At 38.7% G+C, this 72089-nt stretch overlaps 1 protein-coding gene across 1 annotated transcript; it reads left to right on the plus strand.

Annotated features, from left to right (window-relative positions):
• The first annotated feature begins 12188 nt into the window (after nucleotides 1-12188).
• LOC136876375 (ankyrin repeat domain-containing protein 40) lies at nucleotides 12189-49602 on the plus strand. The gene is made up of 3 exons (XM_067150267.2): nucleotides 12189-12589; nucleotides 26485-26816; nucleotides 48091-49602. The coding sequence occupies exons 1-3, from the start codon at nucleotides 12465-12467 to the stop codon at nucleotides 48447-48449; spliced, it is 816 nt and encodes a 271-aa protein (XP_067006368.1). The 5' UTR covers nucleotides 12189-12464; the 3' UTR covers nucleotides 48450-49602.
• Nucleotides 49603-72089: the final 22487 nt, after the last annotated feature.

Genomic DNA, 72089 nt, shown 5'->3' on the forward strand with positions numbered 1-72089 from the left:
TCATTATACTCCTCTACAGCAGTCCAGGAAGTACCTGTTGTGGAAAAATCTATCTGTAATAAAAGTGCAGAAACATGTTTTAGTGCTCAAATAGATGACATGAAAACCAAAGAAATTGCGTACAGAAGGAAACTAAAATTATTGCACAAGAAAAAGAGGCTAATGAAGAAAAAGGTGGCTGAACTAAGTACTGTTGTAGATAGTCTTAAAAATAAGGCTCTGATAGATAATGAGTACTGTGAAATGTTAAGTGGTTTGTCAGATACCTCATTGTGTCTGTATAAACGACAACGAGATAAGGCTTTATGTAACAAAGTGCAAAAGCTATGTGATGAGAAGTTAAAAGCATTTGCCATTACTCTTCATTTTCTTTATCCAAAGGCATATTCATTTGTGAGAAACACTTTTGACACTTGTCTTCTACACCCTAGAACAGCCCTGTCCAACGCGGCGCCCGAGGTGCCCTTTTATGGCGCCCTTCGCAACTAATTTCCAAATTAAATTTTACTTAATATTTGAAAACAATACTTTTGCATTTCAATAAATATTCTTACTTTTCTCTTAAAAATACCGTCCTCGAAGTCAGGAAATTTGTTATATCCGTACCTCCAAACACACAAAGAGCTTTGAGTAAGCCATAAATGTGATCTAGGCCTAACTGACTCGTGTCCGCAATTAGTGAAGAGGTAGAGGAAAGGTTCAGAAAGAGAGCTATTCGACATGTAAGTAGTTGCGACAAAGGGAAATCCTCCACAAACCTCTCACTATGGGGGAGCTAGCGCCAGGTATAAGGCTCTCTCTACTCACAGAGCCAAATATAGCCGCATATTTATTCTTCCAAACAGAACCGCTTCCTTATGATTCACTTGATTGCAATGCCATAAACTACCTACTATGACAGAGTTTCACCAGGACGACAATGGGACACCCAATTTGCCCACTAAGTAACTTTAATCCCAACAAAGCTGTGCCGTAAACAATGAACAAACGATTTATGAAAGTCTTGCAATTGGAAATTTCCCAGTTGCTAGCTTTCAGGCGAGCATTCAGTATTACTTGTGAGCTTATGCAGAGCTTATGGAATACGTTTTGAGTGCCTTGTGTTGTGATAAGTTGTACATTCAACATGTTTCGTGTGCTTTTTTCATTAATATTTAAACTTTAAATTATTCAGTTTATAATCAGTTATATTTCATTAAACATAACTCGTCTTAACATGGCTAAAAGGCAAAGAAATTATAACTTTAACAGTGAATGGAAGGACCAGTATTGCTTTATTGAAAACAAAGGAAAGTCTGTGTGTTTATTGTGTAATGCTAGCGTGTCTGTTCCTAAAAGAAGTAATGTACAGCGACATTTTTTGACTAATCACAAAAAATTCGACAGTGAATTTCCTGTTAATTCTGAACTAAGAAAACACAAAGTGAAAGACCTGAAATCTAAATTAGCATTGCAACAATGTGCGTTTAAGAAGCCAGTTCAGCAAATTCGTAACGTGACAATAGCTTTTTACAAAGTTTGTTACGTCTTAGCTAAAAGGAAAAAAGCTTTCAGTGATGGGGAAGTAGTGAAAGAAGCTATGCTAAATGCCGCTGAATCTCTGTTCGAATCTCACAAAGATAAATCTGAATTGATATCTTCAATCAAAGGACTTCAGTTGTTTCACCAAACTGTTGCTAGGCGGGTTGAACAGATTTCTAATAATATGGAATCTCAGTTACATCAGGATTTTAAATCGTGTGAACATTTTTCACTCCAGTTTGATGAAAGTGCTGATATGTCGGACACTGCTGAGTTGTGTGTATTTGCTAGAATGGTTTTTAATGATCTTACAGTAAAGGAAGAATTTGTCAATCTATTGCCACTTCATGGACGTACTAGGGGAGAAGACATATTTAATGCTTTCGTTAAATTCACCAAAGAGAGTAACTTACCACTGTCAAAGCTTGTCGCTATGACAACAGATGGGACACCGTCTATGACTGGTAGAAATAATGGATTTCTTTCTCTTTGCGCTAAGGATGAATCATTTCCAAAATTTATTTCTTATCATTGTATTATTCACCAAGAAGCTTTATGCGTAAAGGTTTTAAAGTTCGATCATGTCATGACAATTGTAACTCATGTCGTGAATTATATAAGATCGTCATCTACTCGTCATCGATTGTTCAGAAATATTTTAAGTATGTCAGATTCGGAGTATGGTGACATCATCCTTCATGCAGACGTAAGGTGGCTTAGTAGGGGAAAAACACTCGAACGGTTTTGCTGCCTGTTGGATGAGATACGAGACATTATGAAATCATCTCCTGGGAAATATTATCACGAACTTGATGATATATCTTGGCTAATCGAATTAGCATTCTTGGCAGACATCACCTCAAAATTAAATGAGTTAAATCTCGAATTGCAAGGAAAAGATCATAATATTTCAGGTATGATAAGTACTGTCAATGCATTTAAAAAGAAAATTAAGGTATGGATTGTCCATTTAAATAGATATTCCCTTTCACATTTTCCAAATTTGAAATCTATGGCAGACACATGGCGGCAAGCATGATTTTTCATCTCTTGCTAAACATCTTGAAACTCTTGGGTCCGAATTTGGTAGCATATTTAGCCAGTTTTCAATGCTTGAACCAGTGATCATGTTTGTCAATAATCCCTTCGCTTCTGTTGACGTTTGTAAACTTGGAGGGAGGGTGTGTGAAATTTTCGAAAATTATAATCCTGAAGAATTAGAAATGGAAATTTTAAGCCTTCATTCAGACCTTTCTTTGAAATCCTCCTACGCAACATGTGGCAATTTCTGGACTCTGGTGGACGGTAAAAAATATCCCATTGCCCGCAGTGTTGCTCTGAAGATGCAATCTTGTTTTGGTTCAACCTATCTTTGTGAAGTCGCGTTTTCGACCATGAACATAATAAAGACAAATACCGATCCTGCCTGACAGACTCACACCTGGATGACGCGTTAAGAGCAGCCTGTTCCAATTACACACCAGACTTTCCTCAACTTGCAGCGAGCATGCAGTGCCAGATTTCACATTAATTATGTGAGTAAATATATTTTCATATAATTTTTAATTCTAGATCTATTATTATTATTATTATTATTATTATTATTATTATTATTATTATTATTATTATTATTATTATATAGTCGTGGTAGTACCGATAACAGTAGTTGAATTAGTGGAATCGTACCTGGCGCCCGCATACTCTTAGTTATCATGTGAATGTGCTCGCGCAGAAACGAACGTTGGACAGCCCTACCCTAGAACATTACCTCGGTGGTATCAAAGTGTAGATGCTAATCCTGAGTTCTGTGCTGAAGCTGTTCTGGTACTTAAATCATACACAGGCACTAAGATTTGTGCACTTTTATTTGATTCCATGGCTATAAGGAAACATTTGGAATGGGATGGCAATAAATTTCATGGGTCTGTAAATTTTGGGATTAATAATGTAGATGACACAGCACCATTAGCTTGAGAAGCCTTAGTTCTTCACTTAGTATTTGTGAATAATTCGTGGAAGGTTCTTTTAGGATACCTTTTGTGCATGGCTTAAAAGCTTCACAAATAAGTGCTCTTACAGAACAGTGTTTGACATTGCTGCATGATTCTGGTGTGACAGTGACTTCATTGACTTATGATGGTGCTGCGACAAATATTACTTCAGCTGAAAACCTGGGTTGTAACTTAGATATAAATAACATGGTTACTCATTTCCTCCACCCAGTTACCAAACAACCAGTTTACTTCTTTCTGGATGCTTGCCAAATGTTGAAATTGGTTAGGAATACTTTAGGTGACAAGAAATACTTACGTAATGGGTCAGGTGAGGTAATTGCGTGGAATTTTATTGAGATGTTGAACGAGTTGCAACAAAAGGAAGGTATGCATCTAGGGAACAAAGTCAGGAATTCACACATACATTATAGGAAATGAAAATGAAGGTCAAATTAGCTGCACAAGTTTTAAGTCAGTCTGTTTGTGATACTCTACTCTATTGTTCAAGTAAACACATTGAAGGTTTCCAGGGTTGTGAGGCTACAGCTGAATTTATACAAATATTTAACATTCTCTTTGATGTTCTAAATTCTAGGAGTATAAGGGGTAAATAATTTAAGAAAGCTCTTTAAAGAATGTTTCTGAAAACAAAGATATCCTTTCGAGGGCCAAACAGTACATTATGCAGCTACAGGAGGGATTCAGTGACAAGCCCATGTACTTATCCACCAGAAAGACAGGATTTTGGGGATTTCTAATTGAATTTGGGAGCACCATGTCAATGTTCGATTTCTTTGTTGGGGACTCGTCAGAAAACATTCCACTGAAGTATTTTCCTTTGTATAAAGGAAGTCAAGACCATCTTGAGAGACTGTTTAGTTATATTAGATCTCAGGATGGACATAATAATAACCCCACTGCTAGGTAATTCACTGCTGCATTGAAGAAAATATTAATTAGTTCTGAGTTACATGAATCCAGAAATGGCAACGCTCTCCCACTGGAAAAAATCAGTATTTTGACTGCTCAGAACAAGTCTCCTGAGGATGTGATAAGTGCATCATTCCTTAAGGCAAGAATGCTAGAGTATTCATCTGAGGTATTGTTCCAAAAATCTCTTCAGCATTGCCTTCTGGATCATGATTATATTGTATTACCTGGAAAGACAAACTACAATGACATGACATGGGACATCTCTGAGTACATTGCAGGGTTTGTAGTCAGGAGTTTAGAAAGCAAGATTATATGTCCAGAATGTCTCAGCATCCTTATAGACACTAGCGATAAGTTAAATGGCCTTATTTCAGTCAAAGATAGGGGTGGTTTAGTGAAACCATCACGAGATGTTTGCAAAATTTGTAAATTTTATGAAATTCCATTCAGGCGAAGTATGAGTATTAGGGATGTTAAAATTCCTTCTGCTCAGAGTTCATTTAAGGTCAAGCATCTGGTTTGTAAAGTTTTACAAGGGTGCATAGAAACTGACATTAATGAGGATATTAAAAGTCATTCTCTTGACCAGGAACTTGAAACTAATCATTTCCTATTGCTAATTGAAGCAATTGCCAACAGATATTTGACCACAAGTTTTCACCACTTTTGTAGAAACTACAGTGATCAAATCCATCTCTCACAAATTTGCCAACATTTTGCCAAACTGGCACTGTTTTGTGGACAATAGGGAACAAATTAATTCTTTGTCTACTGGTATGCAACACACATACCGAGATATATTTAATTAGAGTGAATTTTGTGTGTTCTAACTAGTAAAATATTAGGCCTAGTCATGTGCACATTATATTTTATAATGCGAATGTCATTGAAGCCGGCCCCGTGGTGTAGGGGTAGCATGCCTGCCTCTTACCCGGAGGCCCAGGGTTCGATACCCGGGCAGGTCAGTGATTTTTACCTGGACCTGAGGGCTGGTTCGAGGTCTACTCAGCCTACGTGATTAGAATTGAGGAGCTATCTGACGGTGAGATAGCGGCCCCGGTCTAGAGAGCCAAGCATAACGGCCTAGAGGATACGTCGTGCAGACCACATGACACCTCGTAAAATGCAGGCCTGAGGGCTGAGCAGCGGTCGCTTGGTAGGCCAAGGTCCTTCAAGGGCTGTAGTGCCATGGGGTTTGGTTTCATCTCACTTGAAGTCCATATAGCTATGTACTTATTTAAGGTATGGTTATTTCATTAGATTACAAAATAATCCTTGAGATGAATTAATTCATTTCATCAATGTAAAAATATTTCTCTATTTTTGATATGATTAACTTGGCTCAACAATTCTATAACAATTAGGCCTATTTACCTCATACTTACTGCTCTTCCAGGATATCTTTATTATTGACCGTGTATTATTTTATTTATAGGCCTACAGACTGTGTATATTTTTATTGTGTATGATACTGTGTGTGGATGTGTACTCTATATGTTATTCAGGATTATATAAATATTCATGGTTCATAATCTGTCTTATTCTTTCTCTAAAATAGGTCTTTATGAAAATATTCCATGGTTTTTAGTTGCACCTTGCAAATCGGCAATTCGTTTGAAGTAAAAACAATCTGATATAATAACAGGCTATTTGAGCTCATATTTCCGAATTTTAAACTACCGGTACTGCGATGAAAACAGTGTTCTGGACTGTCCCCTACTTATCATTATGACTAAGGCACTTTTCTACTGCGTTAGATACATTAACCAATGAAATAATGATACATAAATCTTTTAAAATCACAGACTCTGATAGGAAATAACGAGACTCGGAAAGGAATTAACTAGCACTGCTGGTAATGCCAACATGACGATGCCCGCAAAACTCAGCTTCAGCGAGCCAATGCATTGCGGCAGGCACTGCCATCTCTATGTTATTCTGTGTTCGGTGTTACCAAATACAGTAGAGACAATACGCGACACTTACGGATTTAGCATTGTTAAAATGGGAGACAATTCGACAGTGGCGCTCCTAGTGACTTGACCTGAAAATTCGCGCTAAATTCAAATATCAATGGAAATGCATATACGAAAATGGATAAATAACGTCTAGAAAGAAAGTATTATTGATATATTAACTTCGAAGTTGCTAAAGCAATTCTGGATAAATGAATGAAGAGTTATTTAAAAGGTTATTATTCAAAGACTGAAATAAGACATATAAATAAGGTGTGAAATGGACTGCTGTGAAATGGCTTGATCTTTAATTTATGCATCACTTTTTTTGCTTTGTCATTCCTGCCTGAACGTTTCCGGTTATATTTGTCTTTTTCTCATTTAAAACATTTTATCATGACATTAAGGCACTTGTCAATAAAAATATCGGCACATTCCTTACACACATGATGCAATGAATTAACATTTAAAAGCTGGACAATTTTCCTCTTAACATGAAGCCTACTAACAGAAGGACAATCTATAAAATACCGGCTTTAATCCGAGAAGAGGGATAAAGAAAGAAAAGTATGAAATTGTTGTCGATAGTGATGCTTTGAGGAATATTTACGTACAATTAGAGTAAAAATATAACATACCCTTGGCTGTATAGTCGAGGATTTCTAAAGTCGCTGGCCTGGAAATGATCTGAACAGATCTTTTAATATAAGGGTAACGTCCCTTCTTTCTTGTACACATTATCCAAATCACTTCTCTTATATTTCAAAACCCACAGATAACACCTAGCACAATACATCGGTATTGAAGGTTAACTGCTGCACTATACAATAAAGTATGCGTATTATATTTTAAGCCAGTTAAAATATGGGTCGAGCAGGTCAAAATATTATGAAGTACTATAAAAATCTCTTTGTCACTGGAAGAATATATATGCAAACATAATATTACTTACATTTTCTTGTCACGAGGGACCCGGAATAAGGACCGCGCATTCTTCTCTACTTCATAGTTACTGCAGCTAAACACAGCACATACCTTTCCCCTCATGTTGAGAGGAGATATCAAGGAACGACACACGCTACTATTCAATTATGTCAACTCACTGAAAACGCATAAATAACACCAAAAAATTTACACGCAAATACACGTGCTCTGATGACAGAATCAGTAGTTCTCAGGTCAATCCGCTAGAGAGAGAGCTCTAATAGCAGTCCCTCGATATCTCGCTGAGTGTCGCTTATTGTGTCTACTGTTTTTGGTGTTACGAACACAGAAGTCACATGCTGACTCCAAGCGACGTTGTCGAATCTTCAATGTCAAGGCCTTATTGTGTATTCTGGCGTTGCCTACGAGATATACAAGGCCGGGACATAGCTGCTAATTTGTCGCTGAAAAAGCGGTTTGGCCGCTAGATGTCAGGTTTCCATTCTGTTCCTGGTGGACTTTTAACATTGTGATACGCGGAGTAATTGTGATGCTATGTTGATTTTGTGCAATTTATTGTGAATATTGTTTCTGTCGATGAGTGTCTGTTAGGTTGAGACGAAGGTGCACTGTTGTGTACCTCTCTGTATTTTGGATGACACTAAAAAAGCATGACCGGGCGAGTTGGCCGTGCGCGTAGAGGCGCGCGGCTGTGAGCTTGCATCCGGGAGATATTAGGTTCGAATCCCACTATCGGCAGCCCTGATGATGGTTTTCCGTGGTTTCCCATTTTCACACCAGGCAAATGCTGGGGCTGTACCTTAATGAAGGCCACGGCCTCTTCCTTCCAACTCCTAGGCCTTTCCTATCCCATCGTCGCCATAAGACCTATCTGTGTCGGTGCGACGTAAAGCAAATAGGAAAAAAAAGCATGAAAATTGACGTTCCATAGTTTCCCTTCCGAGTGCGGTTTAAGGGAGAAATGGAAGCAAACTATTTCTACACAAGGTGATATAGTAGGATCTCTTTAGGTACCTAGCAATTCTTCTCATAAAACAGATTTCAGTGTAAGAACATCAATTAAACTTCCTTCTGTTTTCGTTGTGTATCCTGTTCACAAACAGGAAAATGTCAAACGCAGGAAGCGTCCAACTCCAAAAAAATGATGTGTTGTCATCAAAATTTAGTAAAAGTTCCGATTCAGATAACGATGAACATATTATCCGCACACTTTATCTTGGTGCATTTGTGTACGGGGGTGAGGAGTAAGAAGGGAGCTGTCCCGGTATCGATAGTGCTGCCTGGTGCTGCCAACTGAATGAAAATTAAATCTGAATTGAATCGAGAATATGATCGATCGATATGAAATTTCTAAACCGTTATCATCTTAAGCCAACAACTATGTCACATACACATTATATAACATTATAAAACATTTCTCGATGCGAATCTTGTTCCTAGCATGAATTCTATACTTTGGCTTTGTTGTGCAAACAACAACAGTACTAGTACGTAAAGTGTACGCCAGATGTCGCACAACGATGCTTAAGCGATTCATAGTTTGTGTTTCAAATGTTGCCAGTATGAATCTCAAAGATCGCCGAGGTCGACCGATTCAGCACTAGGGTGTAAATGCACCAAGATAAAGTGTGCGGATAATACCATATCTTCATACGTCAGCCACAAACGAAAAAGTAATAAAAGTCTCGTTTCTATATCAAGGAAAGTCTACGAGAATCTCTGTTAAATCTAAAAAATATACGGATGAGAAAATGAAATACCAAATTACAGAAAATAATCTGTAAATTGAGTAGTAGGATACGGGTAATGAAATCAGAAAAAAAGTTTTACGGTATCTGAACTTGACCGAAAAGCAAACCTAATTGAAAAGCATGTAAAATTGGTCGTTCAGGAGCTTTATTCCTGTTGGAACGATTTTAATCTTCTTCTTCTTTCTTCATCCGTTTACCTTCCAGGGTCGGTTTTTCCCTCGGACTCAGCGAGGGATCCCACCTCTACCATCTCAAGGGTAGTGTCCCGGAGCACCAGACATTGGGTCGGGGGATACAGGTGGGGAGGATGACCGGTACCTTGCCCAGGCAGCCTCACCTGCTATGCTGAACAGGGGCCCTGTGGAGGGGTGGGAAGATTAGAAAGGACAGGAAGGGAAGAGGGAAGGAAGCGGCCGTGACCTTAAGTCAGGTACTATCCTGGCATTTGCCTGGAGGAGAAGTGGGAAACCACGGAAAACCACTTCGAGGATGGCTGAGGTGGGAATCGAACCCACATCTACTAATTTGACCTCCCGAGGCTGAGTGGATCCCGTTCCAGCCCTCGTACCACTTTTCAAATTTCGTGGCAGGGCCGGGAATCGTACCCGGACCTCCGGGGATGACAGCTAATCACACTAACCACTACACCATAGAGGCGAACACAAATTTAATTTTCGGGAAGAAAAAAGAGAAGTACGGTGAAACGACGCTAAATGTTTGCGTAACGGGCATAACATCGCTCACCAAACAGCAGCATCAATACGAATGTCAAAATATCAGATGTGCGGAGGAAAAGATTGGATCGCTGATAATTGGTGAAAAGACGATTAAACCCAAAGTTATTTTTGACCACAATCTCGATCCGCTTATCGGGTACTCTGAGGCACAATTAAAGTAACCGGTAAGAAGTGACAAACTCGCTATTAGATTTCTCTGCTTCTTTCGTGAATTACTTATTTCGTTTAAGCATACTGTAAGAAATACGTTGTAGAAAATAAGTCAAACAATTGCTCTTGGTCTATCTTTGATCTCATATCTGTTTGCTGCCTTCTGAAATTACGAGTTTTAATTAATTTTTATAGTTTTTCGTATTCGTACGTGTTGCAATGTGCGGGCGAAACAGAATAGTAAAGAGTACTCTAGCGGCACTTGCCGGAAGTATCTCGAGGACGAGTCTAGTGTGCTGTATTATTTGACGGTCTTGTGTATCTCTTTCTAGGCGTTGCCTACGCTATAATAGAAGGCCTGGACAAGCCGACACATTTCTGGGCGAACGATGTAGTTCAGGCAATGGCCGCTTGGATCGCGTTTATGTTCTATTGTTCTCATGTTCTGTCTATATCCTTATATTGAATATTCATACAATAACGCGAAATAATACATTTTTATTATCATTCTGTCCCGTGTGAATGAGATATAAATATACAAAACAACTTAGAACACATTACACTTCATAGAGTTCTTTCATTTTGCACTTGTTTATCACAAAGGAGTAAAGAATAGGGAAATAGGCCTAAATAGAAGTACTGACCCGATTTTTCCCTAATTCTATAATTTCAACACTTTTCTGCTCAGAGGCTTGCTCTTGAATTTGTTTAATAAATCACAGTCATTAGTCACTTTCTTTGCGTTATTATCAAGAACAGGCCTGAAAAATGTAAGTATAACGTATGTGATGTGTGCTTGATCACAGTCGCGGCACTGAAACGTCTTTTTAAACTTTGGAGCGGTAAGGAATTTCAGCTTTCGGACAAGTTTACATTTTTCGAGATATCCTGACGCCCGCGTTGTAAATATTAATACATTTTTAATAAGAATTTGCAACGACACTTTGTCGGGGAGGCAGAATTCCCCTCACAGTACTTACACCGTAATCTGATTCGACAAAGTGCAAGCTACATGTTCTGGAGTTATCATTAGGAGCCGGAAGAGATACTTTTCTGCTGCCCTGTCCAGAAATAGCAGGCCTCCATTTCTCCCGTAAACTCGGATCTTTAGGAAAAAGATGAAAATTTATATGTGTGCATATTTCTTCGCTGTGTCAGATGTGCAGTTAGGCACGCAAAATTAACCATCATAATAATGTTAATAATAAATAATGTTATTGGCTTTACGTTCCACTAACTACTTTTTCGGTTTTCGGAGACGCCGAGGTGCCAGAATTTTGTCCCGCAGGAGTTCTTTTTACGTGCCAGTAAATCTACCGCCAGGAGGCTGACGTATTTGAGCACCTTCAAATACCACCGGATTGAGCCAGGATCGAACCTGCCAAGTTGGGGTCGGAAGGCCAGCGCCTCAACCGTCTGACTCACTCAGCCTGGCAATAAACCATCTTAACCTACAGAATGGAAAGAGAAACTTGACGGTAATTGGCCCCAGGGGCTCTGAAATTTTGAACGTGTGTTGACAACCACGGGGCCCTTAACTGAGTCCTGGCATTTCTTCCACTTGTGCCAGGCTCCTGACTTTCATATATCCTATCCGACCTTCCTTGGTCAACTCTAGTTCTTTGCCGACCCCTACGCTGTTAGGTTTCCGAGGGCTAGGGAGTCTTTTATTTTCACGCCCTTCGTCGCCCTTGTCTTCCTTTGGCCGATACTTTCATTTTTCGAAGTGTCGGACCCCTTCCAGTTTTTCTCTCTGATTAGTGTTATATAGAGGATGGTTGCCTAGTTGTACTTCCTCTTAAAACAATAATCACCACCACCACCTTGACGATAATTTGGAAGCACATAACTAAACAAATGTTACTGTAAATGCATCTCAGCAACCATCCATATATTGCAAATCGTGAGACCAAATAAATAAAAAACGACAAAACTCTTCATATTTCACGTTAGATAAGGCCTTACCGTATAAAATAAAGTTTAATATATTATTTCTTCTTATAAAACATGTTGCAGTAACACACATCATCATAGAATTCACGCCAAACAATAGAACATAAACGCGAACCTAGCGGTGGAAAAGAGAAAAACTATTAACCCGCTTTTAATGCAAGAAATTGGCTTTCTGTCCAGGCCTTCTAGTATCTAGTAGGCTTTGTTCTAGGCAACGATTCTGGCCATGTTTTTGTCAAGTTTTCTCTTTGGTCAGTGTGCTTTCAAAGAGCTTCGTGACTGCTCAGAGAGCTTCGGCTGAAACTAGGCTGAAAAACAAATCAGAACCGAAGGAGAAGAAGACAGGTTACTTAGAATGATAAAATCAGGTGCTGGAAAAGACCGCGAGCGATTTCGTTATTTTCTTCCGTAAACAAGTACCGATGTCAATGAACTTTGTGATTACCCTAGGCAAGTTAACTCTCTACGAGAAATTAATGATAATATTGACCTACGCAAGCGCAGCTTATGGTAAAGGGGTGAAGAATGGATCGAATGAAAACATTGGAGGAAGAACTGCGGGAAGCTTCGTGCATTGGTGATATTGAGGCTGTTCAAGATATTCTAGGCGCTGGTATTAATGTGAATGCTAAACACGAAATCAATGGCTGGTGAGTAATGTTTTTCTTTGAAGCTGTTGTCATGAAATTGCACTCTCTTTAGTGACTGATATGTTGGTCATATAAAGACTAAACTTTTGAAGGCATTGAGATTTGGTGAATGCAATTTAATCACTGTCGTATTCTGTGTATTGGCCGAAGGAACTCTATACAAGAATAACACTAACGACCATCAGGCGTACACTTTACACATTTCTTTACCATTGCTGTTTATACTTAGGTTAGGACCTCTTGATCATCAGATCCAGAATTTAAATTACATATATTTCTTGCACCCAGTGACCACTAAGAACCTCGGATAACAGTAAAGTATATACTGATGATTAATAACTCGTTGCAGCAGAGTTTTCTTTCAAATTTACTCTTGTTTTCAGTACAGAATAATATAATTCACATAGATATACACACGATTTGAACTTGGTTGATTAAACAGTTTCATCAACATTATCAATCAATCAATACTGATCTGCATTTAGGGCAGTCGCCCAGGTGGCAGATTCCCTATCTGTAGTTTTCCCAGCCTTTTCCTAAATTATTTCAAAGAAATTGGAAATACATTGAACATCTCCCTTGGTAAGTTATTCCAATCCCTAACTCCCCTTCCTCTTGAATTCCAACTTTATCTTCATATTGTGAACTTTCCTACTTCTTTAAACGCCACTCAAACTTACTCGTCTACTAATGTCATTCTGCGCCATCCGGGCTGAGTTGAGCCGAGTAGAGCTGAGCTTAGCCGAGTAGTCCAGAGACGAAGCGTTGATCCGAGCCATGCTTCTCTGGACTACTCGGCTAAGCTCGGCTCTACTCGGCTCAACTCAACCTGGATTTGGAGCGCTACGGCGCAAGTGGGGCAGAGGGAGACAGGCGGAGCGAGCGAGACGGGTGTGAGGAAAGAGAAAATAAGCGCTATTGCTCCAAATGGAGGAGTGGGGGGGGTCTGCACTCGGGTCAACCAAGCCAAGTCGTCTTTTGCACCGTGACAGTGCATGCACCACGCGCATGCACCCTGAGAGGCCCTGATTTAGACAAAAGCTCGAAGAGAAAAGATCATCTCAAAATGTATCAAGCTTTGTACCAAACTGATGTTAGAAAAATATTAAAGCATGTGTGTACATGCTGGTTATCCTTTGGGAAATGTTTGGAAAGATTGATTTCAGAGTGGGAGCCACTTCAGAGTTTTTTTTTTAAGGATGAGGTAAAGCGGTCCAATGGCACAGACACATCTCTGAAGTATTTCCAAATTCCCAAGCTAAAGGCACATGAAATACAGAAATGGAATTTGGTCCTTGTGTCAGTAGAGTACAAGACCAAGCTTCTGTTATTTTTGGAAAAAGGAAGGCAGAGAGTAGTTCATCTCCATCTGTGAAGAAAATAAAGGAGTCTAGTTGCACTGCCAGTATTTCACGAGAGGAGAGACTATTTCTTTTTCTGTCTTCAAAATTTAATAAAGCATTTTGCTCATTTCTGCATTTATTATTCCTACATTTGAGAAAACTAATAAAGTTCTGCAGTCGCAAGCGCCTCACATTCATGTCATAAGATCAATGCTGACGGATATGTTGAAGGACATTCTGTGTAGGTTCGTTAAGCCAGTGGTTATAAAAAAAATATCCTACAGTTTTAGAAGTGGTCTATCACACGAGAGAGAATCAGAAAGCTGATGATAATTTAGTAATTGGCTATTCAACATCTCGTTTTGTAGAAAATCTGGCACCTGAGGAGAAGAAAAACTTTTATTTGCATGTCAGGAACTATTTTATTGCAGTCTGTGATTATATTATTCATGAATTTAATTTGAATAGTGATGTTTTTGTTAATGCTCAAGTAGCTCAGATAAATTCTTTGCAGACTTCTTCCTTCAATGCCATAAAGTATTTTGTTTCAAAGTTTCCTGTTTTATTGCCAGTGAAAGATGGTGAAGATGACCAAGAAGCAATGGATGCATTACAGTGCCAGTTTTGTGCTCTCCAAGTGGAGGATTTACCATTGTCTGTTGTGCAAGAAGAAAGAGTAGATTGTTCTTGGTCTGCTATAGGGGATATACGAGGTGCAGGTGGGTGTTTCAAATATGATAGAATCACAAAAGTAATGCTCTCAATATTGACAATTCCACACAGCAATGCTGAGTGTGAAAGATTGTTCAGCCAGGTAAAAAAGACAAGGACACAATTCTGATCATCTCTGAATGACTAAAATCTCAGTAAACTATTGGTGGTCAAATCAAGTCTAAGTGGAAAGTGTTATGAGCAGCAGTATGACAGTGCATTGTTGAAGAGGGCAAAGTTAGCTGCCAGTTCAATGCTAAACAAGTAAACACAGCAGTCTCTATCACCTACATGTGTATATTCCTCACCATTTGGTAAGTTGTAGTCAGTTCTTGACTTATCTGTCTACATGTTACTATTCGTATCTATGTGTCATAAATGAGAATGATTGTTAGGTACATTTTCTTGCAATCGTTTTTGTTTTCTTAGTTTAAGATTTTAAATGTAATGATTAATTCGCATTGTAACTGTAGATATGGATGCCTTTTATCTTGTCCTCTTTTTACCAAGACCGTGGCGCAATATACTTGATGAAATCCAAGAATTAAAAATCTTCCTATTTTTGATTTCTGAAAGTTGGCAGGTATGTTCTTAGAAGAAGAAAACAATTGTTCAGACTGTTGGGGTTTGCAAGCAGTGACAGATTTCTTATTCTGGCACAGCTACTATCTTTTGTGTGTGTGTTCTTCCAGTCGCTACAGCATCATGTGAGTGAGAAAAAAGTCAGATGGACCTTATACAAGACAGATTCAGGTCGTCATTAGAAACAAACATTTTGTGTGATTTAATGATGTGTAATATGAATGTACTTGCAGTTTATGAATTTGATCCTACAAAAGCTGTGGACCAGTGGTTTTTGGTACCAAGACCACAAGGCACATCCATGGTCACAAACGACCATACAAGAATTAGATCATTATTCTGTAAGGTTGTAAGTCTACCTTCAGTATCTCTGAATTTTTTAAAACAAAGCTTACGCTAGCAGTTATAGCTAATAGTCCCACTATATCTCTTTAATTTAATATTTCTGGACGGTTTAAATGTTTCCTAAATCAACGTCAAGTAACGCAAATAGATTATTTATAGGTGTCAGGTTGGTGGGATTCTTGCTGGATTGTTAATTCAGAGAAAATTATGTAACAGTCATAGTATAGAAGAAAATGAAGGAGTTGGTGGAAGACAGGTGGGCTAATTAAAGGGAACAGGGAATGGGTACAGAGAGGTATCAGTGAGGAATCAGTATGAGTCACAGCAGCTAGATCAGCAGAGGGAATTGTTAAAGAGGAGAGGCAGGCAAGAGGAAAGGGAAATGTAGAGTAGAGGCTAGGAAGAGGAAGAGCAAGGTGGATCGGGGGCGGGGGAGAAGGAGGAGGAGGAAGTACATTCTGTAGGCATTGAGTCTTAAACTTCAGACCTGGGATCCAATAACATTTGTTCATAGCATTGACCAAAAGTATAGGACCTTTTTAAGCATTTTTAAAATGCAATTTGAATTACATTTTCCAAAAAAACTTGCAGTAATTAATGAAGAAAAAAAGTCATGGATCACAAAGGGTATACAGATTTGAAGTCAAAAATGTGAATTACTAAGTGGATTAGCACAGCAGAGTTGTGACTGGGTTTTTTGTAAGTATGTTAAAAACTACAAATTAGTCTATCGAAGAGTTCTTAGGGCGGCTAAGGTAATGCACAAGAGTCGTGCAGTAAATCACAAACCATATGGAATGTAATCAAGGGAGAAACCAACAGACACGCAGTTATTAATAAAGTTGCTGCCATAAAAAATTATAAGGGAATACAAATGAATGTTCCCCATCATTTGACTAATTATAAATGATTTCTTTCTATCACTACCATACAAACTTGAAAATGCAAATAAATCAGATGTATTACCAGAACTCCCAACCTTTGTGCAAAACTCTATGCAATTAACTCCAGTAACAGAATTGGAAGTTCTTAAAATCATACAGTCTTTGAAGAATAAAACTTCCACAGGTGTAGATGAAATTCCCACAAAACTCATTAAAAAATGTGCTCCTTATCTGGTACAGCCTTTAACTTACTTCATCAATGAATCATTTTCTAATGGTCAGTTTCCTAATCTCCTAAAAATAGCTAAAGTTATCCCAGTCTTTAAAAGTGGAAACTTACATGATGTACATAATTACAGACCAATATCAATACTTACTGTTATTTCAAAAATACTTGAATGTGCTATGAAAGATCGGCTTACTAAATTTTTAATCAAATATAACGTGTTAAATAATGCACAACACGGATTCAGAGCTGGCAGAAGTACTTTGTCTGCTTTATCACATTTTACACAGTTGGTAGTAAATGATCTTGATAATGATGAAACTGTGATAGGACTGTTTCTTGACCTTTCAAAGGCATTTGATACTGTTGATCATGAAATATTGTTGCACAAATTATATCAGATGGGAGTTAGAGGAATTGTTAACGACTGGTTTAATCGTACCTGGATAAACAATCCCGGTTTGTTGAAATTGCACATTGTAACAGTAAAGGGCATAATGAGAATATCACTCTCAGGTAAAATATATAGATTTAGGTATTCCGCAGGGTAGTAGAAACTGCAGTTCTGTATGCTGATGATACAAACATAATTATTAATAATCTTGACCCTATGTCTATAGAAACTGCAGCAAATACAGTCCTGTCTAGGTTAGAATCATGGTTCAGGAAAAACAAATTAACATTGAACTTAAAAAAGACCCAGTACATGGAATTCAAGGCATCTAACTACCATGACAAAACTGCAAAAAAACCACAACCTTGTATTAAATGCAAATGCAATTGAAAATACGTTGACCACAAAAATTTTAGGTGTCCATATAGATGAAAAATTAAGATGGGATTGTCATACTAAAAAAATAGGGAAGTCTCTGAGTTCTGTTTGTTTTGCCTTAAGGATTTTGTTTAATAGTTGTAGTGAAGAATATGTTAGAATAGCATATTTTGGATATTTCCATTCAGTCATCACTTATGCTATTGGTCTCTGGGGCTGCTACAAATCAAATCTTGATGTTATTTTTCAAATACAGAAACGAGCTATCAGAATTATATTGAGACGTAACAGGTTAGATCATTGCAGACCATTATTCCGAGTACCCTCCTGCCGTTGTTCCCACCTGTTTGTACAAGCAATATTTCTTGCTACTTTCATGTCTGTTACTTCTAACTTATGAATAAGATATCCTGAATCCACCCAGCTTTCGCTCCCGTAAAGCAAAGTTGGTCTGAAAACAGACCGATGTAAAGATAGTTTAGTCTGGGAGCTGACTTCCTTCTTACTGAATACTGCTGATCGCAACTGTGAGCTCACTGCATTAGCTTTATTACACCTTGATTCAATCTCACTATATTACCATCCTGGGAGAACACACAACCTAAATTCTTGAAATTAACAACCTGTTCTAGCTTTGTATCACCAATCTGACATTCAATTCTGTTGAATTTCTTACCTACTGACATCAATTTAGTCTTCGAGAGGCTAATTTTCATACCATACTCATTGCACCTATTTTCAAGTTCCAAGATATTAGACTGCAGGCTTTCGGCACAGTCTGCCATTAAGACCAAGTCGTCAGCATAGGCCGGACTGCTTACTACATTTCCACCTAACTGAATCCCTCCCTGACATTTTATACCTTTCAGCAGATGATCCATGTAAACTACGAACAGCAAAGATGAAAGATTACAGCCTTGTCTAACCACTGTAAGTACCCTGAACTACGAACTCATTCTACCATCAATTCTCACTGAAGCCCAATTGTCAACATAAATGCCTTTGATTGATTTTAATAATCTACCTTTAATTCCATAGTCCCCCAGTATAGTAAACATCTTTTCCCTCGGTACCCTGTCATATGCTTTCTCTAGATCTACGAAACATAAACACAACTGCCTATTCCTCTCGTAGCATTTTTCATTTACCTGGCGCATACTGAAAATCTGATCCTGACAGCCTCTCTGTGGTCTGAAACCACACTGGTTTTCATCCAACTTCCTCTCAATGACTGATCGCACCCTCCCTTCCACGATGCCAGTGAATACTTTGCCTGGTATACTAACCAACGAGATACCTCGATAGTTGTTGCAATCCTTCCTGTTCCCTTGCTTATAGATAGGTGCAATTACTGCTTTTGTCCAATCTGAAGGTACCTTACCAACACTCCACGCTAATTTTACTACTCTATGAAGCCATTTCATCCCTGCCTTCCCACTATACTTCAACATTTCAGGTCTAATTTCATCTATTCCTGCTGCCTTATGAAATGGAATTTATTTACCATCCTTTCCACTTCCTCAGGCATAATTTCACCAACATCATTTTCCTCCTCCCCATGAGGTTGGCTGTTTGCAACGCCACCAGGATGATTTCCTTTTACATTGAGAAGATGTTCAAAATATTCCCTCCATCTCTCCAGTGATTCCCTGGGATCTATTATGAGTTCACCTGAATTACTCAAAAACACTGTTCATTTCCTTTTTCCCTCCCTTCCTAAGATTCTTCATTACTGTCCAGAAAGGTTTCCCTGCTGCTTGACCTAGCCTTCCAGGTTATTACCAAAATCTTCCCATGCCTTCTTTTTGGATTCAACAACTGTTTGTTTCGCTCTGTTTCTTCCATCTACGTACAAATCCCTGTCTGCCTCAGCCCTTGTTTGGAGCCATTTCTGATAAGCCTTCTTTTTACGTTTACAGGCTGCTCTCACTTCATCATTCCACCAAGATGTTCGCCTTTTCCCATCTTTACACACAGTTGTTCCTAGGCATTCCCTTGCTGTTTCTACTACAGCATCCCTGTATGCCACCCATTCACTTTCTATATCCTGAACCTGCTTACTGTCTACTGTTCGAAACTTCTCACTAATCATATCCATGTACTTCTGTCTAATTTCCTCGTCCTGGAGATTTTATACCCGTATTCGTTTGCAGACAGATTTCACTTTCTCTACCCTAGGCCTAGAGATACTTAGTTCACTACAGATCAGATAGTGGTTGTATCATCAAAAAATCCGCAAAAAACTCGTACATTCCTAACAGATTTCCTGAATTCGAAATCTGTTAAGATATAGCCTATTATGGATCTGGTACCCCTAGCCTCGCATGTGTAGCGGTGAATAGCCTTATGCTTGAAGAATGTATTCGTAACAGCTAAACCCATACTAGCACAGAAGTCCAGGAAACGCTTCCCATTCCCATTAGCTTCCATATCTTCCCCACATTTACCAATCACCCTTTCGTGTCCTTCAGTTCTATTCCCAACTCTCGTATTGAAATCGCCCATTAGCACTATTCTATCCATGCAGTTGACCCTGATCACGATGTCACTCAATGCTTCATAAAACTTGTCAACATCCTCATCTGCACCCTCACATGCTGAATACACAGATACAATTCTTGTCCTAATTCCTCTAACTGACAAATCTACCCACATCATTCGGTCATTTACGTGCCTAACAGAAACTATGTTGCGTGCAATGGTATTCCTGATGAAGAGCCCTACCCCAGACTCTGCCCGTCCCTTTCTAACACCCGTCGAGTACACTTTATAATCTCCTAGCTCTTCCTCATTATCTCCTCTGACCCGAATATCACTTACACCTAGCATATCCAGATGCATCCTCTTTGCTGACTCAGCCAGTTCTACCTTCTTTCTTCCATAAGCCCCATTAATATTGATAGCTCCCCATCGAATTCCATTTCGTTCGCCAAGTGTTTCCAAGGAGTCCCTCGCCTGTCAAATGGGAGTGGGACTCCATTACTCCCATAGGTCCAAGGCTTGCTTAAAATATTCTGAGCTCGGTAAATTCATGAGGTTTCACTGTACTAAAAAAACACGTAAGATGTTATGCGGGTCTTCTGTGAACACGACAATACCGTAGTAAACAGTACAGCGCGCGCGGTTTCAATAAATAAGAGTCCAAGAAGATGATGTAGTTTGCCGTTCCATATATGGTACGCTGGGCGGATCCAGGTTAAACTTCTTCAACATTGTGTCCACACCAAAATAGCTGTTTGTGAGGTTACAATGGATAGGGTCAGGAAGAAGAAAATACTTACAGCTGCAGCTTCTATTATTTTAGCGATTACAATTAGAAAAAGCGAAGATGCAAAGTGTGGCAAAGAAAAAATATTGGAAAGGGTTTTGTCAGAAATTTTAAATCGTAATGCAGCAGACTTTCAAAGTTTTCTTGAGAATGCTCCTACATGATTTTCAGTTCTTGTTGACAGTAATGGGCCTGAAATAGCAAGAAATGATACAGATTATCGGAAAGCCAGCTCCATCAATGGCAGTTTTTTATTTTTAATTGTATGTTAACTTTAAGATTCCTAGCAACGAGTGATTCGGGCATTTTGCTTATATATTTGTCTAGAGTATCAAAACAAGCAATTTCAGTTATTGTGTCTGAGGTGTTTGACAGTTTATACAACAATCTCAAGGTAAGAAATAAAGAAAATCTTCATTTTGATGATATACAAGTGATTATGGAAGGTTATGTTATTCCAGCAAGGAGTGAAGCTGGAAATGAAACTACATTAGAATACAGCTAAAATATCATTCATAATTAAAAATGCTGTATATTAAAACTGTGCTTGCATTTTGATAGTCAATTTTTTAAACTTTGAAGACTGATTTCATTGCATTTTTACTCCAAGGACTGATTTCATGGCTTTTTTTAATTTGAAGACTGGTTCCATCACCTTTTTTACTTTAAAGTCGTCTGATTTGATTGATTAATTTTTTACTTTTGAGACTGACCTTTTATATTTCTTTTAGTACTAGCAACTGTTTACCTTGACTAACACTAGTAGAAATGTTCTTCCTTGTAACCGTAATCGAGATTAAATGTTTTTGTGTGTTTTAAAATATGTTATCTATTGGGCCAAGACATATGTCATCTATTGGGAATCTTGACTTGAGCGGTGTCACCTATAGGGACTAATGTTTAACATGAAGATAAATTTGTCAATAGTTGAATGAAGAAAATGGAGAAAAACTAAACCTGTATTCCAGCAGGGGATAGTCCAGGGCTAAGTGCCCTAGTTTCTTGTTCAATAAAATAGCGTTATGTGTAAAACACAGTTCTCATTTTGCCCCCCCCTTTTTTACCGGTGTCATCTATAGGTACCTTACCGCTGCTGAAGATGGTGGAACCCTTGAAAATGTCAAAATCCAGTTTACAATGAAACATTGGGACTTCCATACATTTTTAAAACCATGGCCTACAAGCCTGAAATATACAGTTACAGTATCTAATTTTTTTTGTTGCAGTCTACCAACAACTTCCCACTGGACCGATTTTTATGAAATGTTTTAGACGAAAGGTACTTACATGACCGAGCAAGTTGGCTGTGTGGTTAGGGGGGTTGCAGCTGTGAACTTACATTCAGGAGATAGTGGGTTTGAACCCAACTGTCAGCAGCCCTGAAGATGATTTTCCATGGTTTCTCATTTTCACACCAGGCAAATGCTGGGACTGTACCTTAATTAAGACCACAGCCACTTCCTTTCCACTTCTAGGCCTTTCCAACCCATCGTCACCATAAGACCTATCCACATTGGTACGACGTAAAGACAATTGTAAAAAAAATTTTAAAAAATAGAAGAGATGGAGAGAAATAATGGAAGACCAATTTGAAGAGGAACAACATGGATTTAGAAGAAATAGGGGAACCACATACCTAATTTTTTCACTTGGGCAGTTTGTGTTTTTGGATTTGGAAAATGCATATGACAGTGTGGAGAGAGAGAGAGAGAGAAAAAAATATGGGAATGTTTCGAAAAATATAACATTCCAGAAGCAGTAATTAAAGAAGTTCAGATGCTGTATGATTTTGAAAGTAGTGTTCAAATAGGAGATTGAAGATCTCAGTGGTTTAAAACAAGAAGAGGTGTCCAATAAGGGAGTTATCTTTCCCCATTGCTCTTGATTTCACTCATGGAAACTAGTATAAATCTAAAGTAATAGATAATGAAAATCTCAAAGCATTTGTTTTTGCTGATGATGTTCCCATTTGGGGAGAAACTGAGAGGGATGTTCGGAGGAGATTGGATCTTTGGAACACCAAGTTCAGAGAATATAAGTTAACTGTGAGCAAGAGAGAAACAGTGGTAATGAAAGATATCAGGACAAATACTTCTTGTAACCCCACCCTCGAGGTAGAGAAGATTGAATGTGTGAATACCTTTAAATATTTGGGGAGTTCACTATCAAATTATGGAAGTGTCAATAATGAAGTGTAGAACAGGGTGCAAAAAGGATCCATTTTCTTTCATCAAGTATGGAACATAGTATGGGACAAGGGAGTTCCTCAGAGGGCTAAACAGACCATGTTTAAAACATCTCCTGCCTATCATGATATATAGTCTAGAGCAGGGATGGCGAACCTTCTCCAACTAGTGTGCCATTTTAAGTCTGCATTGTTATCCTCAACTGTCTACTGTGCCAGTTGTTACTTTCGTTTGTAATGGCTACACACACACACACACACACACACACACCCCCGCCTACATCACCGCCAACACCACCACCACCACCACCGAATTACAACCCTAATTCCAAATTATGTTTCTGAATATGTTTTTTTACATTAACCTACATTGTAATAATAATACATTTGATCGCATATTTCGGGGTCGTATTTTGCCAATATCGCAAAAATACTTAGTAACCATGTCATTTATGTTAGGTTCATAACTTGTTATCTTCAATAACACACGAGAAACACTTAGATCTGAACGTTTTTTTACAATTGGCTTCACGTCGCACCGCCACAGATAGGTCTTATGGCGACGACGGGAGAGAAAAGGCCTAGGAGTGGGAAAGAAGCGGCCGTGGGCTTACTTAATGTATATCCCCAGCATTTGCCTGGTGTGAAAATGGGAAAGCAAGGAAAACCATCTTCAGGGCTGGCGGCAGTGGGGTTCGAACCCACTATCTCCCGGATGCAAGTTCAAAGCTGCGCACGGCCAACTCGCCCGGTAGATCTGGACCAAGACGGTTTCTAACTGTTGACTTCACGATGTTTATTGTAGAAAACAGCTGCTCGCAGTCGTATGATGACCCAAACAAAGTAACTAGCGCTATAGTAAGTTTCTTCATGGCCGAAAACCTTTGTGGGAGGCTGTTCCACTGTTCAAGCATTAAGCTCTCCGGCTTGTGGAGAGAGTATTCATCAACAGCACATTCGGTTTTCACCAAGTTGTACGAATTTGTTTTCCCATGTACTGCTTTCTTGAAATTCAGTCATCTCCAATTTCTAAACTGTCAATATCTAACCACTCAAACAATTGACCTTAATATCACGTATTTGAACAACATGAGGTTTTGAAATAAAGTGCGATAGTTTCTCCAAATCTCGAAATTGGGATAATATCTTGGCAACTACTTCTTACAAAATTCAATAAACATTTACACTAACAGTAAGAATAATTACGCGCTGTTGGCCACCACACACTAGACTGATGTGGGTGAGCGAATGGCTCATCCGCCGCATCTGATATTTATTTCACTTGACTTCCGGACCTATTGGTGTTGCAGTGTTACCATAATGCACATCCAAATGGAATTAGAATTTAGATTTTCGGTATTTATTTCTTAAACCTGATACACTATGGCAATACAATAGACGAGATATGTATAGTCTATAGTACAAGACTTACATAAAAACGTTAATATGTGCATGTTGTGTGCCACCGAAATCGTGTTCGCGTGTCACTTAGTGACACGCGTGGCATAGGTTCGCCATCCCTGGTCTAGAGAGTTGCATCATACATAAAAGAGAAGCAAGTCAACTGCAAGCTTGTAAAATGAAGTTCCTTTGATAAGTTTTACAGAAAACTAGGAGAGACAGAATTTGGAATGATCAAATACAAAGGGACCTCAAGATCAGCCGGGCCGTGGAAGAAAGGCTGAGTGTTGCAAGGTTGAAGTGGCTAAGACATGTTAAGCAGATGCAGGCAACTCGAATTCTAAGGCAGTATTTTGAGAAGATCATTCTGGGACAAAAACTGATTGGATGCCTAGAAAAAGGTGGTTAGGCCAGATTAGAGAAGAGAGGAGAAACATGGTATGCTCTAGAGAGAGTAGTATACCAAAACCGTAACAATTGGAAACACATCTTTCTAGAATATCCTACCTGGCTTACTGGAAGGAATTCATAACGATGATGATCTCGGTTTAACAAATGTTAACAAAAGAAGAAATAGTTTCATGTGCCACTTAGGCTACTTTATCATTCTGACTGGTGCACCACCCTGTTTGAAGGGAAAATGGAAGGTTGAATGACCAAAGAAAGAATGCAATTTACAGACAACATTAAAGGCAGGTCCACCTATTGCCACTTGAATCTGTTGGCCAAAGAACGGAAACACTTGGAAGATATGCATGTTACCCGCCAACCTTAGTTTTGAGGAGAATAAGAAGTAGAAGAAGAACTGGGAACATAATGAGAATGACAGGAAGAATGACCAACAAATGGTAAATAATGAATATTGAATTTTCATGACATTATTGTACTCAAAATAAACTTTCAACATTTTAGGGATTTACAGAAGGCAAAAGTGTATAGTCAGCAGTTTGTAAAGATAGTTAGATATAAGGTAATGTTCAGGGAGAAGTGCCTAATACTAGCTAAGTACTGAAATTGATCTTAACAGAGATGTTTACAGAGAGATACAAAAGTTGAAAAATAGAAAAGCATCTAGAATTGATAAGATTTCTGGGGATATATAAAAGGCAATGGGTTGGGATATAATATATCATCTGAAATACTGTACATATTTGATACTGTGTGTATGAGCAAGCTATTCCAAATTAATGTAGTTGTCATAGTAGCCCCAGTATACAAATCAAAGAAAAGTACAATAAGTTCCACCTTTTCAATACATTATATTATGTGACAGTTTTACGTTACAGTTAAACCTTCACATTTTTATACACTCGGGACCGGTTTCGACAGTGTACCTGTCATCATCAGCCAAGAACAATTAATCGAGGACAATAAACCTTATAATACTTCAGGTATGATATAACAGTGAATATAAAATTATACATTATCTATCTACAAAAAGGTGTGAACATGTCCAGGTAAAAAATCACGATTTAAGAAAAATCATAGTTTATAAGTGTACACCCTACAGGACTATGATTTTTCTTAAATCGTGATTTTTTACCTGGACATGTTCACACCTTTTTGTAGATAGATAATGTATAATTTTATATTCACTGTTATATCATACCTGAAGTATTATAAGGTTTATTGTCCTCGATTAATTGTTCTTGGCTGATGATGACAGGTACACTGTCGAAACCGGTCCCGAGTGTATAAAAATGTGAAGGTTTAACTGTAACGTAAAACTGTCACATAATATAATGTATTGAAAAGGTGGAACTTATTGTACTTTTCTTTGATGTGAATTCTGCTTCAATACGGAACCTAAATATGAAGTTCTTAACTTTAAACCAGTATACAAAGGAAAGAACATTATTGTAGCAATGTACGTGTTCAGTGATGCTTGTAGAATTGAAGCAGGAAGGTTAAATTGATCTGAACACCAGATCCTGTTGCGAAAGTTACAGCAATAACCTGAAACAGGTTCACCATAGCAAGATTCTAAATACTAACTACTAAAAAAGCAGTGCATGTCAGGTAATATCCTGACATCTGTTCACCCTAGGTTTGCTACATCAAGTGAATCCTGACAACAAAAGTCATCTTACTAGTAGGAAAGTTGTAAATTAATGCACATACCACATCACCATCAGTGCTATGTAGAGCATTTATGGTAGTTATTTCTTTTTTTTTCAGGACTCCTCTACATTGGGCTGCCAAACGAGGTCATAAGGCCATAGTTAATTTGTTGCTGGTTCATGGAGCAGACCCTACAGTTATCACCAATAAGAACGAAACTCCAGCAGCGCTTTGTACCGTTCCTGAGATCTGTCAGTTGCTAGAGCCAGGTGTCAGCACTGTACCTTCACAGCCAACATCTCTACCTATTACTCCACATTACCTGAAACATCCACCTCTCGACGGCATGTCGTCCAGAAAAAGTTCTGCTCTAGACCATCCCATGACAACTACAACTCTGCCAGTAAACAAAACCAATCAACAGTGTAATGGGACTTCTTCAAATGAAGGTAACGTAAGTTATACTAACTCAGGACACTCTCGTGAATTTGAAAATGCAATTGTTCTCACCAGTCTGAATCAGCAATCATTGTCTCTTTTTCCATGTCTGTTAATTTTAACTTATGAATGAGATGTCCTGAGTCAGCTCAGCTTGCACTCCCTAACAGCAAAGTTGGTCTGCAAATAGACTAGTGTAAAGATAGGGGAAGCTGATTTCTTTCTTAATGAATACCGTTGCAAAGTTAAGATTCCAGTAAAGTTCCAAGTTTTCAATACAAATATAAGTTGTACAAGATGTTGTCTACAACATTTATTTATTTATGGGACCGGTTTCAATATATATAAATGTTGTCATCAGCCTAAATCACTAAAAGCACGATAGGTTTAACATGTATTTGCTCTGTGCACATTATTTTAATTCAATACGTGAAACTTCTCAAGACTTTCACACAATCAAAGAGTTACAAAATACATACATCACAAGATTTGATTGTACAGCATAGGACTATTATGTGTTTCAAAACACGCCAAATTCATATTTTTAATGAAACTGTTAATTTTATGTCGGCCCCGTGGCGTAGGGGTAACGTGCTTGCCTCTTACCCGGAGGCCCCGTGTTCAGTTCCTGGCCAGGTCAGGGATTTTCACCTGGACCTGAGGGCTGGTTTGAGGTCCACTCAGCCTACGTGATTAGAATTGAGGAGCTATCTGACGGTGATATAGTGGCCCCGATCTAGAAAGCCAAGAATAACGGCCGGGAGGATTCGTCATGCTGACCACACGACACCTCGTAATCTGCAAGCCTTCGGGCTGAGCAGCTGTCGCTTGGTAGTCCAAGGTCCTTCAAGGGCTGTAGTACCATGGGGTTTGGTTTGGTTAATTTTATTTGTAAAAATGAAGTATGATGTTATGTATCTTTATTATGTACTTGCCCTTTTAGTGATTTAGGCTGATGACATTTATATATGTCGAAACCGGTCCCATAAATAGACAAGATCTTGTACAACTTAACCTTCGTATTGAAAAGGTGGAACTTTACTGGAATCCTAACTTTGTGATCTCAGTTCAATACGGAACTAAAATGATGTTTATGTCTTTGAATACCGTTGATCACAACTGCCAGCTCTCCATTAGCTTTGCTGCACCTTGATTCACTTTCATTTACTATGCTACCATCCTGGGTGAATACATGTCCTACAATCATGAAATAGGCTGCCTGTTCTAGTTTCTGTATTCCCAACCTGGCATTCAATCCTCTTAGTTTTCTTCCCTACTGTCATCACTTTAGTCTTGGAAATGCTAATTTCTGTATCATACTCACTGCACCTCTTTTCAAAGCTCCAAGATATTAGATTGCAGGTTTTTGGCACAGTCTGCCATTAAGACAGTCATCGACATAGACCAAACTGCTTCCTACATTTCCACCCAACCAAATTCCTCCCTGCCATTTTGTGCCTTTCAATAAATTACCCATATATACTGTATAGGCCTACTACAAACAACAAAGGTGAAAGATTACAGCCTTGTCTAACCACTAAAACTGCTTTGAGCCGAGAACTCGTTCTACCATCAGTTTTCACTGCAGCCTAATTATCCACATAAATACCCTTGATTGCCTGTAATAACGTACCCATAATTCCTCAGTATGACTAACATTCTTTCCCTTGATACTCCCATCATTTATTCCGCCTGTAGATCTACAAAACAGGCGTAACAGTCTATTCCTCTTGTAACATTTTTCAGCTACTTGACCCATACTGAAGATATGGTGCTGACAGTCTCTCTGTGATCTGAAAGCGCACTGGTTTTCATTGAACTTTCAACCGTTGATCGCGCACCCCTTTCCAGACTACCTGCGAACAAGTGATGATGCTTGTTATTTAAAGGGATCTAAACCTCTAGGTAATCGGCTCCACCTGAGAACACCTTGCTTGGTTTACTGATCAATGAAATACCTCGTTAGTTGTTGCAGTTCTTTCTGTTCCCTTGTTTATAGGTAGGTGCAATTACTGTGTTTGCCAAAGTAGAAGGTACCTTACTCACATTCCATGCTACTCCATTTGCTCTGTGAAGGCCATTCCATCCTTACCTTCTCACTGTATTTCACCATTTCAGGTCTGATTTCATCTGTTCCTGTTTTATGACAATGTAGTTTATTTATAATCTTTTCCACTTCCTTGACCATAATTTCCCTTACATATTTTTTATCATTAGTCCAGCAAGTTTGTGGTTTTTTCCCATGTTTACTCACAGTTCTTGGACATTGCTATGCTGTTTTTACTGTAGCAGTTCAAGTGGCTGTGCGGTTTGGATCATGTAGCTATCAGCTTTTCGGCAGCCCTGAACATGGTTTTCGGTGGTTTCCCATTTTCACACCAGATAAATTCTCGGGCTGTACCGTAATTAATGCCACGGTCGCTTCCTTCCCACTCCTAGCCCTTCCCTATCCCATCGTTGTTATAAGGCCTATCTGCGTTGGTGCGACATAAAGCTGATTGTAAAAAATGTCTACTGCTGCATCCCTGTATGCCGCCCATAGCCACACAAAATTATTATTATTACCCATTGCCTTTTTATATCCTGAATTTATCTCATTCTTTCAAACTATTCTCTAATGAAATCTATGTACTTTCTGTCTAATTTACTTATTCTGGAGATATTCTATCCTTAACTGTCTGCCTACAGATTTCACTTTCTCTGTCCTAGATCTAGTGATGCTTAGTTCACTGCAGATCAGATAGTGCTCCATATCTAGTGATACCAACTCTCCCGTATTTGAGCCTGTTTTTTCGTGATCTCCTGGCTTCCCTATTTTCTGATTCTCTCATCTTATTTCTCCCGTATTTTTACATAAAGTAAAATTTATTCAGTTGCAGTCATTTTAATTTTGCGCATGTGATCGGAGTTAGTTTAAACGTTCAACAGCAGAGTCGATTGATACTAGGTTGACATTTTTTAAATCGGTTATCTTTTTTAGAAATGGCTAATGAATGAGTTTAAATGTGTTCTTGTCTGCAAACCAATGAATTCTTACTTCACTTTCTTTTTTTTTTTTTTCTCTCTTTTTTTTCCACCGAGAGAGTTAGGCTCACGGTTAGGGTCGCATAGCTGTGACTCACAAATTTGTCACACTCAACATCTAAAACACTTCTCACACGCGATCTCTTTTTACTTGGATAGTAACATCGCCGGTGGTGGATAATTCTTTTCGTGCAATGTAAACACTTGTAACAGACACACTGGCAAATTCGGATGTTAGTTTTGCGATACAGTAAAACCTTGTTAATTCAAAGTCTTAGGAACGCACAAATCGGATTTCGAATGATGTTATTTTGAATTAACCGCCAACTTGTAATTCCGAACTCACCACCCTTGTCAACTAACATTCGCGCTAGTTGTGCTATGTAAGAAAGATGAACTGACTTTACTCTTGTTTCCTTATACAAATAAGAGTTGACTACCATTGTCATAAATACATGAAAAAACACCGTTTTCCACCACTTTAGTTGACGTTAATCAAACGGATAGTAGCTCAACATTTGATTGCTATGGTCTACACCAGTTTAGTTCTGATTGTAGTCAATGATAGCATCAGGCTTCATGTTTTGAGCAATACCTTTTTTAGTCTTCACGGTAATATTAGTGGCCATCATTCTGTGCTTTGTTGAAAGTACGTAGATGTCTCTGGTATCTTTCCATTTTAGAAAAAAATAAATGTTCATTTCTTTTGAAAGGAGAGTTCATTATTTTTTTAGTTTTTGGTGCACTAAATCAGCTGGGATTCCTCTACGATTTTTCATTACGGTTCCATCGGCAGCAGTCTTCATATTCCACAGCTCATGTAGAAAAGCAGGACTTTTTTTTCCCATAAAAGTGATCCATGAAAACTGTGTGGCCTTTATGAAAATAATCTGCACAGAGTTGTTGCATCAACTGTGATATACCGGTACTGTTATCCACATTACCACGTGAGCCTATGTAAATTTCACAGTTCAACATGTGTCCTGTCTTAGCATCACGGAGTACATAGAATTTCATGCCATATTTTTGTGGTTTGTTTTTCATGTAAACTTTGAAAATTATTCTCCCTCTAAATGGACATATTCAATCAACAACTGTAAGATTCTCTGACAGAAAGAAAGCTTATTTACTTTGATTCACAAATCTGTCAAAAAATGGCCTGATCTTGTGCAGAGTGTCATGGTCAGTTTCAGTTCGAGGTACAAAGGTATTACTGGCAACAATATGCAGCATGCAGCATCTTGCGATATTAATTTATAAGCAAAACTTGTTTGCAGTACAGGATTATTCGTCCAATAATCTTCCAATTTCGGCTTCTTAACAAGAGGCACTGTAAAACTGTGACAAAGAATATGTAGAGTTCATATAATTTTACATAGGTCCATTTATTCCACATAGAATATTCACTTTCATTTCGCCTTCTGCACGTAACTTGTCAATTGACTGCCTGGCATAACGATTAGTTTCTCTCTTGATTGTTTTGAACAAATCATCACTGAAGAAATATGTGAAGAGGACCAATGTTGTTGAAGATTCATCAGTTGCAATTTGCACACCGGATATTTCATCAAGCCCAGGAAGTTGAGGCTGTCCGTCATCATAAGATAACCACTGTCTATTTCTTGGGCACCGGGCGAGTTGGCCATGCGGTTAGGAGCGCGCAGCTGTGAGCTTGCATCCAGGGGTTAGTGGGTTCGAACCCTGAAGATGGTTTTCCGTGGTTTCCCATTTTCACACCAGGCAAATGCCGGGGCTATACCTTAATTAAGGCCACAGCCATTTCCTTCCCATTCCTAGGCCTTTCCTGTCCCACCGTTGCCATAAGACCCATCTGTGCCGGTCCTACGTAAAACAAATAGCAAAAAATATATTTCTTGGGCACTGGCTTATAGCTACATATGGCTGTGCAGCACTTATTTCAACACACCCATCCTGAGATGCATTTTCAAGGCCAACTAAAGTCTCATCTAAAATGGGAAGAAAAATGAGTATGTAAGCATCCATATACTAGAGAAAATTAAATTAAATAACGTTGGGTACAAGTGCGGTTATAGTTAAAATTGACAGGGGAAAAGTATGCATGTTCATTCCTCAGCCCAAAGGCTGGTTGGATCCCCCACAGCTCCGCCATCATCACAGATAGCCTAGGCATCACTGAAGAGGCGTACTAGGGAAATAAGGAGTGAGGTAGTTTCCCGTTTCTTTCCACACAGGGGAAAAGTAAAATATATATATATATATATATATACACAGTAAAACCTCGTTAATTCGAAGTCGTTGGGACTCAAAAATCGGACTTCGAATTACGTGATTTCGAATTAACCGTCAATTTGCAATTCAGAAGTACCAACGCATGCCGCGTTACAAAATATTCTAAGGCCCGTTACTGCATGCATTTAACCTTGATTCAGAGTTTATACCTTTCAGATGCCATGGAAAAAGAACTATTTCCAAAATGTATCCAGGAAGGTCCATTTACAGTATTCAAATAATACACTCGGATATCTCACTGGTAAACATAACCTCGCAACGAAAGAAAGGAAAAAAAAAAACACGATTCAAAGACGAGGAGAAATCTATGCTCGCTCCCATGTGCAAGTGCTTTATTAATTGGATTACTATACTGTATGCATTTTAGATGCCTTGTATTTACACAGAAAGTACCCGATGCCCTTAAAATCGAACTTTCCTATGACTCTATCGTTGTACGATTTCCCGCCATGGCACTTCTCTCGTACTTCAGAAATGTAAACACTTGCCGCGCCACGAAGTATTCTAAGAACCATTAATACATGCAATCACCTCGATTCACAGTTTAAACCTTTCAAATGCCATGGAAAAAGCTATTTCCGAAATGTATCCAACAAGGTGCATTTACAATGTTCAAATAATGCACCTGAATAAATCACCGACAAACATAACCTCACGCAACGAAAGAAAAAAATCGCACAATTCAAAGACAAGGATAAATTATGCCGGTTCCCCTGTGCAAATGCATTATTTTTTGGATTTCTTTACTGTTTGCATTTTTATTATAGATGCTTTGTACTGGCATGGAAAGTGCCCGGCGCTCTTAAAACATTGTGGCTTATCGAAGTTTCCTATGACGAGGGAATAAAGTATCTCGCTTCCATGTGCATTGCAACGCACTGCTATGACCCCCATCCCTCACACTGTACGATTTCCCGGCTGGCAATTTCTCCTTTAAAACAATAAGACCGTTTGGGCTTGCATTAACATACCGTAAAGCAATGCAGTTTCACCAGCAATGTCAGTATCGGTATTGTTCGGTGCCTACGAATTTATTATATTTGCCACGTTTTTCGTCAACTGTCGGCATCGCCAGTGTTAGTGGATTCTGTTTTCCCGCACACTGCATGTTGCGTGATATTACGGCGTTCCTTAAAAGGTTGAACACACAAGAGTTCCGATTTCATTCAACTTAGCAATCATGAAACGCACTGTAGACCTACCGAAGTGAGTGTAAGTGTGGAAAGCTACCCCTCCACGTTCCGGAACGCGCGTTCTATTATGACGGGGAGCAGATAAATTTCGAGTTGAAATTACTCTGTAACATACGGTACTGTTGTTTTAAAATGTAAAGGCAGTTTCGAATTAAAAGTCTGAATTTCGGTAATGGGGCCGACATTACTTCGAATTACGAATTATCCGTATTTCGAATTAAACAATTGAAATAACATGCAAAACTGTATCTCATATTTCCGGGAACGAGAGCTTCTTCGAATTAGGCGGGATTTTGAATTAACCGATTTCGAATTATCGAGGTTCTACTGTATATTGTACCAGGAAAAGTTCGTGGGTATTGGGCATGAGAAGGACCTCAGGTAGCGGAAGGTGATTTAGGAGCCGATACAGAGCAGGATAGAACTGCAGGGCGAATAATAGATGGTTATACTTTTATTAACAATTTATTTATAATGTTCAAAGATTCATCGCTTTGCAATATTAATATAGGACTCAAATCTTTCATCAAAATCAAAGGTTTAAACGGAGATCTTCTTGAAGTCAGTTCGAGAAAAAATAAATGAATATCACTGATCCTATAGTCTTTTTAACTTTTATGAATAGAGTCTTTCTAAGTATTAAATAAAAAAAAAAATGAACACACACTTATTATTGAAAAATTGAAATAAAAATTTAACTTCTTGATGAATGTTTCTCAGTTCATTAGCATTCAAATTAAGGATCATAGAACACTTGAAAACCCTGAAGTTCTTCTACATAATGTGAACATGAATTAGTTATTAAATTTGAAAACTAAATCTATCACTAAATATGAACTTCTTGGTAAGGATGAAAAGTTATGAAATATTGTTCACACATAGCACTGAGAATATCACTGCTCGGGATTAATGAAAAGAAAGTCAGTCAGTTTGTGACTACTCACTTAGAAGAGAAGATTTTGCTTACAAATGTTGAATGGGAGTCTGGAACATTCCGCGGAGTGCGGACGGAGACTCAAACTCGGTGATGTTCCATGAAGAGACCACGTTGACGTCCCTCGATAGGTACCATAAATGAAATGATGTCTGATGTAACTGGATCTTGAAGTATTTCACCAAGACTTCCGCTGCTCTGGGAGGTGATATTTGAACATGGAAAGTTCAATTGGCGCGATTAGTAATCACAGATATTATCATTCACTGTCGTAAAACGCAGTTTAGCTCGTATTCTAATTTTATGATGCTAAGTGAATAATTACAGTCCTTGCTTCATAAGACACTATTTAAAATCGTCACTGATAACGTCTATAAATATACAGTTCAAACACTTGAAAGTGCAACGTGTAATAATTTTTATCACAGTCTCTGATCACAGTCTCTGAACCAATATCGTAAACAGATAAAGCTGATTTTCTGATCGTGATTATATTATATTAGCATGAATTGTCTAATAAAAAGTTCTTAATATTCACCAAGTTTATTACTGGAGAAAGTCGTGTCCTGATATGGCACGAACATTGAGTAAATAAAGAGACACAGTTCAAGGATGTACTGTTTTAAAAGAAATGAGTCCTAGAATAATTAGGGTTATCGTAACTGCTGGTTTCTGTTTATCACACACCACAGTTTGAGATATCGTAGTAGTTCACTATTATGCGAAATTAACAAAGTTCACATGTCATGCGCTAGTGTACTTCACTTCTCACTTCAATAAGTTCACAAGTATGATCTTCTGAAATGTCCTGAATTTTATCGTAGCCACGGCACGATAGAATAAGTACAGTGCAACGTCTTTTACAAGTTCGCCGGCGATCGATTATGGCCATAATTACGGACTCACGAAACGCGACAGAGTGTACTTCCTCCGCGAACGAGACTGTACAAGGGTCAGACTGCTCTCTCTCCCTCTGTCTCACACACACACACACACACACACACACACACTGCTTGCCAGCCTTGACATAGTGGCATATATATCCCCGCCAGGAGGGGTGGCGCTATGAATCAGGTGACTGACAGTGCACATTCTTCTCAAACTTTAAATTGTAATAATTCAAAAACTACTTGACAGATTAACTTGAAATTTGCTGGGTTTTACTTTTATAACGTCAGCTACAATTTAGCGTTGGTCCTGTTGCAATTGCTTAAAGCGTTAAAAAGTTCATGAAAGAAAAAAAACTTCGAGAAACGTCTCTAGGGGAGGCAAGTTACAAGCGGCAGGTGACGTCACTTGACCTTGCCTGGCTTGCTCGTGGAGTCTGGTAGTTACTGGAATGTTCCTTCGCTCAGCTGTTCACATATCGGAAGGGAATTGTATGCTGAAATAAAGTTTTTAATCCATATGTGCCAGGGTCTAGGCATTCCTGGTATAATATATATATATATATATATATATATATAAATTTACTAACAGTTATATTCGATTTCTTAATCCGAATCGCCGTTGTCGTTGAGGCTTGAACCAGTTCTTGCTGGTTTAGACGTTTTGAGTCCATGATTACACCAAGCAACTGCGCATTTACAATTCACAAGCCACACGAGACCATACGGCTATGAAGCTGCCTTGGTAGTACCAACTTACAGTAGTATCGTAATAAAATATAGGTTCTGATGATGTGCTGTTACCTGGTATTTTTATAATGAACTGTGGAATGTGTTCCAGCACTCTGCTAACATTTTTAGTACGTTGAAGTGGATATGTAAGTACTAGAACTCAACACCTTACGGTGTACATTGCTCATCCTCCACGGAACATTACAATCAATGTACGTTGCTCATCTTCAAAGTGTTAACCCAGAACAGAACTTTACTGTGGAAACGTATGACTAGAGGCATGATTTTTTCGCATTAACGATAAACGCGACAAAAAATATTTTGAAGCGATTTTGCGATATCTTTACGAATCATATGTTTCTGCTTAAGAAAATATGAATATTATGTTCGCGAATTAAAGCGATAAGGCCATTTTAAAGCAAAATTCAATTATTTCATGATAAGTGCAATATTACAGCAAAATCTGTAGTGAATAACGAACTTGACATTTTGTTCAAGATTATGTATGAAAAGAAAACGAAAGAGCGAAAAAAGATTCATCAACAGATTAATGTTCTGGAAAATCTCTTTAAGACATGGCATCAAAGAAAAGGGGTTGGCTCCAGGTTTCTTACCAAACGAAATGTTTGGAATGTTGTTCTTGTGGTGGCTGGTAATCCACCCCAGCCTGTCTCCTCACGGCATTGTGCAATCCTGGAATCCCTAATGACGTCTACAAGCAGCACAACTGACTGGTGTATTTCGACTTCGTGGTCAGGTAAAATTAAGAAAGTGATCACAGACAGTAGTGAGGATGAGTTGCTCGACAAGTGTTACGGTGCACAGCAGAGCTAAACAGTTTGCGAGTGAAGGTTTATACGTTTCGGAAAGCAATATTTTAATGTGTAAATTTTGTAATGTTCGTATCAAGTGGAAGAAAGAAGATACTGTCTCAAAACATTGTTTTAAAAATAAGGAACATTCAGAATGTAAATTTAGCACTCCAATAGAACTCTCATTAGATATGCAAAAGCTAAGAGTGAAAAAAATAGAATTTATTCACGAAACAACAGCGATGCTACTCAAAGCCTACATCCCGCTGGAGAAGGTAGACGACCCTGCAGTCCGGAAATGGCTTCAAAAGTATGTACCAGGTATGTTGCGCCGTTCCCGGCTCACTGAAAGGACGCATAATATCCAGGCTAGCTTAATTATGATCTTCCAACTAAACATTTTAACAATTTGGGTGTTGAGTTCCAATTCGGAGAAAGATATACCATGTGGAGCCATATAAGACTTAAATTATCTATAGAAACGACTCTCGTATGTTGCTTATTCTAATTCTTATGCTATTAAGATGTCATCGCTCTCATTTCCCTAAATCTAGATCTCTATACTACAAACACATTGAAAGAACTGTTTAATATTTCTATATTTGTTTATTATAACAATATCTCAATCCAGAATTCGAATCTTGGACTATCCTCCATTAAAAAAAAAAAAAAACTGGTAAAGGAAATTGTATGGTCAACTGTTTATTTGGCCTATATTGAGGGAACATGGACTTAACCTCAGGAATTTACCTATTTCTCCATTCAATATTTAATTATTCATTACCTTTTTCCTTCTAATTGCACTATGTCATTCCTTTATTCCACATTTCCACGTTTCTGGGTGGAAAGAAAAATCGAAGAAAAAGCGGTATCGTGCAAAGATACATGTAAGTATTGTTTATGGAAATCTACTGGTATTTGGCACATCCAGTGTCCACTACGCATTCTAAAGTAAGAGTTGCTCAACCTCGTCATCTGTAATATATCTACTGGAATTCATTACGTTAAGTGCTCAGGTCATGCCTGCCCACAAAATCAGGGACAGAATGCAATGTATGGCAAGACATTAAATTCTGAATAGGCCATCATTAAGCTGAATACTCTTAAACTCCAGCTCATAATTATCAAATTAAACCCATAATCCAAAAGAAAATGTCAAATTTTCCCTCTAGGCACTTCAAGCAATAATTAAATTGGAATAAAGCATTCAATTAATGGATTGAAACAAATCGAATATGTTCGAATACTTAAATTGGTGAAAGCTTTCCTAACTTAGGTAACCAAAAATTCATATAAATAATTGAAAACTTACTCGGATGACTAAAGAAAAACTCATCTGTATAGTTACTTATTTATCTGAGTAACAAGAAATAAAATATGTTATTGGTCTAGGTAACAAGAAAGAAAATTATTAGTTTGGGTGCACCCTAGCAAAGAAAGAAAAGAAATATTTACAACATGAGTTCCAATAAGCAAAATATAGATTGAGGGTATCTTCTTCATGGTATCCAGGATGCATTTCTAAGACTTATAGCAATATCTCAAGAATTGGAATCCTTCCTACTACATATGAGGTCCGAATTAACTATTAGCTCTCTCTCGGAGCTCATATTCACTTACTGCCATAGAATAATCCTATCCTTCAACATACTAATAAATACCTAGGGATGCTAATCTGGGAGGATAGTTCCCTAATGTTTCCTTATATATCAAATCACAATATCGAATATTAATGCTTCTTCGTCTCAGACTATTTCATTCTGCATGAATTCCGATAAGTTTCCCCTTCAAATCAATGTAGTTCTCATAAAAGTTCAATCAGAACCAGTAAGACACATATACCATTTAAAGATCCAAATACTTTCGTCATCTTAAGCTAAACATAGGTGCGATATCCTACTTGTTAATGACTACCCTACTATTCTTGTCCGAAGTATGCTATCAAGAGTGGTTCATAGTGTGAAAACTTGATCGTTGAAAATCATTTCTATAGTTCCATTTGGTCATCAGTGATGGGATGTCGCCTAAGAAATTACCACGTTTCTCTCGTCTGAGAATAAATTGGTATTAAGAAAACTTTGACAGTACATGTGTTCATTTCGTCCTCCTAATTGAGATGTTGTTGACACTACCAAGTGAACGTTCTAACCAACAGATGTCACTCAGATCTAATTTGTACTCCTACTTGCTTGCTCGTGAGATAAACAGAACATGAAATTGCTACACGTTCATTTCCTAATTAGGAAAACTCTGCATGAAAACCGTTAAGTACATAGCCACATCACCGTGTTCATCCTCGCGTAGAATTAATAACTATCATTATTCTCAATCATCAATTACGTATCAACTTCTCTAAAATATTACTATTATACTTTCAAAACCATAATCTGTCTCCTCACTAACACGGGTTCACTTCCTGCCATTGTGGCCCTTATTTTTAATTAATTAATTACGGTTCACGGATACATTTCCAAATACTATGACCTTCATCCAGTCATAACCACCATTTATCATAAACAGATTTGTCTACCTAGCAAGCATAACCTATAGTTGGTTCCTAACTTGACATTCATTGACTATAACCAATGTACACATGTATCTATCGCTCTTTTATGTATCATACAACTACTGTCACTTTGACTAACTCAGAACTTCACACTACATGGATCATATTTCGAACGTAGGCTTTTATCACTGAATGACTACCTATCTAAGGATTTGTTATGCACATCTGAAGATTACCTATCCACCTTCATTCTAATTTATCACACCACTCTTGTTGTTTAATCACTTCGCACCGAACAAGTTAATAAACCATACTACATTTACGGTTAAATACAAACATTATTACACTGATTTAAAAGTAAAACTTATCTGAATTCAGCAGCTCCAGTCGCCGTCATATGTCCAGCTGACAGGAAATAATGAAACGTCGCTACTTATTTCCCTTGGTGGACGGGAAATATTCACATGTTCCTCCTCTGGGCTCAGTCATCTCGGTCGGCCACGTCATCCTGCGGCACCCATTTGGGCAGTCTGGCTTATCATCTCCTTAGAGCTCCATGTTCATCTGTGGTCTAGACGGAATAGAATGGCATATAAGATTGATTAGCATTTCCATTGAGAATAACTGCGAGAAGCTGTCTAACATGAAGATTGTTTCCTGTGAAAAAGTTGATTTACTAGTCGAATATTTCCTTAACTTGATATAATTTTAGAATTTGAAATGATTAATTCTTTTTCTTCACTATATTTCCAGTTATTGTAGGATTCCCTTTGTAATTCTTCACTTCGGTAATATCGTGAAGTACGTCAGCTAGGACTGCAATGACGTAAGCTAGTTGCCGTTATTTCCTCTCTTCACGTCTCTTGGAGATCGCTGAATGGAATTTTTGATCTCTAGTTCAATTCGCAATGTAGCTTTTAGAATTCCTCCTTTATCCCGCGGAGCTGATTTCTTGTTGTGCCGCCTTCAAGTTTGGTACAGTTACTTCTATCCTCAATCCATATATTTCTTGGTAGCAATCCAATCTCGTTCTCCTTTTTTTTTTTTTTTTAATTGTTAGTAACAATATTCCCGTTCGATCCTTTTCACTGCCTTCTGGATCTTACTTCTTCTTCTCTCCCACTTGATGCAAGCACTTTTGTCTTCACATGCGGTATGATTCAGATCTTTCGGCATTAATTATTCCCAGATACATGGATTCCATCTTTGTTCTACTTACAGTTGTAACTTCTCATAACAGTGAAATGGCACAATGTACAGTCTATCTATTAAACCTCCACAATCAACAATCAGTGATAGTAATTAAACCTTTAATGATTAATTTTAAAATTTCATTAAATCGAAATTAAAGCGATACAGCAATATCTATTTCGCAAAATAACGCGAAAATTAGTATCCTTCTCGCGAAATACTTCAAAAATTAATGCGAAAAAATGATGCCTCTACGTATGACCTTGTCCTGTGTCTTGAATGCATGCTCATCAAACCCCTCTAGTTGGATATTCAGGTCATTGAGTTTGCTGATAGTCTGCCAGATAGGCCAGTTGGCAAAGCCAAATCAGAATGTATTTGTGAAAGAAAGCACATTTACTTTACAAAAGAGAAGTTTTTATTACGTCCTCCTGTTCAATACCTGTATCCATCTTTTGAAGGAGCGATTTTTAATCCACCCTGTTTCAGATCATTTTGAACCATCTTACATGAAAAAATATTAAAAGCTACGTGAATTGATGTTGGAAGAGTATCATTAAAACCAATGAGAAAAAATATGTAAAAACCAAGTGAAATATGATTAATCTAAAACAAAACGATGCTGTGGCAAGGTTGAAAACCTCTCGGTCTAAAAGTTTTGTATGCCACTCTCAAATGAGGAAAAAATCACAAATAAAAACATAAGAACAGTCTGTCTTCAAAGAGTCACATGTTCATGTAGTCTAGAGGGCAACAGAAATTAGCGGACGTAGTATAAGAGAGAGTAAAGGCCAGGTACAGCGTTGTGTCATTCGAAATAGTGAAAACCATCAATATCATGTAAAGTCCAATTTATTAAATAATTGACCCCTCGAATGGCCTGACCCTGTTGGTTTAGAGGTCTCCACTAGTTGTGTTTGTAGCTAAGTGTTGGGTTCGAGAGCCGGAAGCAGGATTCATTCTTATTATAAAATTGTGGCATTTTCACGGCAGAGATCAAAGTTTCATGTAACTCTAGAGTAAATTTTCTTAGTAACCAAACATTGTCTATGGATGACACAATGTATCCAACTTTGGAAGTGATGTTTCACAGGGTGGCTTGCACCAACCTATTGATTTTATTATTGAGTCCTAGTTCCCTTAGGGTTTTGAAGAGTCGTTCTATCTACTGAGTCTTATACATTCTGGAAGTCGATGAAGGAAACTAACTACTCGTCTGGCTTTTTTTTTCTTTTTGCCATATTGGAGGTTGGTCTTGAAGTTTTGTATCTGTTCAGTACAGGATCTCGATGCTCTGAACCCTGCTTCGTATTCCCCTAACGTTTCCAGCTGCCACGTTACACGCCGTTCTAGGATTTTGGAAAAGATTTTATATGTGACTGAAGAGTGATATTCCTCTGTAGTTGCAGGGGTCTGTTTTGTTTAGTTTCTTGTGGATCAGGGGGATAACGGCTGAAGTCCAGTCATCTGGGAACTGTCTCGCTAGCCCATATATCCTGGATCGCTTTGTGTTCCTGAAGGTGTTCTCTGGCTTGTTTCAATATTTTTGCTACTATCCTGTCTTCTCCGGAGGCTTTGTTGTTCTTGAGAAGTTGATGCTATAACTAAAAGTGCTCAGATTCCTTTTTCTTCGTGATTACCAGCAGCTATAGCTCCCCCAACACCCGTATCAGCTTTGGTTCATTCATCATCGCTGGTTACAGCAGAGGTATATTTACCAATTCGATTTATTGACAGGAGTTGTATTACCTAATTCCTCAATTGGGAACATGCATCATTTTCAAAAATATTTTTTTTGAAAAGTACACCAATGAAATAGTACGTAAACGTATTACATTGTGGTATGTTGCCTTGTTTTCTACCACTAAAAAAATATTTAATAGTGCCTTTCCGCAAGGCGAGTGAAACGGCCTCTGACGTAAGCGGCGCGCTGTGACGTCACGATCCAGTACCGCATGGAGCTCTACCAGCCGTTGTGCATCAGCCGTTGCTAAAAGCCGATTGTTTATTATTGATGATCGCGAATAACTTAGAAATGACGGAAGAAAGGTTCAAAACAGCACAGTCAGACAATCTATCATGTGTAAATGTCATCATTCTTGAAAAATAGTGACTTTTATGGCCGCAGAAATTCGCGGATAACAAGCAAGTTTGTAAGTGGTGTCTTTTATATACGTTCAATGTACTGTAACCCATAGTATTAGGATAACAACGAACCTGGATAGATATCACATCACTTTCAACATTTCCTTCTAGACTGACTCCCCTATTAAAGAATAACATTACATTTTCGGGCTTTCAGCATTAGTAAAGCAAGAAATCGGATTTCAGCACTAACATAAACATATAGGTAGAATTATAGTACTAGTCCGCTTCTGTGGTGTAGTGGTTAATGTGTGCCACTCCCGGAGGCCCGGTTTCGATTCCCGGTTCTGCCATGAAAGTTGAAAACAAATAGTACGAGGGCTGGAACGGGGTCTACTCAGCCTCGGGAGGTCAACTGAGTAGAAGGGTTTCGAATCCCACCTCAGCCATCCTCGAAGTGGTTTTTCGTATTTTCCTACTTCTCCTCCAGGCACCTAAGGCCACGGCCGTTTCCTTCCCTCGTCCTTGTCTATCCCTTCCGATCCTCCCATCCTCCAACAAGGCCCCTGTTGAGCATAACAGGTGAGGCCGCCTGGGTGAGGTAATGGCCCTCCTCACCAGTTTCATCACCATACTCAAAGTCTCACGTTCCAGGACACTGCCCTTGAAGTGGTAGAGGTGAAATCCCTTGCTGAGTCCGAGAGAAAACCAACCCTGAAGGATAAACTGATTAAGAAAGAAAGAAAGAAGGAAAGAAAGAAAGATCATAGTACTATAGGGCTATAATCTATCATTCCCAAAAAATATATATATTTATGGTTGGGACAACTGGCCTACCCACTTACGGGGCCCATGAAAGAGAATTAAATATCTTTGTGGAGAGAAAAAGTTAAACATGATAAAGATAAATATGACTTCATCTAGTTTTCACAAGTCGGGCCGAGTGGTTCAGACTGTTGAGGTGCTGCCCTTCTGACCCCAACTTGGCAGGTTCGATCCTGGTTCAGTCCGGTGGTAGTTGAAGGTGCTCAAATACGTCAGCCTCGTGTCGGTAGATTTACTGGCACGTAAAATAACTCCTGTAGGACTAAATTACTGCACATCGGCGTCTCCGAAAATCGTAGAAGTAGTTAGCGGGGCGTGAAGCCAATAACATTAATTACATATGGCTTTTAACAAGCTGAGCATATTAGAAAAGACAAGTGTCCTGGTGACATTTTAGTCGCTCAATACAGGAATGTCTTTGGGTGCTGTGACTTTTATTTTTTTGCTTTACGTCACACCGTCACATATAGGTCTTATGGCGACGATGGGATAGGAAAGGACTAGGAATGGGAACAAAGCGGCCGTGGCCTTAGGTACAGCCTCAGCATCGCGCTCACAGCTGCGCGCTCCTAACCGCACGGGCAACTCGCGCGGTATTTTTACCCTTCGGTTTATTGACTTGGCTTGTATAACCTAAAACTTAGGATAAGTTGGATAATATTTTAAACACCTACATCACTATTTTCACCTGTGTGCAATTATGTTATTTATTTCATTAATATTATGATAATTATTATAATTGAGCATTATTAACTTATAAGACCCCAACAGACAAGCATTGGTTTTGTGTAGAGTTATACATTTGTTAAATTCACGTTGTTTCCTTTCATGATGTACACGCTATTCTTTGTTACATTATAGAGTATTTAGATATAGCCTAAATTTCTTTACCAATTAAGCTCTTCAATAAAGACATACATAACTGTCCCATGCCAAGATATATTGGTAGAATTAGAGCTGTCACAATGGTTCATAACCCCTTTGATTTATTATCTTGACATGGATCACCCAAAACATAGGTTAGGTTTGGAGAATACTTTAATAATCAGCATTATTTAATGCACTGTTTATTACTTTCATATTCCAAGATGTAATTGAACCATTTAAATAAAGCATCATACATTAAAATTTAAAGTATTACCACTAGAACAGCTGACATGGAAAAGTGATTTGAAAATTCAAACAAATTCATCTTACGTTAAAATCTTCAAAAAAATAAACTGTAGACTTTTCCGATATATCACCAGCATTTCTCCAGCTCGCCAAAATCCATTTCTCCCTAGTTTTAGCGTCTTTGGAACGTTTATAAACAATTTGTTTGGTATGCTATTGCACATCGGAACTCTACACCATTTATAAGTTTTCTGCCTCACTGTCTGCGCAGGATTCATTTTAAGTCTAAAATATACCACTCAGATTATTATCCAATGTATAGACCTCGAATTTAACCATACTAGACACTAACGTAAAGTAGAAATACGCGAAGTGTATCCTGCTTCTCACAGCACACTGTGTGTTACTTCGTCTGCTAATTCAGTCAACCTGTACGATGACGTCAGGCCAATGAGATCGCGTACTTGCGTGACGTGACATTTTCGTAGATTTTTATCATGTTTCGAGTTATTATTTGTACATTCTGATCACATTTTTCAATTCTGCATGCAATTTTGAATCAGATTAGCATATTTTTAATTAAAACCCCGGATCATGCATGTTCCCTATTGACATTATTTTACATGATACATATTATGTTGTTGCCCACTTCCATTATGTTCTATCCATGGGAGCAGTATTTGCAATCATAGCTGGATTTATCCAATGATACCCTTTATTTACAGGATTAACACTAAACCCTAAGTGATTAAAAATTCAATTTACAGCTATAAGATTTATGATCCCTTTGACTTCCTCGTATGTGGCTGTGCTTGGTGTTAGGATTAGTGGGTTCTCTAACTGGGAGTCGTTGGGTAGGTTCTTCGGTACTTAGGAGTGCTTGGAAGTAGTCAGTGCATTCATTGTCATTGAGGCACAGTGATCCATCTGTCTCTGAGATATAACGCAGAGGGAGCGAACTGGGTCATCTGTTGTTTGAGGCCCTTGTATAGGTCTCACTAGTTGTTCCTTCCAAAGACGTCCTCTGCTTGCTTGATCAGTTCTTTGTTGTACTTCTCCTTTGCCCCCTTTGTAAAGTTGATCACATCCTTTGTCATCAGTCATCACAGTCATGTTGTGTAATGTAATTTCAGCATGATAAAATATTTGTTGAGAGAAGATTGCAGGAAGAATATCAGCTGCAATTTAAGCACAACTTGGAAATTAAGAGAGGATGCAGTGGCTTCAGTCACCCTTGAAAAATATGATCATGTAGGGAACATTGAAAATGATTACTAAAGAAAAGACAGAATTTTGAAAATTGAAGTGGAAAAGTTGTTCATAAACCTTTGTGATGATTTCAGCTGTAGTAGTTGCTCTGAATCCACAGCTGCTTAATCTGGGAATTGATTGATGAATTACTTCGGCTTGTAAATAATGTAATGTATATTACATTTTTATTGTAAGTGTTCTGTAAATTTTGTTGTATATCTGCCCTTATGGAATGTGGTTGGAGAGCTAACCATGGTTGGAAGATATGATGGAAATCTACCATATAAACAAGGGAACCTGTTGAATAAGCAGTCTAGGATGAAAGCAGCAGCGTTGCAAGGGTGCGATAGTGTTCCGTTTGCTAGAACATAACTCTTTAAAACCAGGGTGCTTGTAGTTTTTTTTTTTTTTTTTTTTTTAAATGTACTATATACAAAGGTCATTTCAGAAATTCTGCACACTGTAAAATTATGGTTCAAATATTTTTTTTAATTTCACAAAATGACTTTACAGGCTTTCAATGTAATCTCCATGCTTCTCAATAACAGCAGCCCAGCATTTCAGCAAGTCTTGTATTCCTGTAAGGACACCATCTTTGTTGATCTGTCTGATTACTCAGGTCACTGCATCAGAAGCCTTCTGAATGGTTCGAAAACTTCTCCCTCGGAGTGGTTTCTTGAGTTTTGAAAACAAATCAAAGTCTGATGGGCTCATGTCAGGACTTGAGGGTGGATGGGGCAGGATTTCCCATCCATAATTCTCCAAAACTCTGCATATTGGTTTGGCAGCGTTCGGTTGTGCCTTATGCAGAATGAGCACTTCAGCTGCAAAAGTGTCAGACCTTCTTTGGCGAATCTTTGGCCGCAAAACATTTTGTCCATGTAGTTTCGCCCTGCTTCATTTGCAATTTCACGTGTTTTGCATCAATCTTCTTGCACAGTGTTGTCGATAATGATAGCGGAAGTGTTGTTTTCTGCCGTTGTGTTTGGTACTTGCCCGACCTTTGCGGAAACGGGAAGCCCACTGTGACACTGCACGCTATCCCCACAAACTTTGAATTTAACACTGAAAACTGGTGGTAATAGCTGAAAGTCTGGCTTACAACTGACACTTTGCGCACGGGAATTGTTCTACTGTTACGGACTCGCATGCACTCTGTGCATAAGTTTTGAAATGGCCCTTGTATTACTGCTCAAAAGAAGCTTCATGGCTAAATGGTTAGCGTGCTGGCCTTTGGCCACAGGGGTCCCGGGTTCGATTCCCGGCAGGGTCGGGAATTTTAACCATTTTAACTGCGTGTATGTGCCGTCTTCATCATCATTTCATCCTCATCATGACTTGCAGGTCGCCTACGGGAGTCAAATCAAAAGACCTGCATCTGGCGAGCCGAACATGTCCTCGGACACTCCCGGCACTAAAAGCCATACACCATTTAATTTTAAAATTTTTAATAATAAGTGTAACAATACTATTTTATGGTAAATCAAGTTGTCTTAATATGCAGCATCCCACGTTCTACAAAAGGCCGGTGCAGTAGAGGAGAGGTTAAGTTGCTATCAGTAGGTTTTAAGCACGTGGAGGAGTGGGGCCAAGCTGCAGTGCTGCTATAGGGCTCATAATTGGCTGGGTACACAGGACATTCTTGTTAGAGAATTGCTGGAGGAAAGTGAAGGAATAATAGGAATATGAAGATATGAATAAACCCAATGTAATTGTAAATTAAAATTTGTACATGGATGAAAAAATGTCTAAAATGCCAACACAAATTGGTTTAAGCTCATGAAACACACAAACTTATGGAAACAGCTGGATAGAGAACTTGAGACTTACGTCAAGGGTGTGGCGACTCAAGAATGAAGCTACATTCCACTTCAGATGTAAAACAGAATATTGTGTAGGAAGTTACAAATCACCATTCTACATCCAGAAGGATGTGTGCTCTAAGTGAAAGTTGCTGGGGGAAGACAAGAAATAACAACACACATCCGTGAAATCTGCTCCTCATATGGTCACATGATATTACACAATGAAAACTTATATTCAATCCACTTTCAACTTATATCTGTCAGGTGTAAAGAAAGTACATATTTGACTGAAATAAACCGCATTAAGTTTTAACAAAATACAGATTTCATTATTTTCGTTAGAGAGGCTTTTGCTTGGATTAGACAATTTAAAATAAGATAAGTGAAGTATACATTGTAACTTCTAAAGGAAGGCAATTCAGCCATTTTCTTCTGTGTTCTTTGTTCTTCGTTCTTCTCTTTCCTGGATTGTTGGAGACTTCAGTTTTAGCCAGTTATTTCAAGAATATAAGGAAATAAGTTTCCTGAACTATTGTAAATATGTACCTTTCCTAAAACCTATTCTTTTATCGTACTTCTTGCTTAGTTTTGCATGCTGATGCCATACGTGCTGTGAACAGGAGGATGGCCGATTTATACTAACTTTTTTGTTTCAGAAATTGTCCTAAAAGTACGACTTGCGAACACAGGTGATCCTGATTTCATCGAAATTGAATTTCCACGCAAAGATCTCACTTACTCCCGCCTACTACGTGTGTGTTGTGAAGAATTAGGTGTGAGTGCTACTCAAGTGGTGCGAATTCGTAAACTTCCAGACACACTTATTCGTAAAGACAAGGATGTGCAGAGGTTTAAAGACTTTCAAGAGATTGAAGTGGTTGTTGCATCAGCAGCAGGCAAGAACAAACTTATTCCAGGCAGTAATGGTCTCATCCATGTTCCTGGCCTTGGAGGATCAACTGTAAATGGCTATCAGTCCATCTCTCTCTACAAAAACCAAACAATTCTCTACTGAGAGAATATCTTCTTTTCTGCTAACATACTTATAAATCAGAGAAAGTAACTTTTATAAAACTGTGAATGAATGTTTGTACATAGAACAATATTTATTTATCATAGATGTTAGGTTTCTGTTGAGCATTAAGACTAACAGCATTCAGAATTATGATAATTGCTCTTTAAGGGGTCTAAAATTAAATTCATTGCTTCCAGTCAAAAGAATTGTTCACACTGAAGGGAGAGAAATTCACTTTTGAACGTTCATTAACCCTTGAACTGCTAGCTGACGATAGATCGTCAGGTCTACTTGACCAGTAAATACACCTAGAAGCAGTTAAGAATATTTCCGTTAGATGGCAGCATTCATCAGGCACATTTTTTCCTTGGAATGTGGAATGTTTTGCTGTTAAATACATCCATTTACATGTGATATCTTTGAAGCAAATGAAGGTTACAATTTGTACAGCTTTGAAACACATATTGATTTTGTTGTGACCTGCTTTCTTTGTTTACTGTGTGTTATGCACACACGATGGCTACATTTTCAGATTTAAATGATGAAGATATTGTAAGAGAATTAAATGCATCTGTAAATTCAAGGCCCACTGCAGGTGATTGGATAAGTGTTGTGCCACCTGAGGTAGGTTATGAACACCCACCGGTAAGAACTCTATCAACTACCGTACTTTTTATTGAATAATTTGTAAAGTATTAACAATATTCACTTAAAATTTGCATGCTTATTGTCAGAATTAATTTCTCTACAAAATGTATATTTTAAAAAGTTTCAGAAAAACTGATTAGTCATTTATATTTGGTGTGTAAGTAAAAAATATTTTTAATTTTTTGGGGGGGCATTTAAAGGGTGAAAAAGTTTTAAATATGTTACATTGAGGGTAAATACAAGCCACTTTTCAAATAGTCCAGTTCATGCTGAATGTTTTGGTGTATTATATGTGCAAATTCTGTGAATAATACATCTGTCATAGTGACATACATCAGCTACTGCAAATGTGTGGTGCACACCCACCAGTTAGAGCTATTTCAACTACCGGTTTGAGGGTTAAACTTGTAAATCTCTCTCCTTCATTTGTTGGTATAAATCTACTGTTTTGTAAACATTTGTTTTGCAGCTAAACGGCAGCTATTAGTACTGGAACTACATGCTTTTATATTATTCGTTTAGTATCTACCTATCACTTTTCCTTTTCTCTTTAATGAAAACAAAGTTATATATTTACTTCTCTAATATTAAACCAACTCTTGACCTATGTATGTTGAGTCCTTAGCCCAAAGGTTGGTTGGATTCCCAGCAGATGTAAGCTAGGAAAATGAATGAGGTAATTTCCTGCTCCTTTCCTCATCAAGTCACTACCAAACCCACTGAAATGTATACACCAACCACCCCTACAAACCATACTTTCAAATGGACTGGTTGCAGAAGGAATGGCTTTACTAGCGTTACTCATACCTGAGTCACTTTCATATTGTTAAATCCAACAGTCGGATTGAAATATGTTGACAACAGTTACAGGCTTGTTCTAGACCTGCTGGAGACATATTGCACTACAAAGTATTCTATGGGATTTCCATACAGGTGGCTCTAGGTTTCTTTTTACAGTTCTTCTTCAGTTCCTACTTCCAGTTCTCTCCTGGATCGGGTTATAAATCAAGGACATCCATCCTTGCCTCTTTCTCCACCACTTTTCTTGTTTCCAATATCTCTTGTACATTATATCTTATACATTATCTTGGATCTTTGCATCTTCTACCCAAATATTACGCAGTTAAGTCTAATTTTCATCCAAGTCAGATTTCAGGAACATTCAATATGAGGAAATTTGGGCACTGTAAAATCATAATTCAGAAACTTGAAATTCCTTTATATGGAATAACATCATTGGCTATTGCATAAACAAAAGTACTATGTTACATTGTGTTCCCCCTTGGAAAATGGTAAAATGTTACTGTACAGTAACAAGCTGTCATAGCAGTTGTTGCAGCAAAAGAAGGGTAAGCACAATATTAGCATGAAGACACATACCTTTTACTAAGCAAAATTGAAACTGAATGTAATGAGCTAGATGCACGAAATATATGATAATTTTAACACATTGCTGACCGGATGCTCGAGCTTGTCACGTACCCTGTGGACCGGACATTTTTCTACTAAGCATACTGGGGTGCACTTAATTATAAAAATGTACATAAATATTAAACCAGTCAATATTTTATCTTTAAAGTTATATGGGTATTCTCCAATGCCCCTAGTAGTAGTGGATCTGCCTTTACAAAACAATCTTCAGCATCAATTCCTAACACATCATTAATGTTTACATCGTTGTCATCGTCAGAATCACTTGAATAAATAAGTACACTAGGTAAATTATGGCCTGTAGAGGCTTAAATATCACTTCCACTATCACTCTCACATTCTGTTTCCACTAATTCATTAGACTATTTCCATTTGAACGATCATTGGCATATAATTCTTCTAAAATAACGTCGTCAGCTAACACCGTATTCCGTGGGCCCTCCATCTTGTCATTGACTGAACTGGTAGAAAGAAAGTAGACGTTTTGAAACGAAATCAAAGAATAAAAGGGGCCGTGAATAAACGAAAAGTGGCAGATATACATCTACGATTTATTCTACTCAATGTGCACGTCCGAAATAGTTCAAGATATGGTCAAGAGATGTCACAGGAAGACCGAAAACAATGTCGTGAATAAAACCGAGATTTCTCGGGGCCCGTCACCCATGTGTTAATGTTGTAGAAAAAAGAGAGTCGAGAGAAGTAAATGTTACAGCTGTGTTTTCTGCAGGCAGGATCTTTATTTTAAAACTGTGCATGGTAGGCGCTAATCTAGTCATATGGTAACCTCACCACATGCAGTCATGGTAGCAGAGTTATCTGTAGCCTCAAGCCGACAGGTGAGCACAGTGTTGAAGAAATATTAATATGTGATACTGATAAATGAAGTCACCTTAATGGTTTTGACAAGAGTTAAGTATGTTGCTATCACTGTAGTGTTAATATTTATTTTGGCAGTAGGCCTATAGTTTTGGTATGGATGATTTTAGTACAGTGTTGTTTAACCCTTTGGAACTCAGCCAATATGCAGGGGTTTACTCGAAGACAGACTAATTTTTGTGATTTTCCAAAGCAAACTACAAAAATTCAACACGTAAACAGTTTAACACACATTAAAATAAAATAAATCACACTAATACAGGAAACTATGAGCATTTCAGAAATGAATGTACCTAGGACGTATTGTTATTGGTTAAGCCCAAAAAAATGATTAAATTTCGAAAATAAATTTAAAAAATAAATTATGGTTTTCAATGACAGAAAAATCAGACATTATTGTGTCTTCCTTCTTTACTCTTAGACGTGAAAGAAAGAACATTTAATTCTGAATAATTTGATATCAATATAATGTGTGTGCTGCAATTCACTCATGAAGCATTGCACAAAGATATTCAGTGTACATGTAACGGTCATCGATGTCAGGTCCTCGCGGTCCGATGCACGGTGAGCAGTTACGACCATGTCACTTCCCACATAACGGGAATCGCTTTCAGCAAAAGGAGGTCATTATTACTGTCTAAATCATCTGAAAATTCAACTATATCGGCCTCATTCGGCCTTGAATATGGCCTAGCCATTATGATAAAAAGATGACGCAAGCACGTGCAATAACGGAGTTATGAAAAGGGGTTAAATTGTAGTTTACGAAGTACATCGAACACACGATATACCAAAGGAATGAAATAAACTATAAACAAAACTCATAGCAAGATCAACTTGTTGTATTCATAAGCCAATCAAAACAGATCCACGCAATAAAAACTTCAAATAACAACAACATTGACGGTCAACAGATTTCATTTGTCGAAAATAAAAATATTTTGTAGGTTTGGTGGATATATCTGTTGAGTTAAACGCAAATTCAACCCTTTAAGGTACCGTCACGATGAACTGTTACGATTTAACAGCTACGCAAATGACCAAAATCCGTAAATAAGACAGAGCCGATGTATCAGCGCCGTGAGCTTTCTCGCCATAACCTCTCGCGCCAATAGATCGGCGTGCTGAGTGCGAAAGGGTTAAAAAGTGATGTTTACATTAGAACAATGTGTTTTCATTGTGGAGTGCTATGTCAGATATTTGTCTGTCAAGGAGTAATTATAATAATATTGTTTTACTCCCACTAACTACTTTTACGGTTTTCGGAGATGCCGAGGTGTCGGAAGTTTGTCCCGCAGGAGTTCTTTTACATGCCAGTAAATCTACCAACACGGGCTGACGTATTTGAGCACCTTCAGATACCACCAAACTGAGCCAGGATCAAACTTGCCAACTTGAGCTCAGAAAGCCAGTGCCTTAACTGTCTGAGCCACTCAGCCAGGCCTGTCAAGGAGTGCTGGTTTCAGTCCATTTGTAGATTTCATGGCATCCATCTTCCAAATTAAGATACGTTGCATAATATAGTGGAGAATTTCCACACCACCGGGTTCATTCATAATGAATAGGATGGGATCTGCTGAGCATCCGCAAACCTCTTTAGAAGGTACCAAGCGTGTTTGAGAGCTCAGGGATTGGCACTTTGAGCATCTTATTTAATGTCAGATAACTTTTCAGTCTCTTAGTTTCACCAGAAATTGCTTGCTATGTCTGTTATTTGACACTAAGTAGTATGGAGATACAGTGTGGATTTAACCAGCCAGCGGTAATGTGCTGTGACTTCAGTCGTGCAGTTACACATTTATAAAATAAAGACCTTATTCTTTGTCCTGTATTTGTGGATCACTGAATTGTATTTCTAACTGCGCTTATCTCAGTAGCACAGTCACCAAGTAACTTCATGGTATCTGGCATGTTAATGTACTGCTGTGGGATAAAGTTCCTGTGACAATTGAAGAAACATATCATGAAAAATGATCCTTTCATCAACACCTATCATTGATCTACAAATTATCAAGATTACTATAAAGGCCACAATTTTTTCTCTTGCAATAGTAATGTGTTCTTCAGAGGATCACATCTTGTTAGTTCAGAATATTAAAAAATATCAGAATATGCCTTAGAAATATTTTGCATTTTTTTCCTCAGTGCTCAGAAATTTACTTGGCAAAAGATTGTTTATATCTGACTTTACAAATGTACTTTGCCAAGCACCATTCATAAGTACTGTCCTTAAAATCAGCAGCATTTGTAAAATTCTCCATTGCTTGCTGTAATTGAGATTCACCATGTATGTGCTGTGGAGTTTTCAGTTATAGCATTTCCTGGTATATAGCTGTTTTAACATATACTGTACAGTGTTTTTTTTTTTTTTTTTTTTTAAATTCTAAGATAAAATTTAATTTGCATCTCCCAATCAGTTTTCTCTCATAAATTACCATATAGGATTTGTTACATCACAGGTGCTGAACTCTCATCGACTTGGAATAGAGAGATATGAAATATCTTGTAGGATATATCTTACAAACATACAATGTTCTGAAGAGTAATAATTCTTCTTCTTAAATGCCAGTTAGTGAAGAATTAATAATTTAATTGCAATGATTGTAACAGGCTGTAAATTTGCAATTATTAGCTTTAACATGTACTTCAGTAAAGTAAAATAAAAATATGTTAGTTTTCGTTAGAGATGATACAGGAATTACTTGCCTTCTCACATATCTTTGAAGTCCAGGGGTAGGCCCATTTGATGAGGCAATCATTTACTATAGATTTCATGACATATCACATATGTTGCTGTGAGGTTTATACTTTCTTTCAGCAGGGGAAATAAAGGTTTGGAACATTATTACAAGTATAAATATGGAATGAGAAGAATTTATGCATCAGCACTAAATAATACTGCCCAGGTTAATGGTAAGTAGCTTTGTATGAAATCGATTTGACAGAAAAGATGCCAGTGACTAATTGGTTTACCCACATCCAATGTAGAGAAATATATGTAAAAGTACTTACTAAAAGTGAATTTCCTTCCTCAGCATATGTAAAACTGTTTAATAATAAAGTTGGAGTAAATTTTTTATAGTTGAACTTCATTACCCACTGCTCAAGAAATGAGCGGATTGATTTTAATGCATGAACCCTCGAGCAGTCTTACAGGGACTGAGGTTGTTTCAGACAATTTAAGTACAGTACGATTCGTATAACATTATGCAAGGAAAGAAGACAAACCTTTCTTAGCTTATTCTCTTAAATGTTTTCATATAGACTGCCCTCCAAATAAAAATATAACACTTGATATTTTAAAAATAATCTCAATTTAAGGTAGGAAAATTTATTTTTGTTTTCAAAACATAATTACAGAATAAAAGTATCTTTCCAAATGTATTCCAAAGACAACAATGCTCAAAACATTTCAGTTTAAGAAGATATGGTTCTTAAATTAAAAGAAGTAGAATCCGACAGATTTTCTGATTCTTCTTCAAAACTGTCTTGAGACAGGTATTGATTGGACATCCTCCATGATTTTCTTTCCTGGGAATCTTGTTTCAGTTGTTCATAGCTTCTACCTTGCTTGACATCTGTTAACATTCCAAACCTTCTTCTTCCTCTCCTTCTGTCTTTCCATCATCCTCTGATGAAGACAATTTCTGTGTAGTATGTGATCCACCAAGATATTTTCCTCTTATAATTTTCATCAGATGTGTATTCTCTCCTAATCTTCTTAGCACTTCTTCATTTCTCACTTTACCTATCCACTTCACTTTTTCCATTCTTCTCCACAACCATAAATACATTGTATCTTTCTTTCTTAATGTCCATGTTTCAGCTCCGTATGACTCCACACAAAAACACTTTGCGAACCTCTTTCTTAAATTAATAGGGATTGCCTTAGATGGCAAAAGCCCTTCTTCCTTTCCCATAGATATTCTGCTTCTTGCATCTTCTGTATCGCTTCCGTTCCATGTTATCAAACTCCCAAATACCTGAATGACTTGTTCCAATCTCTTTCCCTCTAGTGTTATATTAACAGCAATTTTCTCCTTTCCTACTCTCATCACCTTAGTCTTGCCAATGTTGACCTTCATTCTGAACTCTTTGCCCACTCTTTCATTATTTTCCAACATGATTTTCTGATTACCGAAATTGATTTAAATGATGTACTGTAAGTTTAACCCATATGTGCCCACTGTCAACATTTGTCAACATGAATATCTTGTGCGACTAATACTGGTACTTAATAAATTCTCAATTAATACAGTACAAATCATATGATCTTAAAATTAAAAGAAATGTACCTTCATTGAGCATCTGTTGTACCCTACCCATCTACGCTCACTGTCAACACGTCAACATGGAAAATCTGTGGGAAAATTTGCTAATGAAACCTAAAATCATCAGAACTTGTTCATCTAGGTTACAAACAACTGGCCTAAGGAAATATATTGTAATTGCCCACAGAAAAATAATTTGGGCAGATATGGGTTTAGGAAATGGACTGGAAACTTGTTGGATTTGATTGTGATCAGGAGGTGGTGTTGCCACCCCCGGCTGCAATTACTGCCATGAATCTTCTGGGCATGCTCCTGATGAAGCCCTGGATTACCTCTTGTGATACGTTCTCCTATTCTTTTCACACCGCCACCTTTACTTTGCAAAGGAAATTTGAATTTTAAGATAATGCTCATATACTGTACCGTTCAATCAGTAACAAAGGTACAAGAGCATCTACAATGCTGAAATAATGGTGTTCATAACTGGCGCAAAATTAATAAGAAATGTGTGGGAACATTTGCAGTTGTTTGAATGGGTTACAATATTGCATTTAAAAAGCCTTCTGTTCATTGTTGATTCTACCTCAATAATGTTCATATAACTAGCCTATCATTAAATATTTGAAAAAGTATGGTAATCGTATTCAGTGTAGAATTTAACTGAGCTTTCTATCAAAATGTTAATTGTTACACTTTTTTGGGAAGGCAGTGTATTTATTTTTAATTTAACAACATGTCGTACAACTCCAAATCAATGTTATACTTTGATAAATTCAGGTTATGAGTCATATTGTTGATATTCTGCTTTGCTGGCAACTATACCCAGATAAACATTTCTCTTTTAGGCTTCTAACTTAAATGGTCACATTATGATGTTGAATAGCTGTTATTTTGACTAACATGGTCAACATGGTAGTTGTGAGGACTAGTGATGGGCAGTCTGAGACGAGGTCTCGGGATTTCTCGAGACTAGCGCAGGCATTATTTTTCACGAGAAATTTCGAGAAATCTCGAGAGCGTTGTCCCCACAATGTAGGCCTGCAGGTAGTCGGAGCTGAATGTTGTTTGTTCCGAATATGCGAATAGCCAACCACGGGTCTTTTCATTTTCGTAAATACGTGTCAACAAGCGACTAGGGCGTTTATTTATACCGAGGTCTATTTTGACGCAGTATAACATATGGTTCATGTTTGTGGGTTACTGTAGTCACGTCCTAGTTCGTGAACCATGGGCAACGGCTGAGTGGCCTAGTAAGTGGTCCTGAGAGTCGGGATACCAGTTGCTATGGAATGGGAGTGGGCATCTCGGACATATTCTGAGTCGTGGCCCTCCTTGTGCTCAGGCGGCTAGGACTATACAATTCACCGGTGGTCCATAACCCGTTAGAGGAGAGATCCTCACTTGGACTATGTGCAAGCAGGGCAGCGTCCTGCTTCATGAATTTACCGAGCTCAGAACACTTTAAGCAAGCCTCGGACCTATGGGAGTAATGGAGTCCCACTCCCATTTGACAGGCGAGGGACTCCTTGGAAACAACTTGGCGAACGAAATGGAATTCGATGGGGAGCTATCAATATTAATGGGGCTTATGGAAGAAAGAAGGTAGAACTTGCTGAGTCAGCAAAGAGGATGCATCTGGATGTGCTAGGAGTAAGTGATATTCGGGTAAGGGGAGATAAGGAGGAAGAGATAGGAGATTATAAAGTGTACTTGACGGGTGTTAGAAAGGGAAGGGCAGAGTCTGGGGTAGGGCTCTTTATCAGGAATACCATTGCACGCAACATAGTTTCTGTTAGGCACGTAAATGAGCGAATGATGTGGGTAGATTTGTCAGTGGGAGGAATTAGGACAAGAATTGTGTCCGTGTATTCACCATGTGAGGGTGCAGATGAGGATGAAGTTGACAAGTTTTATGAAGCATTGAGTGACATCGTGGTCAGGGTCAACAGCAAGGATAGAATAGTGCTAATGGGCGATTTCAATGCGAGAGTTGGGAATAGAACTGAAGGATACGAAAGGGTGATTGGTAAATGTGGGGAAGATATGGAAGCTAATGGGAATGGGAAGCGTTTGCTGGACTTCTGTGCTAGTATGGGTTTAGCTATTACGAATACGTTCTTCAAGCATAAGGCTATTCACCGCTACACATGGGAGGCTAGGGGTACCAGATCCATAATAGACTATATCTTAATAGACTTTGAATTCAGGAAATCTTTTAGGAATGTACGAGTTTTTTGCGGATTTTTCGATGATACAGACCATTATCTGATCTGTAGTGAACTAAGTATCTCTAGGCCTAGGGTAGAGAAAGTGAAATCTGTCTGCAAACGAATAAGGGTAGAAAATCTCCAGGACGAGGAAATTAGACAGAAGTACATGGATATGATTAGTGAGAAGTTTCGAACAGTAGACAGTAAGCAGGTACAGGATATAGAAAGTGAATGGGTGGCTGTAGTAGAAACAGCAAGGGAATGCCTAGGAACAACTGTGTGTAAAGATGGGAAAAGGCGAACATCTTGGTGGAATGATGAAGTGAGAGCAGCCTGTAAACGTAAAAAGACGGCTTATCAGAAGTGGCTCCAAACAAGGGCCGAGGCAGACAGGGATTTGTACGTAGATGAAAGAAACAGAGCGAAACAAATAGTTGTTGAATCCAAAAAGAAGGCATGGGAAGATTTTGGTAATAACCTGGAAAGGCTAGGTCAACCAGCAGGGAAACCTTTCTGGACAGTAATAAAGAATCTTAGGAAGGGAGGGAAAAAGGAAATGAACAGTGTTTTTGAGTAATTCAGGTGAACTCATAATAGATCCCAGGGAATCACTGGAGAGGTGGAGGGAATATTTTGAACATCTTCTCAATGTAAAAGGAAATCATCATGGTGGTGTTGCAAACAGTCAAGCTCATGGGGAGGAGGAAAATGATGTTGGTGAAATTATGCTTGAGGAAGTGGAAAGGATAGTAAATAAACTCCATTGTCATAAGGCAGCAGGAATAGATGAAATTAGACCTGAAATGGTCAAGTATAGTGGGAAAGCTGGGATGAAATGGCTTCATAGAGTAGTAAAATTAGCGTGGAGTGTTGGTAAGGTACCTTCAGATTGGACAAAAGCAGTAATTGCACCTATCTATAAGCAAGGGAACAGGAAGGATTGCAACAACTATCGAGGTATCTCATTGATTAGTATACCAGGCAAAGTATTCACAGGCATCTTGGAAGGGAGGGTGCGATCAGTCGTTGATAGGAAGTTGGATGAAAACCAGTGTGGTTTCAGACCACAGAGAGGCTGTCAGGATCAGATTTTCAGTATGCGCCAGGTAATTGAAAAATGCTACGAGAGGAATAGGTGGTTGTGTTTATGTTTCGTAGATCTAGAGAAAGCATATGACAGGGTACCGAGGGAAAAGATGTTCGCTATACTGGGGGACTAATGAATTAAAGGTAGATTATTAAAATCAATCAAAGGCATTTATGTTGACAATTGGGCTTCAGTGGATGGTAGAATGAGTTCTTGGTTCAGGGTACTTACAGGAGTTAGACAAGGCTGTAATCTTTCACCTTTGCTGTTTGTAGTTTACATGGATCATATGCTGAAAGGTATAAAATGGCAGGGAGGGATTCAGTTAGGTGGAAATGTAGTAAGCAGCCTGGGCTATGCTGACGACTTGGTCTTAATGGCAGACTGTGCCGAAAGCCTGCAGTCTAACATCTTGGAACTTGAAAATAGGTGCAATGAGTATGGTGTGAAAATTAGCCTCTCGAAGACTAAATTGATGTCAGTAGGTAAGAAATCCAACAGAAATGAATGTCAGATTGGTGATACAAAGCTAGAACAGGTCGATAATTTCAAGTATTTAGGTTGTGTGTTTTCCCAGGATGGTAATATAGTAAGTGAGATTGAATCAAGGTGTAGTAAAGCTAATGCAGTGAGCTCGCAGTTGCGATCAGCAGTATTCCGTAAGAAGGAAGTCAGCTCTCAGACGAAACTATCTTTACATCGGTCTGTTTTCAGACCAACTTTGCTTTATGGGAGCGAAAGCTGGGTGGACTCAGGATATCTTATTCATGAGTTAGAAGTAGCAGACATGAAAGTAGCAAGAATGATTGCTGGTACAAACAGGTGGGAACAATGGCAGGAGGGAACTCGGAATGAGGAGATAAAGGCTAATTTAGGAATGAACTCGATGGATGAAGCTGTACGCATAAACTGGCTTCGGTGGTGGGGTCATGTGAGGCGAATGGAGGAGGGTAGATTATCTAGGAGAATAATGGACTCTGTTAAGGAGGGTAAGAGAAGTAGAGGGAGACCAAGACGACGATGGTTAGACTCTGTTTCTAACGATTTAAAGATAAGAGGTATAGAACTAAATGAGGCCACAACACTAGTTGCAAATCGAGGATTGTGGCGACGTTCAGTAAATTCTCAGAGGCTTGCAGACTGAACGCTGAAAGGCATAACAGTCTATAATGTATGTATGTATGTAACATAATTATAAAGCATACGCATTCGGGCATTGTATGCACTGGTAGGTACACGAATGAGTGGTTTAAGTAGAGAACCCGGCGGCTACTGTAGGTACCCGTAACTGGATACTGGAGGCGTGCATTATTCGAACTCGAGACGAGGCAAGATGCGCCTTGCTGCATATGCAACCACCATTACGCATGAGTGAAATGTGGAATCTAAATTGCTATAGAGTATTCGCGTCATAATCAGGTAGGTACCGTACTTCATATATGACGGTGCAATGCGAACTGTGTCGAATTGCACGCGACAACTTGAAGACGATGTCCGAAACGCAACGTAAGTCGTGGATGTTGGTTATTTTTAAGAGATGTCATATAGCACAGCCCACTGTGTTGCTTATTCAAAATAAGTAAAATACATCGGCAGAAATACGTCTGGGATGATCCGGCACTTACAAACGCATAATATCAATGAAGAGGAATCATCACAGAACACCTCCGGCCCGGTCTGAAACACAAGAAACTACCCTGACGACAACGATTGTGAGTCATCCAGGTAGGATTACATCCTAATAACAATTATTAACAAATTATACGGGTTATTCAGCTAAGAAGTCCACCTGACATAACTCGTGAACAGTTTAAGATACTGGCATTCTGTATTCACTTCCGTTAATGGTAAGGAGCTCATAGTTCAACATGCAGTGCTTTCATAGGATTTTGATAAAATTTATCGTCACACTCGTTTCCATGTGAGAACTGCTGATGATAATTATCAAGCTTGCGTTCGTAGTTACTGGGACGTCTCGCAGCACACGAGAATCGGTCTCAAGAGCGTTGCCCATCACCCCTGTTACACGTTCCACTCATGTGTAATGGGAGTTGCGTATGTAGCAAAGCACATCTTCCCCGTCTCAGGTTCGAATAATGCACGCCTCTAGTATCCAAGTAGGTGTACATCCTATCTACAGTTATTCACAAATTATGCATTGTTATTCGCCTAAGATGTCCACCCCAAATAAGTCGTGAACAGTTTAAGATACTGACATTTTGTTTCCAGTTTAGTTAATGGTATTAAGGGGTTCATAGTTGAACATGCAGTACTCTCCCAGGCTTTTAACAAAATGTATTGGCTCACACGTTTTCATAAGAGAACGTTATTTCATGCAGTAACTGCCAATGATATACTATCAAGTTTACAGTCGTAGTTACTGGTACGTCGCACAGCTTGCGCTACAGGAGGATCGGTCTCGGGATTCTCGCGAGTCTCGAGATCTGCGACGTCAGTCTCGAGCGAGAGCGTTGCCCATCACTAGTGAGGACACTTTGCCAATCATCATTCATGTTGGGTCATGTTCTCTCATTAGTCAGAGGGCCAACCAATCAGTTTCTGTGCTCAAATATTGCACAGAACTTCCCATCATTTGCCAAACTTGTGCATGTTCTCTTTTAAAATTATTGGGATACAGAGCAGTATATTGCTGCCAATGTTCAATACTACTACTACTTCTTCAATCTTCCTTGTCCAGGGAGCTCCTGGGTCAGGCAGGTTATTGTAATCCTTCATTTCGTCCTTTGCCCTAATCCACTTTGACACTTAATGTAGACTTACTACAGTGGGCGTGCCACAATGAAAGGCATTTTGTATCTTACTGCCAGGTTTCACCAAGGATGCCCCTAACCTAGAGACATCTCAGAGAGTCAGATTGAGATATTAACAAGCACATATAACATAGTTCTTGTCTGGTTCTGTACTAGGATATAATGAATTGTTGATTGTTCACTCTTTGAGAACAATTTCTTGGTGTTTCCTTAATACATTTAAGGCGTCTAGTACCAAAACCGGCCAAGTCACAAAATTTACGAAAATGAGTTAAGGTTCTTATTTTTTAATGACAGAAGCCCTTCCTGACGTCAACCCCATCAGAGGAGTTAATGAGGTGAAATGAATGGCGTGATGTATGATAGACCCCCTTATCAATTTGAAGTAGAAGTATAGCACTATCAGGTGAAACAAGAATGTGCTTTAAAATCGTCCATGTCTTCATGTTACAGAGCACTGAGTTCTTGGTTGTGCAACAGAATGGGCCAAGTCATGCAGGCAGTGAATTCATAATCAGCCATGTCATGTTGCAGCATTATTGTCTGGATTCTTGTGTCGTTACATTACACAACAATGTGATATCAGTAGGCAAAATCGTTCCTTATATATTCTGTGAAGTCATAATATTTTGTTTGTTTGCAACAATGATTTACGTATTTGCAGGCTTCTTACCGTCATTTGCACGAAAGCAATCCTTTTTCCTGTGTGCTTGTATTTTGTCATTGTGTAGTATAACGTGTATATTTTTCCGAGTGGTGAACTGAAAAATTTATTTTCATACCTTGTCTTACAAAATACAGTAGAAGTCCGCTATAGCAAGCACGGCATATAACGAGAACCCCACCATAACAATTTTTGTCGGTCCCTTCAAAATTCGTATATTAAAATGTGTATTATCCTTCAGTTACAGCGAGAGCCCTATCACTGACATCCGTTATTACGAACGATTTTCTCTGTTACCGATATTTATGCATCCCAGCGATTATGTTGCATGCGATCGATCTCCTTCGGAATCGTTTCCTCACTCTGTCCACTAGCGAGTTCTCTCGTCGACATTCGAAGGCGATGTTGGAGTCGATTAGTAATAACCGTCAAATGCTGCTCCGTAAAGAAAATTCAAAATGAAAGAGAACTTTTTGCGTAATAAATGCGTAAATAACATGTTCGATAACAGTTTTTAACTCATTAAAAATAAAGGCTGAGGAAACGATCGCTTAATTTTAATGCTAAATACTGCAATAAGGATGTTGTTTCGTTAAGAGACTAATTAACTGAACTAGTATTAACCACAAAGATAGAACATACCATTTATTGCACAACGATTCAAACATGATATAATACATACATATGGCTACCGCCATTATACACCACTCTTTTTGTCTCCGCTGTCCCATCAGGCATCACACACCACAGAGTCCAAGTAAAACATTGATATCCTGCTGGTGTCCTCTATTTTTTGAGGCCAAAAGCAAATAACCATAACCAAATTTTCATTACATCCTCCCACGTTTTTAATCATAGGATTAAAACCACTAAATTCAAAACAAAACAAAAGCAAAGAAAAATCTACAAACTGAGATGAGAGGGGATTCGTATCTTCCACCCCTATCTTGTAGCAACCACTCGTGGAACAGTTCTGCTAGAGACAGACATAGCAGGGCTCTTCTCCTGGACCTCTTCTTCATTCTGCCACTCAGTAATGGGAGTTGCTTCCAGTAGATAGATGTTCTGCACAGGCTGGTCCAACTCACCACCAGCAGTCTTCACATTGACCACCCTGACGACATTGTCTTTCCCGGGATATACAGCAACCTTCCTAAAGGCCAGTCCATTCTACATGCTCCGTCACTTCCAAGGATCACTACTTCCCCAACCTTTAACTCTTGATGAGGGTTTCGCCTGACCTTTCCCCAGTTTAAGTTGTCCTAAGTACTCTATCCTGAATCTTTTGCGTAATTCTGTCCTCAGATACTGCATATATCTGAATCTCTTTCAGTGGCTTATCAGATCAATGTGATCAATATCGGGCACTCCCACCCTAGGAATATCCTGAAGAAACATTGCTGGAGTCAGTGCTAGTAAATCATCACTCTCTTCAGATAAGTAAGTCAATGGTCGGGAATTAATAACTGCTTCAGTGTCCATTAGTACTGTCAACAGTTCCTCGTAATCCAAAGAGGAACGACCTAAGATTCGTCACAACAACTTCTTTAGCATCTGAACAATACATTCCCAAAAGCCTCCCCACAATACAGCTGTGGGAGGATTGAATTTCCAAGCGATTCTCAGACAACTAGCCTCTACACTCGCTTTCGTCCAGTAAAGATCACGGAACGCATTTTCAGCTCCCACAAAATTCCTTCCATTATCACTGTAAATAACATTTGGTCTCCCTCTCCGAGCAATGAATCTTCGTAACGCTTTGAATCTTCGTAACGCTTGAAGGAACCCTGGAGTAGGCAAAGTCCTGATGAGCTAAAAGTGTACAGCTCTGAAAACAGCACATGTGAATATCGCTAATCACGCCTTTTCACCCCCTCGGAGATGTAATGGGCCAGCCAAATCCACCCCTACAATCTCAAACACAGAAGCGTCTCGAATTCGATCCTCTGGCAAAGGTGCGACCTCTGTTCACTTGGTATCTTCTACACTTGACACAGGCAGAAATCACCTTACGGTTCTACCATTGACGATCCAAAACCGCTCTCGCAAAGTAGAGAGCAGAACTTGTACTGCAGCATGAGACAATTCCAGATGTTTCTCTATGACCATCATGTGAACTAGCTTATGATTTGCAGGTATCAGAATGGGAGTTAGGAATAATTCCTCACCCTTTCTCCCTCATTAACCTCGTCTTGACTCGAAGTAACCCACTTTCATCTTCAAACTCATTGAGAGATCTGAGGGACGACTACTCCTTTTCTCCAAAATCTCTTGCGTCACAATCTTCCATAGTCTCCTTTCAGCCATTTGCAATTCTTCCACTTCAAGTTCCTTTGAAGTGTGTCGTCCTCTCTTTCCTGCCGTGTTGCGGATGAATCGCCAAATCCAAGCTGTCATCCTGACAACTTTCGTATACTTCGAAAAATATCGAAGATACCATTTTTCTTCTGGTTTTGAAGAACCTGAACCAGTAGAAAGTACTTTCTTTCTCCCTTCGTTGACCTTTCCATCAGGCATGACATCGTCAACAGGCCACTCAGAACTGGGGCATCTCAGCCACTGAGGGCCCTCCCAACCATTTCGACATCAGAAATTTGGTAGCAGAGCAGCCCCTGGAAGGTAGGTCAGCAGGATTATTCACTCCACGCAAATGATTCCAACTATCACGGCTCGACAACTGTCTAATTTTCTCCACCCGGTTGGCCATGAAAGTTCCCCAGACTTCTTTCCTCTTGATCCAGCAGAGCGCTGTTGTCGAATCCGTCCAATAATAAGTTGAAAGGCCTCCAATTTCTAAACTTGCCTTTATGAAGAAAGCAAGACGAGCTCCAATTGAACAAGCTGAGAGTTCCAACCGAGAAATAGTAGTTTTCTTCAGAGGTGCTACACGAGATTTCGCCTGTAAGAGTTACATTTGAATTTTGACCATCTTGTGATCGAAGGAGTACAACTGCGGCATATGCTACGCCGCTCGCATCGCAAAATGTGTGAAGGCTCCAAGATTTCTGAGTTTCACAATGCACCCGCCCCCTCCCTAAATAGCACCGGCATGGAATCAACAGGGTCGCACATGGGTCAAGAAGTATGAAATAAATAGGCGCTGAACTAAAGTAAGCTTAAAGACGTACAGGGGAGGAGAAGCGGGGCATACATAACTAAAATGAGAACACATTCGAATTAAAATATATAACTCACAAACCGGTTTATTCAACCTTAATGATGATGGGAAATGACGCACTAAATAACACTAATGAATTACATTAAGGTTTATAAATGTTTGTTGTGGTTTTGTTAGGTGGGCATCTGTCCGTTATACTTGATAGAAACGAGTACGTTTATCGCGAAGCGATGTATCGTGGCATATAGCGAATGGTAATTTTATCATAACACTGACGCTATATTATCGCTAACACATAAAACTAACATGCATCCGACAACACGCCTGAGCAATCCCTATTCTAATGAAGGCCTAGGTTACCCAATGAAATGACGTAAAAGAAAAAAATACACACATATGATACAACACCTGGGTTCGAACCGACCCCCGCTATTATAGAGATCGCCAAGCTGATGGACAGAACCACCACTGGCCTTATGTACAACCACACATGACATAAAGAATACATAAATGATACATGATATGCAACAAAATACGTAAAAGGCACTTTGATCTTTCTTCTGACGCTGTAGGCCTCCAATGCCTACGTTGAGCATCGAACTGACAACCTCTTGCGATGAAGGCAGGGTCCTGTAATCCCTATCTATATTATACTCGAGCAATTAACAATGATTCATTGGCAAACATTATCATTATCGGCCGGGTCGCTTGTTAATTATTACACTGCTCTGTCGTGTTAGGTAAATCACATTATTTCGCCGTTCAAAGAAGCCAACTTCTCTTTAACAGCAATGTCGCTCCTTCTTCAGCTTACGGAACGCCCACACAAAAAAAAGAAACACAACTGGAGCAGGGTCAGACGAAATGCTCCCCATTCCACACGCGGTCGACAACCCACCATTAACAGGCGTAACACCGAGCTCGATAGCTGCAGTCGCTTAAGTGCGGCCAGTGTCCAGTATTCGGGAGATAGTAGGTTCGAACCCCACTGTCAGCAGCCCTGAAAATGGTTTTCCGTGGTTTCCCATTTTCACACCAGGCAAATGCTGGGGCTGTACCTTAATTAAGGCCACGGCCGCTTCCTTCCCACTCCTAGCCCTTCCCTGTCCCATCGTCGCCGTAAGACCTATCTGTGTCGGTGCGACGTAAAACAACTAGAAAAAAAAAACAGGCGTAACATTTCCTTTCAAAAGGAAACAGTAACACTTCACTCGGAAGTACATCTACAATAAACTGCAGTCTGAAGGACTCGCGCAAATTACCTTGAATTCAACACATATTTACCCAACAATATCACGTCATTTTCACAACGCGACTCCGGTATTACAATGGTAATCTTTGCCCGATTGTTATTATTATTATTATTATTATTATTATTATTATTATTCCTGCCGTCGTACATGGCTTACCCGCTACATTACTTATACATGGTCATCGTGCGGAATCTATTCAGCAATTACAACACAACTAAGTGCTCGCTCGGCAATTAATATCAGATTACTGACTGCTAATTAGTCGATGGTCAGCACATGGCCACTTTATCGTCACGTGGCATTACACTCATTAATTAATTAATATTCACGCGGATTGATATTTGACACACGCATTATGATCACTTCCTGGTAAATTTATTCACATAATCAATTTAATCTTATCACTTCCTATCTAAGTATTTCAAAGGGTGGAGTTTTTGTGGCTGTCAGTTCGGCCGCTGAGCCTCGTAGTTACGTGCCTTGCACACAATGGTACTTACCGTTTACTTGCCATACACTTATCTAATTAATGATTACTCTAATAACTACTCTCACTGCATTCACCTAAACTAATTACTCCTGGTCTTCTGACGCAAACAAACAAACAGAATCTCCCAAGAAAGAAATAATTGAATAAATCTCTATCCCATGAAAAGCTAAAGTATTATATTCCCTAAATTATTTACAATCAATTACTCAGACCTGTCGCCGGTTTCCTAAACTAAGAATTAATAACTACGCGCCCATTTTGGCGCTCTATTTCACCAGGACTACATCTTTAATCCCTTATAGCGTCAGTTTACAATAAAAATTCCCATCCCCTCTATGCATGCCAGATAATAAGACTTTGTACTCATCTCTATCACATGATGACACCTTCGTCAGCTCAGGAGGTCCATCCTGAGCTTACTCTTCCTCCATGAGCACCACGGTGATTACTTTCATCTCCATTCCATCTTGAAGTTGAAGACCCATTGTTCGATGCTGGTGGAGCCGCTGGCAATTAATCCTGTACACACACAACGTCACTGTTTAATTCACACTCCGGTTGACAGCGTTCAATGTGAACGTCCGGTCACGATCTCGTAAGCGACTACGTAAGATTATTGTACTATAGTAATGCTAATAATATTACTTTACACATCACGGTTTTCTAAAAAGTTAACACTGGCGTCACAGAAATCAAAACTATACACTGTTTATGCAAATTGTATTATTTCACTTAAAATGGGAGTTAACTTCACTTGAACAAAGAACTAACGAGGGCTCAACCGAGCATAGCTTCTCCGTCGATGAGCCGCTAACCCCTAATGACGCTTGTCCCTTACTGCAGTAGTTTTTACAAGGGAGCGATACCCCTTCCACTAATTTGCGTAGCGCCTATTCCCGGCGTACTCGAGGTATCATAGTACGGTTAATCGGTGACCAGTATTTAGTTGATGCGATTGAGACATAACCACTCACTTATCCTTCGGTGAATCTCCTTAAATTAATTAAAATCTGTCCTGCTTCCCCCACTCTGCGTGGTGAACTACCTTACTCGAGGAGGTGTCGTGAGAATAAACAGATGGCCCAGTACTTTTCCACGCAGAAACCACACAGTATTCTTTCTTCTTCTGAAAGTTATCAAGGAAGAGGACATTAAACACTCTAAATAAATGTCCCAGTGATATTTATCCCTTTTAAATCGGGAGATGACCCCGTAATTCGAGTTCCATTAATTTTCTAGATCGTAGGTAATTAAGTTGGCCAGTCCGAGTCCAAGATGGCTCCTATATTTCGATTCGAAAAAGTTGGTTTCCCCTCATTCTGAGAGTCTTGAGGAGGGATGACTTCTCTCGAGTGATGCCACGGGGAATCCCCATTCATAACCCCTCCCGGGTCTAAGTTGGCTTGGCTTCCTATGCGGGCCCCCGCCACACAAAGGGCAATACTGCGCAATAAGTTGCAGACAAAGAAATCTCGTAGATTAATTTTTACCAGACACAATTTATCTATCTTAATGATATGAATATTAATTAGTTTCGGCATGACCTCTATTAATGATATGCATATTCATCGGTTTCAGCATTCTTTCCCTTTAATAGCATTGCGTGCGTAATTACGAAGATCAATATCAACCAACGGTCCTTGGATCATGCCCCTGTCGGGTTCAACAAGGTGCTATTTGTCTAGGAATTTTAATATCAGGCAATACGTTCAGTTCTTGAAGCCAGTTTTCAAACTTTTTCCTCATTTCATCCCAGCTAATTTTCTTCCGCCAACTTTCCTGTAACAGCAACTTGGGTACTATAGAGACAGGACAGGTAAAACCAATGGGGTCAAAGATGCTCTGGGCAGCAGCCAATACATTTCTTCTAGTGATCTCACCAATATTCGATACGTCAATTTGTTAACAAGAAAGAACATCTCTTGCTTTATTCCATCAAAGACCTAACACTAAAGTTACCTCAGAAGTGGATGAATCTCTTTCAGAAGAATTTAGCCATGTGTGCTCCCAGTTACGAAGATCGAACCGTGCTCTGCTCAGCAATGCAGTAGATTCTTCCATATACATACATAATTCTTCCTTATTGTCCACAGAAGTGATACAATTATCAACATAAAAGGAGTTTCTCAACCTTTCAGCAGTCTCTCGGTAGTCTGTACTATGTTTCAAGTGTAGATCTAACACTGCTTTCAGCAGAAATGGGCTGCAGTTCAGTCCAAATACTACTCGGCAGTGACGAAATGCATTTACTCTTTTCTCTAAATCCTTCCACCATAAGAAGCGTAATCAATCACGGTCAGTTTCTTGGACAGATATCTGAAGAGAAGCCTTTCTAATATCCGAAATCACCCGTGTCCTATTCTTCCGAAACATCAAAAGAAGTGTGGGGATTTGTAGTGGCAAATTAGGTCCTTTCTCGAGGCACTCGTTCAATGAAGGCGTATCCTTTGACTTGCAGGAACCATCAAAAATGGGTCTCACCTTAGTGGTAGAGTTGTCTTTATTTATTCCTCGGTGGGGTAAATAATAACATCGATCTTTTTTTTCCTCTGGAACCTCTTCAATGATGTCCTCATTTATCCATTACTGAAACACTTTTCCGTATTCCTCAAACTTTCCTTCCTTGATCAGCCTGTTTGAAACAGAGATCAATCTCTTTTCCGTCATCTCCTTGTTGTTCCGTAGATACTGACGGCTCTCCAGCCAAGGTAACACAACTTCATATCGGCCATCACCATTAACACTTACTGTATTTTGAAAGTAGTTACGTGCGGATTCTTCCATTTCTTCTCTCGATTTGTTTTCCACTGGATCAGATATGCCTATGGTACCCAAGTTCCATAAGTCAGCTATGGAGACAGACTGAATGAACAGTGAGGTTGTATATAGAGCTAGAGTGTCATTCTCCCCTTCCTTCAGTCTGCCTGTCACAGTCCAGCCAAGTGCAGTCTTAACGGCTACCAATCCTGATTCAAGCTTATGCATTTCATCCATCAAAATATTTCTAGCAACATCAGCTCCTAGAAGAACTTCCACGGCAGCTGGATCAATTGCCAAATCTGAGAGCCTTATCTTTTTCTCTCTCATCTCCTTCATCCAGGGCCCAAAGTTCAACTTTGGAATTTTACCACAAATTACCTTCTGATCGATTAATCTCAACGTTGTACTATATGAACCATCGCAGCTGCTCACCGCTACATTGTACACATGGTGGTCTTCTTCACATGTCTCAGCGCCTCCAAACAACTTACGAATCATCGTGTCTGTTTTCAAAGATTTGTAACCCATTTCCTCAGCCGTCTTCTTCAAGATGTAGGATCTCTGGGATCCACTGTCTATCAATGCTCGGACCTTCTTCTGTTTCCCCTTATGTGTCAGCTAGTGATGGGCAGTCTGAGACTAGGTCTCGAGATTGCTCGAGACTAGCGCAGGCACAATTTCTTGCGAGAAATTTCGAGAGATCTCGAGAGCGTTGTCCCCGCATTGTGCGGCGAGCAGCGTGTCGTTAGGCCTACAGGTGCCGGAGTTGAACGTTGTTTGTGATGAGTATGCGAATAGCCAACCACGGGCCTTCTCCATTTCGTAAATACGTATTAACAAGCGACTAGGGCGTTCATTTCTACCAGGGTCTATTTTAACGCAGTACCGGTATAACATAATTATAAAGGATACGCATTCTGGCATTGTATGCACTGGTAGGTACACGAATGAGTGGTTTAAGTACAGAACCTGACGGCTACTGTAGGTACACGTACCTGGATACTAGAGGCGTGCAGTATTCGAACTCGAAACGAGGCAAGATGCACCTTGCTGCATATGCAACCACCATTACACATGAGTGTAATGTGTAATCTAAAATGGTTGAGTTTGCTACAATTCTTTTGACAGGTAGGTGTACATTGTTATCAGACCCCACATTCAATATCATATTATGACCACTGCTTGTGTTTACCGATATTTTGATGATGAAGAAAATAATTCCTTACAATGTTATAGAGTATTCGCGACATATGTAAAGTTAGAATAATTACCCAACAACAAAAAGAGTACAACAAGCAATTCCATGGAAAGGAAATATTACAAGAAGTACTACTAATTTAACATTCTAAATCCAGCATCATCATACACATACTCAGTATTTCCAGTGCTTAACATTTATGCTTACAATACTACAGGTTGAGCTTTCTACTAGCTTAACATTACAAGTGATAATAAAGTGAAGTTAAACCATTATTACCCTACAACTATAACAACAACGAAAGAAAATATGACAAGAAATACTACGAGTTTAACTGTCTAAACCCAGTATCATTATACACTAATTCACACACAGCTTAAGTATTTCCATTACTTAACACTATGGCTTAAAATACTACAGGTTGAATGTACTACTAGCTCAACACTACAAGTGATATTAAAGTTAAAACTAAACTAACCAACAACTACAACAACAAGAGTACAACAAGCAATTCCATGAAGAGAAAATATAAGAAGAAATACTACTAGTTTAACATTCTAAATCCAGAAGAAAATTACAAATACAGTGTCCGTCATTTATAGCTTTCAATTTTTTCAATTTACACTAGCATTAATCATCACCTTAAAGGATCTGATACCGGAAGAGAATCTATCAAAGCCAGCTGCAGGTAATTTATTCCAATCCCTTATGGTCCTGTTTACGAAGGAAAACTAGCCCACATCAGTATGCTGGTTATTATTACACTACTGTTAGTGACAATTGCCACCAGGATATGTCCCATTTGCGATGCATTTGTTATTATTAATAACAAAAATAATAAATTAGGTGCTTCGGTATAT

Source organism: Anabrus simplex, chromosome 6 (genome assembly GCF_040414725.1).
Source record: "Anabrus simplex isolate iqAnaSimp1 chromosome 6, ASM4041472v1, whole genome shotgun sequence".
NCBI classification, from domain to species: domain Eukaryota; kingdom Metazoa; phylum Arthropoda; class Insecta; order Orthoptera; family Tettigoniidae; genus Anabrus; species Anabrus simplex.

Bases quoted from the DNA above. Each gene is read 5' to 3' on its own strand.
- LOC136876375 (XM_067150267.2), top strand. From the start codon at position 12,465: ATGGATCGAATGAAAACATTGGAGGAAGAACTGCGGGAAGCTTCGTGC. The intron at 12,590-26,484 runs GTGAGTAATGTT...TTTTTTTTTCAG, and splicing joins AAACACGAAATCAATGGCTG to GACTCCTCTACATTGGGCTG. The intron at 26,817-48,090 runs GTAACGTAAGTT...TTTTTGTTTCAG, and splicing joins TGGGACTTCTTCAAATGAAG to AAATTGTCCTAAAAGTACGA.